Source organism: Parus major, chromosome 13 (genome assembly GCF_001522545.3).
Source record: "Parus major isolate Abel chromosome 13, Parus_major1.1, whole genome shotgun sequence".
Lineage (NCBI taxonomy): Eukaryota > Metazoa > Chordata > Aves > Passeriformes > Paridae > Parus > Parus major.
In genome coordinates, this window is record NC_031782.1 from 8,733,067 (window position 1) to 8,804,566 (window position 71,500).

The 71,500-nt window shown below is 42.6% G+C and overlaps 3 protein-coding genes across 5 annotated transcripts in view; 1 reads left to right on the forward strand and 2 right to left on the reverse strand.

Annotated features, from left to right (window-relative positions):
- The first annotated feature begins 16,189 nt into the window (after window positions 1-16,189).
- Window positions 16,190-20,583, forward strand: LECT2 (leukocyte cell derived chemotaxin 2). The gene is made up of 7 exons (XM_015642119.1): window positions 16,190-16,295; window positions 16,868-17,000; window positions 17,985-18,136; window positions 18,650-18,820; window positions 19,184-19,298; window positions 19,774-19,925; window positions 20,346-20,583. The coding sequence occupies exons 1-7, from the start codon at window positions 16,250-16,252 to the stop codon at window positions 20,534-20,536; spliced, it is 960 nt and encodes a 319-aa protein (XP_015497605.1). The 5' UTR covers window positions 16,190-16,249; the 3' UTR covers window positions 20,537-20,583.
- Window positions 20,584-21,352: 769 nt separating this feature from the next.
- On the reverse strand, window positions 21,353-34,726 carry FBXL21P. The gene is made up of 7 exons (XM_015642118.3): window positions 34,599-34,726; window positions 31,203-31,298; window positions 29,694-29,834; window positions 26,785-27,234; window positions 25,935-26,057; window positions 25,286-25,457; window positions 21,353-24,137 (listed from the first exon to the last, which is right to left on the reverse strand). The coding sequence occupies exons 4-7, from the start codon at window positions 27,154-27,156 to the stop codon at window positions 23,494-23,496; spliced, it is 1,311 nt and encodes a 436-aa protein (XP_015497604.1). The 5' UTR covers window positions 27,157-27,234; window positions 29,694-29,834; window positions 31,203-31,298; window positions 34,599-34,726; the 3' UTR covers window positions 21,353-23,493.
- A 25,701-nt stretch (window positions 34,727-60,427) lies between these two features.
- SLC25A48 (solute carrier family 25 member 48) overlaps window positions 60,428-71,500 on the reverse strand; it is a 15,077-nt gene continuing 4,004 nt past the window's right edge. For 2 of the 3 annotated variants that reach the window (XM_015642308.1, XM_015642310.1), the window contains 6 exons: window positions 69,662-69,733; window positions 68,760-69,012; window positions 67,330-67,578; window positions 65,995-66,128; window positions 62,748-62,877; window positions 60,428-62,191 (listed from right to left, as the gene is read on the reverse strand). In XM_015642308.1, coding sequence (XP_015497794.1) covers window positions 62,755-62,877; window positions 65,995-66,128; window positions 67,330-67,578; window positions 68,760-69,012; window positions 69,662-69,733 — 831 coding nt within the window. In that variant the 3' untranslated portion in view covers window positions 60,428-62,191; window positions 62,748-62,754. The remainder of the gene's footprint in view (window positions 62,192-62,747; window positions 62,878-65,994; window positions 66,129-67,329; window positions 67,579-68,759; window positions 69,013-69,661; window positions 69,734-71,500) is intronic. The other variant, XM_033517759.1, reaches the window with a different exon arrangement.

The window sequence follows — 71,500 nt, forward strand, 5'->3', positions numbered from 1 at the left end:
ATGTCAGGCACTAACCCAGGTGGGGAGAAGGTGCTCTGTCCTTGCTTCTCCTTGCTCTGGGGTAGAGACATGAGGGGCCACCTCCAGTGGCTTTAAACTTTTGGCAAGGCCACAGGGTTGAGCCCTGGGTCCCTGCTCTGGGATTACCCTTTGTACATGCACCAGCATCTCCAGCTAAGGCATCAGCACAGCTCAGGGTGGCCAACTGCCAGCATCCAAATATTTTTCCCCATCCTTTTTTTTTTTTTTTTCTGGCATATGTGTACATAAACAAACACAGACATATTGCATCAGTGGAGGGTTCATAGGAGGGAGTTGCTATGCTAAATTCAAACATTTTTTTTAAAAAAACAAACCAATGCAATAATTATTTTCCACCAAGAGATCATATATTTTCCTGCTTTTGATGTCTAATAAGCTAATTTCAATCAAGAGGTGGTATAATTTCCTGCGTTTGAAGTCTAATGAGTAAATTGCATGGAAACCTCCATAAAGCAGAGAACTCATTAATAAATGTATAGTCTCTTTGTCCAAGACTTCCAACTTTAAATCAAATGCACAACAACCAGATGTTTTTCACATTACTGCATTTCAAGATTTTACTGGAAGTGATCTCATCATACATACTTAATGTAGGTATCCAACTGTGCATGTTATTCCTATCACGAATCAGATCTTGCAGCTTTAGGACACTGTGTGGCAAACACAGCTATTGTTTAAAGTGGATAAAATTTATGCTAAGCTTGCCACAGGGAGATGAAGGAGCCCAAACTGGATGCAATATGCTGATTTTGATGAGTGTCAGAAGTGAGGAAATTATATCACTCAAATGTTTGAACTTATTTTTAGGAAACACTGAGCCACTGTTTCTGGAAAAGATATTGAATTTAGCCAATCTACTCAATCAAAGACTTTTCTGTTTTTCTTTGAAGTTGGAAATTAACTGCAAATGCAAAAAAAAATTGAGACCAGGACAAAGCTAAAACAAGATGTACTTTTTTTCAAGGAGAGTGAAAACTAAGGCTTGCTTGAAGGGGGAGGGGAGGTGGAATAACTTTTCAGTAGGAAAATATTGCTTCATCAGTTCTGAAGAACGTATATCCAGCTAGGTCAGGATTTAAACTTTTTGCTAGGAAGCATGTCAAGCTGGGGAAACAAGGTTTCCTTCCCTGAAGGGATGCAGAGCACAGGATGCAGCTCCGCTTGCACACCATGGCTTCAGCTTGCTTTGGTCATTAGGGAAATACCCTAATGGAGCAGTGGACTCAACACCCTGTTGGAACCATATTAATTGGTCACCTCTTAACTGCCAGCAAGAGCTGGCTGAACGTTTTCCAGGACTGTTTATCACCAGAGCAGGGCAGTGGGCAGCCGTCTGCCCAGGGCAAATCCTGTTCATTGCAGAAAAGCCTGAGCAACTCCCCTTCTCTTCCCCATCTCCAAGTAAGACATTGACTTTACTCAAGAGTTTAAGAAATGCAACAGGGAGGTATCTCAGGGCATTTCATACTCTATTTTGTTCCATTTTTCCCAACAGAAATTTGCTGAAACAGAGTTGCTGAGTCCCCCACCCACCATGTCTCCAACCTGAACCAAGGGGCCACTGGAGACAGGCAAGAAGGAAGACAAGGAGGAATAGCTTTACACTGCCAGAGGGGAGGGTTAGATCAGGTATTAGGATGAAATTCTTCACTGTTGGGGTGGCCAGGCCCTGGCACAGGTTGCCCAGAGAAGCTGTGGCTGCCCCATCCCTGGAAGTGTTCAAGTTTGGATGGGTTGGAGCAAGCTGGGATAGTGGAAGGTGTCCCTGCCCATGGCAGGGGGTTGGAACAAGATGAGCTTTAAGATCTCTTCTAACCCAAACCATTCCATAATTTAATTTGAGAAATATGTGAAAGGCTCTCATTTTGCCCTCTGTATCCATTCATCCCAACCTGCCCTGAGACCACCCTCCTGCAGAGATCTGTTCTGCTCTGTTGCTGCATTCCAGGCCATCCTCAACAGCAAACAGCGGGCTCTCAGCAATTGCACAGAGAAATTACCTCCAGAGATGAAAATGCTGCCCCTGCACACAGGTCAGCTTTGACCAACAAGTAATGGGGAACCTGGAATACAGACCAGCATCTGGCTGGTTTCCTCTTTGAAAGATGTGGGAAGTTTACCCAATTTCTCAGACCATTCACTGGGAAGGGGAATTACTCATTTTCTATTTCTACCAGGAGAACAGTGACAAGGAGCTGCTGAATTTGTGCCTCTTACTTGCAGCCAAGTTGTCTGACCCCACCACATCTGAGCAGGTTCAGTGGAAACTTTCCAAGCCTGGTGTAAAAACAAGGATCATTTTGGCACATATAAACGCAAAGAAATGTCACATTCAAATGAGGGAATTTAGAGAAATAATAGGCTTTTCAAACAAATTAGCAAGCCATTTAGTGATGTCTAGAGACAGCTCAGAATAAAGAGATCAATCAAACAGCCATGAGCAGGAGAGCACGTGGTCCCAGGCCGTACCCAGGCCTGAGCTGATGTCCTTGGCACAGCCCTAAGATGTCAGTGGGAGCAGCAGGTCTGAGTATGGAAGCTGAATTGCTCAGTGTGGCTCCTGCAGGAATTAGATCACTCTTTGGCCCTCATTAGATCAATGTACACGGCTGCTACAGCAGCCAGGCAGCGAGGGGGGCTCTGCCTGGGTGCACCAGCACACGCAGCATTGTTGAGGTCTTGGCTCTCTCTTCCTTTCCAGGAAGAATAAATTTGGTGCATTGCTCCCAACACACACACACTGATATCCCATCAATAATCTTTGTAATATCTGTAGCTCATTATGAAGAGAATACAGACTTAAATTAGGAGGCTGAATCCAATTAGGCAGCACTGAGTTGTCATGTTCCAGGTCTTAAAGAGACCACAAAAGCCCCACCCCATTGGAGATGTCCAGTTTACATGCTGGGTGTTCAAAGAGCAGATTTTGCAAACCCACTGATCATTTTTGCAGCAGTCCTCATTACCACCATGCCAATTCCTGTCAATCATAACTGGCACTGTGAAATAAATAAGGCCCCAGACCTGTGCAAAGAGGTTGGTAACCTTCTGGAGACTTGGCACTCGTGTCACACTGCTCACCAGTGGGGGAACTTGGCACAGAAGCTCCTTGCTATGAGAATATCAAGGCCTTGATCAACACAGCCTGCAGCATCAAGCCCTGGTCTGTAATCTAGGGAAATTACACACTGCTCCCTCTCACCAGGCGCTGGCACAGAGGCCACAGCCTGCCTGGGCAAGCGTGTGCTGAGGCTGCCCAGCTCTCACCACGGCTGCTCCTGCCTGACCAGGGCCAAAAGGCCTTCAGGCTCTTTGTAGGACCAGTGTTTGGGGTTTTGTATTCTTTTGTTCTTCTTTCTTTTTTTTTTTTTTCTTTTTTTTTTCTTTTTTATTTAAAATCATGAAGCCAGACTTTGCTGACCAAAACTTGACTCCCAGCAGTTCTCTAGCACAGTTTGTCTGACCCTTGTTGGCAGAGGAATTATTCACAAATGGGTGATACAAGGATCATAACCAAGCTGATGCCTTGGGGTGGCTACCTAGAACAGAGGCTAGGCAAGGTTAAGAGAATAAATGGGTATTTAATAAAGGCCTTCAATAGGTGCACCTTGGGCAGTCAAAAGCCTCCCAGAGGCTGCACCCAGGATGGACAATGGTCATGAGTATTTCAGGCAGATAAAAGTTTGGTCTATTTGCATGTCAGGGGTTAATCCTCCAATTACAGCTTCAGGTAATGAACTGATATACCCCCAGTTTGCTTCCTCCCAATTCACTTTTGTTTATACTTTTCAGGGCCTGAGGCAGTAGGATGTCCTTGAGTTTCAGGCCTAGAGGGATTGTTTCATCTGACCAAAATGTGAGGACAGTAGCTAATGCTCATGTAAGTTATGCACTAATGCAGTACAGGGTTTGAAAAATATAAAGACTGAAATCTTAAGGCATCAAAATGACTTCTGAACCCACAAGGGAATGTGGCCCCTTCTACCCAACTGTGCATATTGCACAGACACTTTTTAAAAGTTGTTACTCTGAGGGAAAAAGCTCACAGTGGAAGGAGCAGCCTTTGAGCACTGGGAGAGGTTTCATACTTGCTGTAAAGGAGAGGTAATTTTGCACAGTATTTGCATTTTGGAAGAGTCTAAAGGTTCAGATGATCCACTGCATAATGCTCCTGTGGCATGTGTGATACTGAGAACTGGTAATATGAGGAAAGAAATGTCCTGCCCTCACTGCAGACACTGGGATCAGCACACCCCATAAAGTACTACAGAATTGTAACAGCCCAAACACAATTTGATAAATAAAGGCTTCATAAAAAAGGTAAGATTAAATATAAAAGGACTCATAAACCTCCAATCTGCTGTCTATTGACAAAGGTTTTGGGCAGCTGGATATCAGAGTATTTATTGAATGGACTATAATACTGCTACATTTTTCTCTAAGATTAAGTAGAGATTGTTTTTGCTACAGGCATTAAACAACTTCAGTTTTCAGGGAGCAAACGGGCCTTGCAATCAAACAAAAAAAGCCAGAAGTGAGGGAAGACAACCTTTCCTAAAAGCTGGCTCTGGAGACAGAAAAAGTCACTGCACCCTCTGCTGGAGCCTGGTGAGGGAACTCCTGGAGACTGGCTTCAGGCAATCTGCACACATTATGTACAAGGGAAATTAATTTTTCCTGACTATGTCTTTCCAGTTGTACAGCAGAGATGAAAGCACAACAGCTCACATCCCAGTGAGGGATGAACAGTGATGTATATGGTGCTCTAGATAGCAGGAATTATAAATTCAGTGTCAGCCACACTTACAGTTAATAGGGCAGCAGACAAGTTTGCTTCCAGCAATAATTAAATAAAATAAAACATCTTTTTAGGCTAAGTATCCAAAGTGGCTCAGGGACAGACTTGCAGCAGCATCCAGGAGCAAATGGGGGAGATCCAACACCACTGGTTTGGGAACATCTGGGTCAGAAATGCTGGAGAAGGACCAGGCACCCCTTGCTGCTGAAGAACATCCAGAAATCAGCTGAGACAGCCCAGGGCATACTCCAAACCCGAGCAGGCTTTGGGGATCCTCAGCCCCATGTGAGCCCCTGATCACATCCCACTGCTCTTGGAGGGACATGGCTAGCTTCTGAGGGGAAACAGAACAAAACAGAGACATCATCCAGCTCCAGAGCTGGACAACCACGGCCCAAGACAGAGCACTGCTGGCTAACAAGCCATTAGTCCACGAGGTTTTCTAGAGACAGAGGTCTTCACCATTACACAATATGATCAACTAATCCAAAGCTGTGCATCCAAGAAGGACCTTAAAAACAAGTAGGAATTTCTTATGAGAGATGCAGGAACATGCAGCCTACCTGCAGACAATTGATTATTTCCTAAAAGGGAAACCCCCCCCTGCCCTATCCCTCACTGCATCAAAGCACCAAATCCTAGGGATCTTCTAATTAATCCTCACCCACCAGTGAAAGGAAACTCTTAGCAGGAAAGACTCTTTTCAGAGAGAACTCATACAGGAAAGTTATCAGCACAAAGGTAATAAAACCACAGGGAATGATCAGTGAATTTAATGGCACAAGAAGGAGTTATTTACAAACCCTCTCTTAATGGTGAAATGTAGTTATCAAACCTGGAATACCACTTCAGCAGCAGGCTGCTGATACCACTGAAAGTGGCATTTAAGATATCACAAAGCAGCCATGACCCCTCAAATGTAAGCAGGGAGACCCTGCTCATGTCCTGAACTCTGAAGGATTGTTGCCCACAAGAAGGACTTGCTGCTGGACACTCATTGGCACGTAAAAATTAAATGGGATGTATTTTCTAGAATTAATTTTTAATTAAACTAGAATTTGTGTGACTTCAATAATGCACTCTGGTCCCAGCATTTGTGGCTCTGCTGTAGAATATCTCCTCACCCAGAGGAGCTCAGGCTCAGTTTCTGGCTTGTCAGCACAACCACATCACTTCTCTCTCTCCATGGCTCCCCCCTGCTCTGTCAAACGTGTCAATTCATCTCAGGGCTCCTCAGCTCATCCCAGCACTGGTCTCCTCCCATGTGCTGTCAAACCATCAACACCCACCTCCAATGTGCCAGCCCTGCTCACCTCCACTGCCAAACTCCAGTCAGTCCCCTGCTTGGCTACCTGCAGAAAGCTCCTTCCCATCATCCAACATCATCCTCCTCATGCAGGAGGGCTCTCCACCACCCAGAAACCCTCCTCAGCTGTGCCCTGGAAGTTTGTTTCCCCATGGAAAAGCCAGCTGAGCCTTCCCCCTGGTGCTGGCCACTGTGCTATCCCTGCTGCTCCCTCCCTCCTGTCCCCTCACCCAGTGTGGCTGTGACATCCCTGCCCACGAGGGACAAGAGGGGCACGATGGGGACCAGCAGCCATGGCCATGGAGCAGTGAGTCACTCACTGGACACACAAACCAGACCACAAATGCCCTGCAAAACTCCAGCTTCTGCCTCTTGTTGTTGCTGGGTGAGTGACAGCTCGATAATGCCTTCCCTTCATTATCTTCCCAACAGACTTTTGTGTAAAACAAACAAATCCAAGCTCTTGAGCCAGCTGTGCTGCACAGCTGGGTTTATGAGCCCCAGACAGCCTTAGGTAAGGCACTTCTTATGGAGGCAGCTCCCTGTGCTTGCCTCCACTCTGGGAAAATCAGGCATGAGCAATGGAAATAGGTAAGAGAAATGACATTTAGACAGATATCGACATTTTAGCAGTATCAGACTTTTCTAGTTTGAATGCCAATGTAAGCTGGTCCTTTTCCTTCATGCCTGCAGCCCTGGCCCAGTCCTCTCCCATGGGAAGCCTTGGGCAGAGGCAGGGAGAGTGGCTTCTCTATGACAAACATTTAAACATTTAATCTTCCCTGAATCAGGACCATAGACCTTGAGAGGGATTACTTGACCTGGAGTCAGCAACTTTCTCCACCAGCACTAAAAATACCCCTGAATGAGCTGTGGAAATGTGATAGCTTAAACACTGAGCAGTACTTTAGGCTAGACAGTGGTTTATAATTATATGGTTTCCGTTCAGAGACCTGCCAAGAGGCCATTCCCACACAGTCTGTGTTTTAGTGAGGACAGGGCTCTGCCAGCCCAAAGGTGAGGGGAGAGGTGCTATCTGCCTTTACCTATCAGCAAAACCAGCCCCACTGCAGCACCACATTTCTGTCTGCAGCTTTTCTAAATCCATCAACAGCTCCTGTTAAAGGGTAAAAGAAATCTGCTGAACACAAAAGAGTGGCAGTCACCACAATAGCTGTATGACTTATTTTTATAGTCTCCTTTATGTGTTTTCATCATTAGATATCCAGTAATCTGCAGTTCTCCCCTGTTAACACCAAAGCACTGAGAAATTGTTTGTGGACTGAATCCAGAAGCTGAGGCACCCGGACAGGGGAGATCTGGGGTCCTGGGCAGCACAAGACCTGTTTGAGGATTTTGATTTAAATTACTCAAGGTGAGATAAATGTCTCTTCTTCCAGATGAAAGCAAAGATATTAGAGCACAACCTTGGATGCTAGCAGGTGCAGAGATAAACAGATGTTGAAGTGAAGGGGGAAAAAGGCAACTTTTCCATTAGGCCCACAAACATCTGCTATTAGCAGACTCCAGGTCATCATTTCATGTCAGATAAAAAGCAGAAGGCAAAGGGACTTACTCTGCACTGCACAGCCCTTCCTTAGCACACACAGAATGTCCCCATAAACCCCAACACTGGGGCTGAGCTCCCCTTAACCAGGGAAGGGGCAGGACAGGTGTCAAACACACACACACACACAGCAGAGACATTTATCTCTGCCTATACACAGACATGAGGCTCCAGGAAGTTGGGACAGGCTGCTCAGGGGACCTGCCTTCACCTGCCCTCCCTCAGAGGGCAGTGCCACTTTCACTGTCCCCTGCACAGCCTGGTTCACCTCACCAACACCTTCCTGCTCTGGAGCACGAGTGCTGCCCATCCCTGGTTCTCCAGTGCCCAAAGACAAGACCTGGCTGGCATCAGCTTGTCCTGGATGAGCCTTGATATGCCAAAGTCAGCTTTTGCTTAACAAGTACTTTGGGAGGAAAAAGCATCCAAAAATACTCCCCAGCCCAGCAAAAGGACAAAAGCAGAGACAAGACCGCTGATGGGGAGCACAGAGACTGACCATTAACCTGGTGGGACACGAGGGACACCCTGGGGCTGATGCAGGACTGTGCAGCTCATCCCTGCCATGCTGATGGGGACCCAGCACCCCAAAGAAATTCCTTTCTGCAAGAACCAACTGCCAGCCGTGCACAGAAAACTGCAGGAATTTAAACAGCTGATGGAGTAAATGATCAATGTGGTGCAGAGTCACTAAAGGCCCCGTGCCTGGGGGGATCCTGTGGGACAGCCAGAGGCAGAGTCCCTGAGGCAGGGCAGCCCTGGAGGGACAATTGCAATGCCAGGATTGCACACAGAGATTCCGTTGCTCACATTAACTAATAAAAAACCACTGTGTGTTTCTGCAGATTGAAGCAAGGCCTTTTGGAGAACCACAAACCCCTTCTTCTCCACAGGCAGAATGTTTCTAAACTATTTCCTGTGAAAGTCTGCAGTAAAGTCACTTTCTGAATTACTCTCATTAGTTAAATTTGGTTTCATTACCATCCTTTCCCTCAGAGCCCATTACACAAGCTGGATGCTGCATTTCAGGAATCCATTACATGCTAACAACAATATTTCCTTTGAAAAATAATTTAAAAAAGATATTTTGATGTTGAACTATGTCCTATTTTTCTGAAGGTTCAAGATGTTTTCAGAGAAGGGGAGGCAAAAGCTGCCTTTGGACATCACAGTGCCCTCTAGAAAGCCCCTCTAGTTAATCCAAATTATTATTTTTATGAGCATAATTAAAAGAAACAATAAGTTATTATCCCCATAGACAGCTTTTTTTTTATTTTATTTTTTTACACTAATTCAGGCCCTCTTTTATGCACTCTGCAGCCTCTAGGAAATAGAAGCAATACAATTCAGAGGAAAAGTGTGCTGGCACATGAGATTACAGCTTGTCATCTCATGGTTCATGTGGCATTTGTCACCAGCAAGAAAAAACATGGAGGAAAAATAAGACATTGCCAACAGGCATCTGCAGTGCTATTTGGGTTATAAGCACCAGGGTTTATTTCCTGTAAAAAAATTAAACTAGAATCTTGCAAAACTTGGGTATTTCTAAAACCTGATATTCAGGAAAGCAAATCACCCCCTCTCCCTCACTGCAATCTACCCATACCCCTGAGTTTCACTCTGTTTAAGCACATTGAGGTCAATAAGGTTGTACTGACTAGTTGATAGAAGGAAACAAGAAGGATCTGGTCTGTTGGGTCAAAGGCCAGAACAGGCTGAGAGTTTTCAGACACCTGTCTTACCAAAAGAGCATTTTTAGCATAAGTTGAGGATTCACAGCCCTGAGAGCATTGCCAACCACTTCAGTCATGCTTTGGTACTTGGTAAAACAGAAAGGAAACTATTATAGCTATTTGCATCTCTTCCATAACAGGGGAAAACAACTCCCCTATTGCTCAGTGACAGACTGAGTCAAGCACTTCCTCTTTAGTGAGAACTTAATTAGATCTCAGCATGGTTATGATTTTGGAAATTGCTTTTAGAGAGTTTTATGAGTTTTAGAGCTAGAATTTAATGCCATTGTCTTTTAAATTTAATCTTACTTGAATTACATTTAATTTGATTGCTCTGTGGTGCTTACCACAAGTTCACCATTTTGCTATTTACTCACCCCTTTGCAAGCAAGGCACCCACCCTCCCTGGTGCAACCCCCCAGTGCAGAGCAGTGGGCATTCCTGCCCCACAGGGTGACCTGAAAAGCCTTCAGAGATCCAGTGTTTGGGGGGGTTTTGTAATTTTCCCCCCCTATGTAGGCTCTGCAGCCACAGCTAAAGAGGATTGCCTGTGCCTCACACACATCTTCCCCTTTTCTCAGTGTCTCCCAGCGCTGTGTGAGATGAGGAAAATGAGGAAAATCCTGCCTCACTTACCTCCCCCACAATTCTCCCTTCTCCTTTCCAGTGAGAGACCCTTCACTTCCTCCATCTCACAGCCCCTGCCCTTGCTTTGCTCCCCTTGTCCTGCTCTATCTGTTCCACACTCCTCACATCAATGCCAAATTAACTGCCCATCACTGACACTGTCTGCCAACAGCTTTCCTTCAAATTTAAAAACCCACCTTTGGATCCAGTTAGGAATAAACAAAATGTGAGGAAATTGGTTGGTTATTTGCATTTCTCCAAGCCTTGGGGTGTTGTTCAGATGCACAATAAGGCTGTAACCCCCATGGAATGCAGTGTGTTGGGGGCAGAGAAGGTGAGCAAAGCATCCACTGCTCTTGCACAGCTCACACAGAACCTTCATGAATCACTCTTTACCTCCCTGATCTTTATCTCAGGGTATAATGCAAAATGTCAGCAAGTAATTTGGTCTTTTCCATGTTTAATTCACTCAGTGTAAAAACCTCTCATCTAAGTTAGCAAAATCAAAGTGAAGCCAACACTTGCCCCAGAGGGGTGCCAGGAGCCATGCCTTGCAGACCTTCACCATCTTTCCCTCTCCCCCACTAGTTTCAGCCAGGCAGAAATTTATTAAAAGACCCCAGAGAAACCCATCTGCAGCCTGGAAATCCAGATTTCCAAAGAGCTCTTAACCTGAATTTCCCAGAGTGGCACAAGAGCTGGAGCACATTTTTCTGCAGTCCCCTGTGTGCTGGTGACCCCTCTCTGGGGACAGGAGCAGAAGCCAGCTGTGCTGGCTGCTCTCCTGAGGCTCACAGGAGTATCAGAGCTGTCATGGGCTGCTGACCTTGCTGTTGTGTTTGAAGGATGCCCCTGAACCTGTGGCCTCTCACCACTGTGCATTTACCTCCACTGCTTCAAACTGAGTGTGCAACAAGGAACTGAGAGTATTTGGCTCTCAGGATATTTATTGACAGAATTAGGAAAAAAACCCACTCATATAATTTTCCCTTCCCATTCTGAGAACCCAAAAGGGATGGTGCCTGCTGAGCTCCTCACACACACCAATGTCAACTCTTTGCTTCTTCTTAAAGCATTGCTGCTAAATCTCTTATCATTTTATTATCATTTGTATTTTGCTACTGTTACAGATTCATCAGGCTTTGAAACCATTTCATAGGAGCAAGTTTCTCCCTCTCTCTGTCCCGTGTTAACAGGATTCTGCGTTATTTTACATCAAGCTTATTGAGCACAGTGGCTCCATAAGAAGGGAGTGAAAATCAGTGTCCTGGTGCCCATGCAGAGGTGACTGAGGAGTTATATTTCATGTCCATATCCAGAACTGTGCCTTAAGAGATCCTGTCCCAACCTGTGAGCAGGAGGCTGCACCTCAGGGTCAAACCTCCAGCCCCCACTTGTGGGGCATTGCTTGGGCATAGGTTGTCACTCCAGTGGGGTGGAAACCACTGAGCCTCAAGCAGTTGTTTCACCTCAAAAGTATCCATGAACAAAATACTGGTGGCTATCTGAGCAAGACCAGACTCAGAGTAAGCTACAATACCTGCTTTAAAGCTGTTACCATATCTTGTCCATCACTGTTCTTTCAGGTGGGGGCTGATGCAGTGGGGACAGAGGATGGTGGGAGGAGATGGGTTCTCAATGCTCAGCAGCCTGAGCCCTGCTGCAGCTCACTTCTCTTGGATTTCACTGCTTTCTTTCAGACAAAAATTAAGATTTCTTTAATAAACCAGAAATTTCACTTGTGCTTAAACATGGAAAATCACATTATTAAAGGGCTGCTTCACTACAAATTGCTTTGAATTTCTTTGGTGCTGTCATAGAGTTTGGGCTAGGTTCTGCTTTTTTAAGGCAGCTGGGGAGGAAAAACTGCATAAAGCTGAAACCCAAATCTGCCCTGGGGCCCATCACAAAAGCTATAAAACAACATTGATGAAGTAACTCATTCCTTTTCCCCAGGCTCCTGCCTCAGGAGTGCCTTGGCACACTCAGGTTCCTTTCTGTCCAAGTGAGGCATTTCTTTCCATTAGTAAATCAGCTGAAGACTTTCCTGGGACAACAAGCTCTTGTTCACAGGACAGGGCTTCTCAGGCCAGGGCTGCCAACACGCTACTGGGAGTGTCAAGGGCTAAAGTGCTCTGCAGGCTCACGTATTTCCCAGCACAACCCCTGCCCTGGAGTGGCAGGGAAGCTGCTTCTGTGAGGGCTGTGCATGTCCTGGAAGCATGTTTATTTCTTCTAACTACAGAAAGTATTTGCTGCACCTGTGAGAGGTGCTTAACCTGCTCTGTCTCACTCACCCTCCCCAGGAACCACTTTAATATTGCTATGAGTGAGAAATCAGAATGTCCACATAAATATTCAGCCCCGCCTGCAGAGGCAGATGGTGACCAGACATTGAAGGCAAGTCAGTACAATTGAGTTGTGAAAATTTGTTGTGAAAAAAAAACTCAACACTTTTCCTTCTTCTCCTTTTGCTTATATTTCAGCAAAAGTCTCCAGTGTTATCCAGGCTGACAAATGTTTTTAAATTTTTATCATGAAGTTGGTTGCCCTTATGAAAGAAAGGCTCCCACCTACGATTCATTTGTTTAAAATTCCATGTTCTAACACAGTTATCAACTTATATTTGAAAAGAACGCACTCAAACTGCCACCTCTCCATGCAAACCCTAATGAGAACTGAAATTTGTGACTGAGCAGCCTCTGAGCCTCCATCAACATCCCAGCTTTGCTCCTCCAAGAGTAACATTTTCATTTGTACATTAATTACCACAGCTCAGCACTTTTCCAGTGTGTCCCACAGATCGGTTTTCCAAGAATTTTCAGGGATCCATTATTTAATCAGAGTTTTTCCAGCAGCACAGGGATGTTCCTACATAAAACCTTCCAGTTTTAGCAGGGGCTGTCACCCAGTAGCAGAAGAGAACAAGTAAATATCACTTTCTATTTCAGGCTGCAGAACAGTTGAGGCAAACAGTATAAATAAATCCAGTTTTATCTTCTGAGTCTATTAAAAATTAACTGGGTCTAGAGGAAGTGAAAATACGTGTAGCTGACTCTGGGAGGGAAATAGAGAGCTGGTAAAATACACAGTTCTAGAAATATTTAAGGTGAGGGGAAAAGGTGATTGGGAAGAAACAGGGACAATTTAAAACCACAACACACTGCCAGAGGGCAGGGTTAGATGGGATATTGGGAAGCAATTCTTCCCTGTGAAGGTGGTGAAGCCCTGGCACAGGTTACCCAAAGAAGCTGGGAATGCCCCATACCTGGAAGTGTTCAAGGCCAGGTTGGATGGGGCTTGGACCTGGTTTAGTGAAAGGGTCCCTGTACGTGACAGGGGTGTTGGAACATGATGGTTTTTGAGTTCCCTTCCAACCCAAACCAGCCTGTTATTCTGTGATTCACTGATACTGGCCCAAACATTCCCATTTGCCAGCTGAGCAATTGTGTAGTCCATTAGAAGACCTTGAAGGGTTTTCTTACACAGCCACTTAAGTTATGCTGACATTAAAGGGGGAAAATGGGGACCTCACACCCCATGCAAAAGAAAGGAATCAGCATTTCCCAGTTTAACCCACCTGACTCCCCTCCATCTTCGTGCCCACTTGCCACCACAGAGAAGGAAATGGGGCAACTGCAGCTCCTGGGACTGTGCAATGCCAGGGCTTGTTCCACATCCTTCTGTTACTGGATGCTAAGTGGCCAGTTCATGTCTTTCACAACTGCACCTACCAACCATTATATTAACATCTTGGTGCCCAACACAAGAATCCCTCCAACTTTGGCTGAGTTTCCTCGTGCCCAAGGTGAGAGATCTGCACCTGCCAGCTCACCCAGGAAAGATGGGGAAGGCACTGAGACATCCCAAAAGCCTCATCCTGCACTTGAAAGCTGTTTTATTAAGAGTACTTTACCACAAATGCATTAGATATATTGCAGTAGCAATGGCATTTTGATGTGTTTTTGAATGACCAGAGCAAGATACAATGCTGTTTGGATCTCTTAGAGAGAAAAAATAAAAATAAATGTACAGAGTGATGAGCAATTTGGAGTCAGCCCTGCACACAGGAGAGATGGGAAAAAAATTACAAAGAGCAGGCAGCTTAGAGCCATTTTACAAAGCACCAGACTGCAAAACAGGACCCAAGGAAAAGCTTCTTCAGTGTTTGTGCACCCCTAACACCTCCCCTTCTCGTGCCTACCAGCTTGGCTGGCTTTCACTAAGCCTTTCCTACACAAGACTGTGTAGAGTAGATTGAAGTGCTGCAATTCTTTCCTTGGTAAAATTTGGAACATGTTGAGTTCACAGGAGTCTATAAAAATCAGTAGCTCTTCAAGGCAGGTCTGCCCCAGGCTGAAGTTATCTAATGAGGTATTTAAAACTCTCCCACTGCAAACTGAAATAAATCAGAAATGAAATCTGGTTGAGAGAGATCATTATTGCAGAAATCCCACTGGACACCCCTCTGCTGGGAATGGCCAGGCATCCTCTGAAAAAAGTCTTTATTTTTAAATGGTTTTGATTGCAGCAGGAAAAAAAAGCTTCCAGCGGCCAGTACAGAACTAGCCAAACTCAGAAACACTTTACAACCTGTCTGCTATGAAATCTTCACTGGAAATGCCACCCCTACCACCTCCCCTGCTGACTCCTGCTGTTAAGGAGAGCTGAGGGAGTTTGCAGAGAGCTTGTGTCAAATGGAGAATAAGCAATGAAGGTTGTTTCTGGCAGGGATCACACAAAGCCACACATCCCATCTTTCAGTTCAGGGATAAGCAGCATTCTCAAGCCCTGAATACCCACTGAGGACCCTTACCAGCACATTGTGTCATTTATCAGCCAAGACTCCACTATATCAAGCAAATTACAACCAAAAGCCCCATCCAGACTGGGCTGAAGGGATGTAACTTTTACATAAATATATATATGTTTGGTGGTTATGAGTGTGGAAACCAGCAGTTCTTCCTGGCAGGATGGAGAAGAAAGCAGCAGGGATAAAACCAGCCAAACCACTTGTTGTAACCCCAGGGAGGGCTAAAAGATTGTTTGGGGATTAAATATTGGCTGCAAAGAAAAGCTTGGAAATGCAAGTGAAAAATTTGTCTCCAACTGCTTGTTCCATGGAGGTTTTCATAAAACACAATGTGCAGATGCTTTTGCAAACTAGAAGTGGGGCATAGACACATCTGTTTCTTCTCTGAATAAAATCTGTGGGGCTTCCAGAGGTTTCTGTAACTTGAAACATAAAATAATATATGTGAAAACACCATGTCTCATTTAAATTTCATATTATCCAAGACATGTCTGTAAAAATAATCTAATGCTTTTCTGTAAGTAGTGCAGAAAAATCAAAATAAAGGATTACCAGGACACAAAGAAGTCTGCTCTATAGTACAATAGTTGAAAACAAAAAGGTACTGAAGGTATCACTTTAAAACCTAGAATTATTGAACTCCAGGTCAGTTTTGCCCATGCAATGTGGGTGTGCAACTGTTGTTTCAGAACTTGGAAATGTTTTAATGAGTATTATACTGTTAAAAACCAGGGTTTCAGTGAACAGACTTCATGGATTTAAATGAAATAATTGACAATTTCAGCTGTACCAGAAAAAAAGAAATGTTTCGATGCAAAAGCATCTGTTTTTCTTTGCATAAGTGAATACTCATGAACACCAAACACTTCCTGTGTTCTCAGTCACAAAGCCCTGGTGGGCACAAACACCCAGGGAAGAAGGAGCAGCAAAGGACAAACTGGTGACATCCACTCTGGAGCTTTGACCACCCTTTCCCTCCAGCTCAATCCTCTAAACCATATTTGTGTCTCCCACCATTTTTGGCCTAAATGTGCCCTTACTTCAGGATGGGGAAGAAAAGGTGTTAAGAAACAGCTCAACCAGAGTTTCCTGAAATATGGGGTTGTTCACTTCCATCTGTTACTGTGTGCTAACAGCCCAATTATTTTATCCATCTTTCCCAACCAGCTTTAACAACTGTTAGAGCCTGCAGACCTCCACAGTGCATAATATGGCAACACCACCTGCCTGGAGCTGTAATACTTTGCTCAAGACTGATTGGCCAAGACAACAGACTTGGGCTTTCCAAAGCACATAAATACCTCAGGTGGCAGCTGTTCAACATCCTGGACTGGATCAAAGAACAGGCTGACACGGCCCCAAAATGCCAGCTCTCAGTCTGGTCACTCTGGTCAGCTTGGTGTCCACTGGTGAGTTGAGATTGCTGTAATGTAGCTGGGGCTTGACTGGGTTTAGGCAGGCCATAATGAATTATTGAAATTCACTTGAACATAAAGAATGCTAAGGTTTTTCCCCTCTAGTTTTATGAAGAATGATGGCAATATGGACAGTTATGACTATTATAAAATATGGAATTAGGTGTGCATTAAGAAATATATATTGAAGTAGTTGGAGGTTTCAGAAAGAATTATAAAGTCATTAAGGTTTGAAAAGACCTCTAAGATCATCAAGTCCAACTATCAACCCAGCATCTTTAGAAAATAAAAAGTTTATTTCACAAACAATTTTTAAACATCTGTATCTATAACTTTGCTTTATTTTTGATGTATATACATTAAAGTTAGACATCAGGAAAAAATGGATCAAGTCTTTACAGCAGGTTGTATAATGTCCTTTTACCTACAGTTTCTAAAATTACAAACTCCTTCAAGCTCATGTCTTTCACTTTGAACACCCTATTTTGTACACCTGAACACTTTTTATTGCATTGGACTAAGAACATGATTGAATTTTTCCTGTTTTTCCTCTTTTCCATGTGAAGTTTTCACCAAGCAGCTGGATGCACACCCACCCCAACAACAGCACCAGCACTGGGCACAGATCTGCAGCGGGAACCCCACCAACCGGATCCGCGGCTGTGACAAATACGGCTGCGGGAATTTCGGTGCTCACAGGTAACACAGCTACCCGGGCACCAGGACTCACTCTGCTTCCCTAAATCGAGTGTTCAGGCAGGAGAAAGGGTACAGTTACACAGAGCTGACACTCAGAATCAGAGAATACTGTTGTCTGCAAGATCTCTCACTGATTTTTGGGCTGTTCCTTGGCAATCTTGCAGAAGCACAGTGATGCCACTTCTGACAACAGATGCAGGAGTGAAGGAGCAGGACTGTTACATGAATTACAGAGTAAAGGAAATTGATGTATTTCAAGGATTTGTGTCATTTACCCTTGTTGCTTATACTCCAGAAATTTAACTAACACTCAGCAGCAGCTTACAGGAAGCTGAGTAGATTCAATTACACAAACTAAAAATCTGTATCACCATCTTTAAGTAGATGTTAATGTGGTAGTTTTACATATTTTTAAGTTTTAAACCTAAAATATAAAAACTTATTTAGTTTATAACTTTGTTTTTTTAAAAACTTAAAACTTAGGTTTAGTTTTAAGTAGGGACCTCATGAGACAGGTTATATTTCTCTGAAAAAATGCTTTAATATTTAGAGTGAATCTTGCATTTTCTTGTCATCTCCTCTCTCCAGGCTCTGTAAGTATCCATCCTCATCATGCAACCTCCAAATTTCTAAGTGAGAAAATGCCAGCCAAGATTCTATTTTACATGACACATGTAAAAAAAATGGGGTAAAAAAAAGTTACTTTTCTATAACAGTTTGAAATACCCCATTAACTTAGGAAAATAAAAAATAAACTTACATTTGAAATTTCATCCCACTTGAAAGGTGGTCAGAGCAATGTGAACAATTTATAAAAAAACCAAAAAAAGGATGCTTCAAACCTGCTACTCCTGTCCAATTTCATTGCAGGTTAAAATTTTTTGTTAAAATTTTTGTTAGCAGCTATCATCCTGCATTAAGTGACCAATTGATACATAACATTAACCTTGAGAGATGTCCCTAACTATGTGTTTCTGCCTCCAGGCACGGTGGCAAAGGCAAGCACGTGGGTGTGGATGTCATCTGCTCCGACGGAGCCACGGTGTACGCTCCTTTCAGCGGGCAGCTCTCGGGACCCATCCGCTTCTTCCATAATGGAAATGCCATTGATGATGGAGTCCAAATCAAGGGAGCAGGCAAGTAATTAACAGCAGATGTGCTGTGAGGCGTGCACAAGTAATCACTTCATTTACTTGAGCAAAGTTTCTGTGGTTCTTCAATTCAAGCACAGTGTTGATTAATCTTGCATCCTCTCAAGTATGCTGAAATACTGGAAGACAGCACCAGCAGGATGTAGTCCTTTCCTATGCTTTTCTTGGAGAGGAGGGAAGAAGAGAGTTGAAAAACAGGTAGCAGGAAAATAACAAGCCCAAATAAAAAAATAGGAAATGGTAAAAATAAAGCACCAGAAATATATCCTCAATTTTGCTGAGAGGATGTTTTCCTGTCTTTATTTTCCAACTCACTTCTTTCCTTTTTTCCCTGGCAAATATAATAATTTTGATTTCATCATTGTTGGTACCTTGACTACGTTTCTGCTTCATCCTAACAGTCTCCAGTAAGAGGCTGGCAGGGAATGCTTCTTGCTCACCCCAGGAGCAGAAGCAGCTGATGTTTCCTGACCCCGCTTCCTCTCGCATCTCTCCCAGATTACTGTGTGAAGCTTGTCTGCATTCACCCCATCCGGTACCATGGCCAAATCCAGAGAGGGCAACAGCTTGGGAAAATGCTGCCAATGCAAAAAGTGTATCCTGGCATTATTTCTCATATCCACGTTGAGAACTGTGACCGCTCTGATCCTACTCATCTGCTTACACCTGGTAAAAAACCCTTAACAACAGAATACACAACTCAGAACAAGAGTAGATCTGCACTCTAGGACCTGTGATACTCCTCTTGAATTTTTGTATTTAAAGCATGTTGCTTCTATTAAATAACTCTAATCTAGAAACATTACCATCCAGCTTAGGTCTACATTCCATTTACATTTCCTAAAGGATTACAAATGTTATGGATAAGAATCCAACTACAAGCATGGGATGTAATGTCAGTATATTGTTACCTAACTGTAAATAAAACACAGTAGTTGCAATCATACAAGTGTTAAAACAATCTAGAACTTTAATGTGCTGTGTTCCTGTGTAAACTTTAGCTCCAATGTGCTGTGTTCCTGTATTTCAAAGCTGTTCCACCATCACCACAACGGGATGGGCGCTGGGCTGCAGTGTGTGCAGGGAACCCAACCAACGAGATCAGAGGCTGTGATAAGTATGGCTGTGGATACTATGGAGCTCCAAGGTAATGTAATTGAAACACACAGGGTTTTGTACTTCCACTAAACTAGGGGTTAAACTCTATTTAGGCCACATAAAAATTACAGCTTTGAAGGCTTAGATTGGACTTGAGGAAACTTTTAGGCTGTCCATATTGTTCATAACACCTCTCTGCTTGGAGCTTTTTATCAGACTAAACCTTGCCTGATTTGACCTAGTGTTGGGAACAACCCTGACTCAAGTGGAAGGTTGGACTTGATGTCCTTCACACAACCACACTTTCTGGGACTCTATAGTTTTATTTAAAGACCTGGAAGAAAGGCATTCTTCTCCAATTCTAACAGGTCATCCACCTTACGTGACATTACCTCACCCACACCTCTGCAGATCCTTCAGCCAGTTTGCTGACACTATTTCTATCTCAGATCTCACCATGTGCTGCCTTAGCTCTGTCTGTAGCACTGGGCCTGACCAGAGATTCTGTAATGATGTATTTTCAGACGCAATGGCAAAGGGAAGCACCGGGCAGTGGATGTCATCTGTGCTGACGGGGCCACTGTGTATGCTCCCTTCTCTGGCCGGCTCTCTGGGCCTGTTAAATTCTTCCACAATGGAAATGCCATTGATGATGGAGTCCAAATCGAGGGATCAGGTAAATAGCTATCTTTCAGTTAACATTTCTTTGTCTTGAGCTCACATAGGATGTATTACCTTGCAGTTAGCCAAGTAGTTTAGCCATGTTTTCTTTTCTTCTATCCAGAAGCATTTTGTACAGAGCATTTTGCCCCTGCTTCAATGCAAATAACTGAGTTCTGCAGGATGTCTTCAAGCTTTTCCCTTTCCTACAGCACAAATTCCCACCTTCTCCCTGCCTTCCATCTTCCCTCTCCTACCTGATGAATGACTCCAATCACTACCTACCTAATTTTTATGACCACAGTATTTCTGCTATTTTGGAACTATCTCAGTGGAAAGAACAAGACAGACACTGTTAATATTTCTGAAATATAATGCAGAAGAACAAATGCTTCATCAGTCATCTGATGTTTTCTCTCCTCATTTTTTTCACCAGGATTCTGTGTAAAACTACTCTGTATCCATCCCATAAAATACAATGGTGTGATTTCCAAGGGACAAGTCCTTGGGAGAATGCTGCCGATGCAAAGAGTATTTCCTGGGATCACATCACATATTCACATTGAGAACTGCGACCACTCAGATCCTACAAGCAATCTTGAAAGGGGGAAAGGGCAAAGAGATTGAAATGGAAATGCAGTAAATTCCAAATAAATCCATCTCAGCATCCAAAAGTTGTTTTTCTTCCCATACACAACAGTTTATATTATCACCAATTCAATACTTTGAGCTTTATACAAGCAACATCTGTTGGATGGGACTCACAAAACAATAAAAGATTTGAGTTTTTGTTGGAATTTGCATTTACCAGAGAACCAGGAACTTAGCAATGACTAGCTGTAAGCTTTCTCAAAGTTTGAAAAATCAGCTAAAATGCAAAGTGCTTACTCCCTCCTGTGGCAGAGAAGGCACATTCCTGTCAGCTTCTCCCCCAAGCACCAGCTAGCCTCACTTGTTCAGATCAGAGAGAACAAATGCTCTAAAACATCAGTGCATCAAAAATCCCAACATTCATCAATGCAGGCCTATTTAAATGGAAGCTTGGAGCTGGGACAAGCTGAATTGAACAGCTTCATTTGATTACCTTAGCAGTTCTATGATTCCTGGCTTCACAGAAACACTGCCTTAGTGACAGGGACTGAGAGAGGGACAATATTCAATGCAGCCTTTTAAGAGTTTCCCCATGAACTGTAAATCTGTCACCAGAGTTTATAAATACACTAACACTGTTCTGTTGGCTGTAGAGACACAAAGGACTCCAGGACTTTCCAATAACACACAAGCTTTGTCCACACTCCATTTTATGGTTTGCATGTCAGAAATCAGTTTTCAGGCACAAACATGAAATGGCAATGACTGATTTGCCACTCTCCAGTCTCTCCCAAGGTTTGTCACACACGTGGCTTCCAGCAAACCCCAAGAGAACACAGTGCAACAGATGGATGTGTCTAGTATCAGTGGATTAAACCACTTTATTTCATTTCCATATGAAGCAAACCACACATCTTGAACCAAAGACTGTTGGGTAGTATTTCAGTTTTGTGTTCAAATTATAATCCCTGGATTCACAGCCTCTACTAAACAGAGTCAGACAGATGCTTCTTAACTGTGCAACAGGCAATAAAGCATTACTGACTCAGGTCTACGTGTTACCTTGAACCCTTGGGCTTCCAGCTAGGAACAAGTCCAAGAAATGGTTGTTTTAACCCTTTAGCTGTTTTGTGGAAGTGGGGAAGAAATTTATTCTCTGCTGTGAATGCACTGGTTCTGGCTGGGGTAGTTAATTCACTTCACAGGAGCTAGAAGGGGGCTGTGGATTTGTACTGGGAACAGCATTGGTAATGTGGGGATGTTTTTGCCTACACAGAGCCCAGCCCAGCTCTGTTTCTTGTACTGTCCCTCAGGCAGGAGGCTGAGGGTGCACAGTCTGGGAGGTGACACGGACAGGACAGCTGAGCCCAGCTGAGCCAAGGGACATTCCATACTGTGTGACATCAGGCTCAGCATATAAAGCTGGGAGAAGGAGGAAGGGGGGTGTTTACAGGTGATGGAGCCCTGCTTTCCTGGAGATGGCTGATGGAAGTGGTGAATGGATTCCCTGGTTTGGGGCTTCGTGCCTGTGTGGCTCTTGCTTTACTCTTAAACTCTTTATATTCAGCCATGAGTTTTCTCACTTTTACCTTCCAGTTCTCTCTCCCATCCCTCTGGCTGTAAGGGGCTCAACTGACAGCCAGGGTTAAGCCACAACAGTGACAACCACCACCAGCAAATTCTTGTAGACTTCTCATTATCAATAGGAAGATGGAACAAGTGTGGCACCAAAATTATTACAGCAAAGATTTATATACAATGCATTTAAGTTTACAGTGTGCAAAATGTTAACACAAAAATACATACTCTAATTTACATCATTTACTCATCATGCCTTTCCCCTTTTAAGAAAATAAATATAATACAATCTTTCTCAAAAAACAATTAATAGCAATAAGTATTAAACAGTCCTGAATAAAATATTTCAGGATTACCTCCAGCAAGCCTTTCTCTAGAAATCAGGGCTTACACAAACCTCTGTAAGATACAGGTGAGACTACTAATGTCCATTTTGCCCTCTAAGTGACAACCTTAAGTGCTCTAAATCCTTGATTCCAAATAGAAATGGATCAAAGACAACTGTATTGCATTTGATCTTTCCTTCTTACCAGCCACGTTTATGAAACCCTTCTTCATAGGAACGAAAGCATGGAACAGCATTCAGACATCAGTCTTTGATTACAAAGACTTGAGTCCAAATCTAAAGCTATTCCTTATTGTCCTAATAGTTTCCAAAGTGCTTTAATGCTCACTCAAGCAATCAATCTAGAACCAAACTTAAAATCAGTAATTTTAACAAAAACTCCTTCCCATCCTTTTAATGAAAAAGACAAAAACAATATACTTACAATGCATTCCCTAGTTTCTGTAATGTGACAAAATCACTTAAAGTGCAATTCAGAACTGGAAAGTTTTTTGTAAGCATAAGCTTATTATCATTTTATTATACTGCCATGAATTTAAGCTAGATTATAGCTGATTAACCCAGGATAGTGTATTTTAATATACAAGCTTTTACAATTAAAACATGAATAATTAAAAAAATTAGCTGTATGAAACATCATGACAAATAATACTGTACTCAAAGTTCTATCCAGCTTTCCACAGATAGATTTTCTAAAGTAATATAGTTTCTCTATTCCTTTTCTGACTACATCAGAAAGAGTAAATAAAGACATAAAAAAAATACAAACCAAACCCACTTTAAAGTAAATGGAATGTTTAAACTGAAGCTCAGAGAAGCCCAAATTCACTGAAGTTTGAAGCACCTGTAAACCACAGACATACTTGCAGAACTGTTAAGTACACTTAAATCTATTTTCTATTTCCATACACAATTAATATTGTAGAGTGTTTTGCTGTTAGTCTAATAGAGGTTTTCTCAAGGAAGAAAAACTCAAATCTGGAAGAAAGTTTTCACATTTAATTTTTAAATTTTTTTATTTGCATAGAAAGCAACACCCCGATTCTACCATTTTATCCAGACATAAAATTTACCAGGTTGGCATCATATCAGGAAACCACATTCTCCCAAGGTGTTTGGAGACTTCCAGATGAAGCCGATCTAAGCTGTAATCACTATCTGGAATCAGCACCTCCTCCATTATAGAGAGCTGAGTAAGCCTGCCCCCACACATCTTTACAAATTCAATGAAACCTCTGCAGGTGACTTCACACTCCCCCAGCCCCATGGCCGTTAGGTTCTTACAGCGCTCAGCAATCTGGATGAGTTCATCATCCAAAGGCTGGAGTCCATTGGCACACACCACCAGCTCGATCAGCCTGGGGCAGTTCATGCCAATGCGACCCAGCATTGCCTTGCTCACTGCCCGACCGAAGTACAGGTGTGTAACGGGTGTTTCCTCTCTGAAGAAAGCGTCAAATTCATCTTCATACAAGAAGAAATACATCACGATGTTGACTTTGGGGGAGTGTTTAACAAGAGCATCCCAGCTTTGCTTTTTAATGGTGTGAAATTGAACTTGTCCAGGATTTTCACTCACAACATCGATGCGAAGGTGTTCGAGATCAACGTGTTTTTCACTTGAAAGAGCCAGCAGCAGTTCATCACTTAATATGTAGTAGTTCAAAGCCAGCTCTTTAAGTCCATGGCACTGATCAGCCACACAAAGGATGCCTGAGGAACAAAAAAATTTACTCTAAAATGAAAAGTGAATATAAGCACAGTTGTTCTCTGTAAAGTTGGCTTGAGTTTTCTTGCTTATATCCAACCCCATGAAATATCCAAGTTCTAGGTATCCACAACTTTTTACAGGGTTTTGGCCATTAACACTTCACAGTAAAAGACACAAGTCACACTCATCTTGGATCTGCATACCCTTCTCTTTTCCCCTCCCTATGCAGAATTTCCTCAACTTTGAAGAAGCAACTGAAATCAGGTCACACTCAGCTCAACTTGCCTCCATTCCCTTCCCTAATACTCCTCCAACTTTCAACTAAACTATTTAAATCACCACCACCCAGTTTAACAGCTACAACCTTCTGTGAATTCAGACCTAAATAACAGTAACTCCTCCTAATCTGCTGGAATATGAAGTACATGGATTAAGTCACTTTTTGTGGACTCCAGAAAAGAATACAGGAACAGATCAGACCCAGACTCCCTTTCCCCAGCACTAAGGTTTCAGGAGAAAGGCAAGTAAGAAGGGACCCTGAAGCCCTCTGAACTTTCAGCAAGGCTGTACTTTGAAGGGAGTGAGTCCTTCACCAACCAATGAGGAAGTTACCAGTCCCAGATCTGAACACAAGGACACTCTGGAAACTGGAAACACTCAGTCTTACACCATAGGTTTCTGAAATTTGTACACACTTACAGCACCTTGCAAAACAATTACTGACAACTGTTATAATCTCCTTTATCCCACCAAGTAGTGTCTGATTCATGGATCAGGGATTCTGTGGTGTTCACACAAAACACCAGTTATTTAAGTTTACAAGTCTGCATACATTAAGGAGCACCCACTGGGTTACCATCACATACTAAAGCAATGAACATCATGTCCTTTGAGCATTTGTGAAAGGCTTGCACTAATTTTGGAGGCTTTTCCTCCTCAAGGCCTATCATCAGAGGTAGCAAAGCAGCTGGATGAAAAAAGAATCTCCAGGAATCCAGAAGATGCAGTCAAGCGAGTGGCACCTCCACCTTCACAAACCCAACTCATTTACTAACAACCACTTTCTTCTCCACCTTCCAACTGTCCAACTCAAGACTAAGTCAATTATGATGCTTTACAACTCCATTTTTCACATACATTCAGTACTCACCAGCAGGTGAAACATGAGGACAGCTGCTCATTTTTAGCAGTTTTAGAGTATCGCTGTTGTTAGCAACAAGAACCTTCAAGGAAGGATCATCAAGGGGTGTATCATCTATTTTGATTGATGACAATGACTTAGAGTTTACAAAAACTACAGTCAGTGCTGATGCAAAATGAGCCTATTTGGAGAAAAACAAGGGAAAAAAAATCATATGAAAAGATGGGCAAAACTCCAGTGCTTTAACCTCACGTTTTACACACACAGAAAGTACAAAAATAAACACTTCCCATGGATCCCCTTTTTTGTAAGGATTATTTCAATGTGAACAGAGGGGATCTTTGTTTAAAAACAAGCTACTGCATGTGATGAAATTAATCTTACACTCATTATTTATCTACTCTGATTTATCAATTCACTGTAATACATTGACAACCATAGGGATAACTGGACACAGTGATGAGCCTGAAATATCTGGAGTTTTTGTGCAGAAAAAAAAAATGGCCTTTATTTTCCAGAAAGTAACTCTTCTGTTACTTGAAAGTAACTATAAACTGTTTCATAAAAATTACCATCAACTGAAGAACAGAACATTAAGAAAGGAAAAGTGGTTTAAGAGTGAGTTAAAGTATGTTAGTTACTGTTTGTAGAACCTTACCTTAGAGACATTCATGAAGCTTGGTTTTGCTGTAGAGATCAAACCCAGTGTCTTGATAGAACAGTTCACCAACTGAGAAAGGATGTCACAGGCTGCTTCTGCTGACTCAGTACTACTATCAACCTATAAAAGCAATTTATAAAGAGTGAAGTCATTCTGCAGTATTATTTAGGAAACAGCACCATGGATACCCAAGACTGCAGGTTCCACATCTACTCAGCTGTACTGCTCCAGACTGCAATCATCACAGGCACAGAGTGCACTGACTGGAAATTTCAAGACCAGAAAGAGCTCAGGGAAGTTACTATTAGAAAATTTTCCTGAGTGTGACTGCTGGGCAATTCTAGTATGAACACACACCTTGAATCTAAGTCTTGTCTTCAAATAACCTCATATTACATCAATACTGTAACAGTACTTGTGGTATGATATACACTGATATACTGATACGTATGCATTTTTTTAAAATGCCAGTATTTAGAGCCCAAAAAAGATTTGACAAAGTCTTTGCTCCAGCAAACTAATCCATTTTATCTACATGGACAACACCTTTGCATCTTAAATAATGAACTGATTCAAAATTCGTATGTCTGAAGAATAACTCTGAACAAATCCCTTATTCCGCCTCACCTTCCACCTCTGTTTTGCAAGACATTTGCTATTTCTTTACACTCAGAGGTTAGAGTGTAGAAAATCAGATGAAACTGTCTGGACGTGGAAATATAATGTTGCAGCTGCATTTTGAAACATTAGACCTGGCAGGTACAAGCCTTAAGGCAGCCCACACAGAGCAGCTGCATCCCTCGTGCTCAGTGACGTGACACTGACCCAGCGCTCATCCACAGCTTACCTTGAAGCTGACGTACTGCAGATGGTCAGCGTGCCTCTTGATAATCTGCTGAATGAGATCCGGATGTGTAGACTTTAAGTAAGAAGTGGCTGGCTGGCTGAGTTCAAATTCAAATCTCCTCCAGAGATCTGGGATGTGAAAAACTTCATTCCACCTTCGACAAACAGAAGATGCCCTGGCTCGATCCACTAAAGTCAGGAACTGAAAAACTCGCAGAATCACGTGGTGTGGAAGGCTGCCCCAGTCCATCGAGGTGCACGGGTCAGATTCCCCAAACCCTGAGCCACATATACTAGTTTTCTGTTTTTTGCTTGTCTGTGATGTTCCAGGAGCTTCAGTTCCAGCCACCACCTTCTGCCCGGTTCTCTTCATCGTGGAAATTTCAGAATGCAATGATCCGACGTGTTCAAACCGCACAGGTTCCTGAAACGTCTCACGTACAATAGGTCTCTAGAAAAACACAGATTAGGAGAGCAAGGGAGAAAGGGCAGTGGAAACACAGAAAGATATAACAAGTTAATAAAATTTAAATATAGCATATTATTTTGAAAATAATTAGATATGGACATATCCGTATGTCAATATCCAGTGCACAGATGTTGGCAAGGACCTTCTCTCTCAGTACCTTCTATTTTGTACAACTTGGATTGAATATGGAGAACTCTGACTTGTTAATTTACCAAGTGTACTTTCATGTAGTAGTATTTCATAGTACATAAAGCATTTTGTAGGGAACAAAAAGTTCCCTACAAATTTAACAGCAATTTAATTCAGAAGTAGAAAATTGATTGTTTAAATTTAAACTCAGTTGGCAAACTATGGAATCTCCTCATGATTTCTAGAAAAAGGTTTATCAACTAAAAATCTTAATTCATAAACTCCTTTTTTAAACACAGATAAACCTAGAACAGTTATGTTCAGATTGAAAGTTGAAAAGTTATTCCTATATTCCCCAGATTTTCCTTTCCCACATAATGCAAAGCAGAGGAAAGTGTTGGTACAACTAACAATAAAAAATTTCAGAGGTCACTTATCAAAGCAGGGCAAAGTTAAGTGAGGTTCACATGATGAACATTGCTTTCAGCAGGAAAAGGACAGTGACCTTGGAAATGAGCAAACTGCACAGATTTACTTCAGCAAGGGACGATGCCTCACAAGGCAGAGTTCAGAAGAGCAGTGTAAGAAAAAAGCTCTGCTTTCACAGGCTGAAGCAGTGCAATCTAACCAAGTCCATTCTAGACTGAATTCTGTTGTTCAGTCAATTTTCAGCAGCTGCCTTTGTCACTTCATTTTAGTACAGTTTAAGGGCCCTTCTCAAATGTCCCACCACCCACATGTGCATCCAGACCTTCTCTCTTCCCAACCCGTGTGAACGAGTATTTTCAAAGCAACCGTGCATTTTTCAAGAAAGAACAGAGCAAATTGTCTATTTTTACTGAACAAACTTCCATGGCAACCCCCACAGCTTGCTTTTTCTGGACTGAAAATTTTCCATAGTATCTTCATTATGGGGGAGAGGGGGAAAGGAAGAAAAAAAACCCCACAAATCTCTGTACTGCAAAAAAAGCTGCCAAAATACATACTATCCTATCAAAAAGTTACCTGGCATTTTCCCCAACCTATAAAATCTGACCTGTTTGGCTCATGAATGTCTGACAAACCCCATTTTAATGAAAAGAAAGCATGTGCATTCTTTGAGAAGCTGGAAAAAACAATGTAGCAAATTTATTAAGGGCTGTTCATACGACCAGCTTCACTACTGCTTGACTTCCTGACAAATTATCTCAATCACCAAGGAATTTATTTCAGCAGTTGTTATACATATTCACCCAGTCTATTTAAATTTCCATTAGTGACTGGAATCAGCAATATATGCAGAAGGATAAGCCAGCAACACTCTTTAAATTATATTGAATAATAGTTTTTCTTCCCTGAGTAGACACATGGCTTACATTAACAGTGTTACTAATGTAATGAAGATGCAGGCTCAGCATGAATAAACATCTTGCTATTAGACTGTCAAGTTATCATCCACACAACCATGTTTTATGACTTTAGACTACTTTAAGTCACACAACAAATGTGCATTCCAAACCATTAAGTGTGGATGTAGTAATTAACCATTACAAAACTCTCTTTTGCAGTTGCTCATAGCCTTGCTAAATTTAGCAGAGGCTAAATACCTTTTGAGTCAAATATAGCTGTTGCTTGTTTTTCCTCCTCCCTTCAGAGGAGGAAAACACCTCAGAGGACTTACAGACTTGGCTGTTTCCTTAAACAAAAGTCCAGAAAAAAAAAACGGAATTGAACAAATGTTGTTTGAGAAGCTTCTCCTTGCTACTGCTATTCTCATGCAGATCTGCAACATCTTAGTTAAAAGATAGGTTTCTGATAAAAAAGGAAATTTCTCCTTACTTCAACTTGAACTTCATGGGTGCTGATTTGGTTCTCACAAAGAAGTTCTGACATCTGAGAACAGCCAGAAAGGGCATTTCCCTAAACCACACGTCAAGCTACAGAACAGAAGCACTCCAGATGTAGGGAGAGATGCAGCAAGGTATTGCTGGTGTACACAGCAGCTATGCTCTGCCTGCTGGAATTTGGCCAGAACTTTTTCTTGTCACTACAGCCTTTAGAAACTGCTGTCTCCAGAATTTCTATGTTTAATATTCTACACTACAGTCCTTTATATCTAGCAAAATTAATTCCTTTTATTCAGTGTGGAATGCAAAGCCAGAAAAAAGTTCCATTGGTTATGCATTGTTACATTTTTAACAAACACAAAGCACCAATATTTACTCCAAAAGTAAAAATCCTTATTTCATTCTGAATACTTTATGAACAGTATGTGTATTAAAACAGAACTGAAGTTGGCAGGTTTACACACTCACACACACACACAACCCTACCTCCAAGGAATGTGGAGGTTCCCATCAAGTTACCAGCACCTTTCTGGTATCTGAACATCCATCCCACTGTTGAGTCATCCTGTATGTGTGCATGGATTCCTTAACCAGAAGGCAGGGATGGGTCCCAGAAGATGAACCAACCTGTGAAGCCACCAACCAAAGAAAAACTGTTCTGCAGTGTCTGGACAACCCATAGGAAGGACTAACATCAATTCTGGAACAAAGACTGAGACAAATAGAACCCACTGCTCTGCAGGGCCAATGTGGAAGCAGAGCAACAGAATGTAACAGGAAAATTCGTTTCACCAAACATTATCTGAAAAATACCATTTAACTACGGGGAAAGTATAATTGTTAGCCAAAAAATAGCTTTTGTCTTATCTACAGTTTTAGTCACATGAACATTCTTTTGCAACACAGATACACCTCTGAATTCTTGAGTATTACCCAAAGAAAACTACAAACCTTGATAACAAATGTCTATTTCTTTTTGGCCTACACTATACCAAAACCATGAGAATCAAAAGTTATGCTTAAAGACAGGACCTCGAACACTTTGACATTTAAGGACGCTTGGCTTTAAACTTGACTCACTTTTACTCCAAAAATATGCTTACTGCACCATGATAATTTTGACAGTAAACAAACAATTTTGGCTAATTAAACCATATCTGGAAAAAAGTTACCAATAATTGACAAGTATCCTCCCACATACTAATGAAAGAACTATCCTGTGTCTTAGTATGACAGAGTATCTTGGTGCACTATGAGAAAACAGACCCAAAACCCCCATGTCCAGCTACCAATTTTATATTATCTGAAGATACTTTAATGGAAAGCTACAAGAACAGCAATGCCCACTTCACTAAATCATGACAGATTTTAGAAACAGAAGATGTTTACCAATTATTGTGTTCAACCAGTAATAACATCTTCAGAAACCTTTCAATGCTGAACTTCTCTACTTTTCTTTAAAAATGGGACAAGACTTCAGATTCTCCCGGGTCATATCATCATCTTTTGAAAAACTATCCAGTTAATATCAGCTTTATAGATGCCAAGCTTAAAAAAGCTGTAGTATACATTATTTATGAATATATGAGAAGTAGCCCCCATCTTCCACACAAAATCAAACCCAAGTACTGCAAGTACTGTAATCTAATGCTGCTGCTCAGCTCACACACCAGAAAATTTAGAACTGAGTAGTCATGCTTGTCTATAAAGAGAAAGCTTTTCATTATGATATTCATTAGTAACTTTGTTTGTGGGTGGCACCTGAAGAAATCTGTCATTTATGATGGCCCTGTACTGCACAGTGTTCAGCACACAGAATTCATATTCATAAGTACTGTCAGTGCCAAACAAATAAAAGGTTTATGATGCCACATATAAACAGCATGCTTAAATAACATTATAACTGAGAGAACAAATCACTGAGATGCAATTTAAAGATTCAACAGAGAAGTGTATTAAGGTTACAAACTACATATTTTAAAGCAACTTTCTTACCTAAAGAACGCTTCCAAGTTACAATAGGCAATAAATGAATGAACTGAGGCAGCTGCAGCCATGGGGCACTCACATGCATCTGTCTGCTTTCCCCACCTGTCCAGATAAAATGCCACAAAAACCTGTGTTAGTTTTGGAAAAAAAATAAAAAAAAAATCTTCATATTACATCCAATAGAAACGTGATGGGGAAATACACTGACATAAATTTATACATTTTATTGCTTTTGTAAAGGAGCTTGAGGGGATTATCTCAAACTTAATCCCACAATGCAAATATTGTCACCAAGAGAAAGATGAGGCCAGATGAAGTATAATAGTGACGGGGAAACAATTGTTGCAACTGTATTTACATTTATTAGTCAACAGTACAATGTAAACATCAAGTTATTCAGTATTTGCTTTATCATTACCACTACTAGTGAATCTTGGTAAACAACACTGTAGCTACTAAAGTAATCTAACAGTCATGAAAATCAGAGGGGAAAAAAACAACGCCCCAATGTCTTTTCCTGCCTTCTTCCCTTCCATGGCAAGGCTGTCTAAAGGCCTGGGGAACCGTGTGATGAACACACAGAGGCCACATGGCTCAGCTTCCCACCACAGACTTGCACAGCCCTCGCCAGCACCTGCCCAGGCCTGGCTGCAGTCACACGGCAGGAGCTGCTCCCGACAACAACAAAGCACCCAGCCCGCAGCCACCTCCCTGTTTACGAGCTCCCAGAATCCAGGTGACAGCCTGGGCCACCTGGGAAGGTGCATCACAAGGCATTGCATCAAAGGGTTCAGATTAAAAATCCCTTGCTTCCCTCCACACTATTTTCTTTTAATATGACATTGCAGGTAAGTTTGTGTTTCAGAGTCTTCCGTCATATGTAATCATTCAAAGCTTTACCCCCAGGAATAACACAAGAAAGTTTATTTTATAAAAACACAACAAAACCTGAAATCTTTGTTGTGATAAGCTTTACATTGCTTTTACATATCCCATCATGGGGATGGGGGATGAGTACCCTTCCCCCTGTTCTGAACTCAGGATTTCAGTATTCTTCCCAGCACTCCAAATGTGGCGACAAATAAAAGTAATTATTGACAGTAAACTGACATCCAAAATTAAGGAAAGGACAGTAGTATCTTCTTACAATAATAACTGAATCAAATATAGGTCAATAAAGTCCGAAGTCAATAAAGACTACCTACAATGCTCAGCAGCTTCTGAGTTTCACAGAGATTGGACTGGTTACCTGTAATAGCCAAATAACCAAGAGTAACCCTGAAGAAGAGAGCTCTTGAACAGACCTGTCCCAAGACCTCTCAGTAGAGAAGGAAGTTCATACTTTTACACTGCAGATAAGAACTAGCAGAATTTTAGATAATACATTAAAAAAAGAAAAGTTACTGAAAATGACTGTTAGCAATAAAACCATAATCAGGTGTACATCTAATGTACATCTGAGTGTCTAAGAGCACAAGAACTATCCAAATCAATGTAAACCACGTTAGCTTAAGTAAGCAGAAATGTATATAATAGTACAGTTATCAGAGATGCAATCAAATACAGGCTTGTTATGCAAACAACAATAAATTGTTATCTAAGGCAGTTACCCAAATGATTATCAAAGATAAACAGCAGCAACACAATAATTGAAATGAAACACTGATAACTGCTGAGGTTCATCAAATCTATTAATATCCTCATTTGTATAAAGCAAAGTATCCAAAATTGGTGCACGCCCCCCATACAGCTCTACCTGTGATTATTTTGACAGCTGTACCTTATCTTACTCAAACTACCTCAAATCCACTGAAGCCAACAGGATTCAGAAATAAATCAAATTAACTGTGTGTGCAACTTATCCTGCCAACACAGTGTCAAGTTCTGCTAAAATTAAGACGTTAAAACCTCTCCCATGGCATGGGGGCTTGGTGGGGGATTTGAAAAGTGCTGAACAGCGGCTCTGTTAAACAAGCCTTCAGTTGCTGTTCACTCCTTCCCAGGATACAATGTCAGTTCAAAAAAAAGCTTTTATTATTGTAACCAAACATATCACAGATTCAAGCTACAAAGAAGTAACTGCTTCCTCTGATTTCCAGATTTCCCTTCCAGTTCTCCACAATGGGACTCAACAGGAATTAATAAAACACTGTAAAATCACATTTCTAGTAGAAACAGTAGCAACCAAACACAAATGCAGCAAAAAAAAAGAGAGTTCCTGAGAAATAAAAACTCTTCCAAATAACAAAGCTTGGAAATATTCTGAGATAAAGCAGGCATTCTGATAATTAAGCTTTAACTTTCTAACACCTGGAAATTAATGTTTACGGACCTGCCTTACACGGCTGAAATACCGGTCCCATTAATCACAGTGTCTTTAAAGAAATCGCAATTCAGTGACAGCACCCCAGGCCACCCCCTCACCATGCCAAGGAACTCGGAATTCAGAGTCTGGCTGGGGAGCAAGAGCAGCGAAAGGCAGGCAGCCCTGCAAAACTACTGCCACCACAATTTCAACCAAGTATAGTGCAAAAACATAGGTAAAAAAACAAAACATTTTAAGCCTAAGTCTCAGAAGATCTAGTCCTTCAGGATGATGAGCTCAGAGATTAAGCTTTTTCTTCATTTAGGGCATTTCAGACTTCTAATGCGTGGCATTTTTGCTTCTGAAGAGGATTATTTGGTTTTTTTCATCAGCCCTCATTTTTTCTCAAAACTGAGCATCTGACTCGAAGGATTTACTGCATTTTTAGTATGTTTATGACAAACCCTCAGATTTCTAAAAATAACCACATTCAGCTGAACATCTTAATGCTTGCATTAATTTTAACTGTAGAAATACAAATGCATAGCCACTTTTAGTACTATTTCGGTGGTGAAATTTAGATACTGGATTTCTACTGATGCATTATTTTCAGAAGGAAGCCAACCCCTCTGCCCAACGCCCAAGACCCCTCGTTTTACTCAGTGACACATCTGAAGCTGCACAGCTCTTTAGAAAAGCTCTCTTGAGGGTTCACCTACACGCCTACGGCAGGAATGAAAAAAAATTTTTACTTCCGTAGGTTTTCTTGATACCTTGCTACCCGACTTTAACAAGCCATTTGAACTCTTTACATGGGAAAATCAGCTCCCAGGCACCGCGCTCCCGCAGCTCGGCGATAGCTGCCGGGATGGCACAAGCCCAGGGTACCGCACACCGAGCCCCTCACGAGGTTTGGCGCTCAGGGAGAATTTAACTCTCCGGGCGCACAGTGCTTCTGTCTGTCCGCCTGTCTGTCCGCCAGTCCGCCAGTCCGTCAGTCCGCCCGTCTGCCTCCACAACCCGGGCCGCCCCCGCGGCCTGTCCCCCCCGCCGGCCGCCGCGCAAGGGCCGGTCCCCGCGGCCGCCCCGCCGCTCACCGCCGCCGGTGCGCGGCTCCCTCGCAGCGTGAGGCCGGACCGAGGCTCCGAGCAGGGGCAGAGCAGGGCCAGCACCGCGCTCAGCCCGCAGCGCCCGGGACACGCCGAGGGCGGAGCCGCGGCCCCGCCGCCCCAGCGCAAGCGCCGGGCGAGGCCGCGGGCGGCGGGCACGTGACGGCGGCGCCATTTCGCGCAGGCCGCCCTCGGCCCGCGGGTAAAATGGGGGGGCCGAGGTGTGGGCTCTGGAGCCAGCAGAGACCCCCGACAGCTGTGGCTTCTGCTCATGGCCCTCGCCGGTTCCCTAAGAGCGGGAGGCCGCTGCTTCCCCCCTCACTAGGCCTCCATCTCAGAATCACACAATCGCTTAGGTTGGAAAAGACGTGTGTGATCATCGAGTCCAACCTGTGACCAAACACCAACTTGTCAGACAGTGGCACTGATAGGAAGGATGTGTGCTCATGTCTTTCCAAGAAATTCCATGGGTGAGGGTATGAGTGTTAATGTCTTTGAAACAGGCCTTAATGTTTCTACCCACTTCAAGCCCCATGTTTGTTACAGAACCCAGACAGTTTGATTCCTGAAAAAGACAAATGGGTCCGCACAAGACGGAGTTTCTGAACTCTGGGGTAAAAGGCCTCGTTCAAGGGGGGATATGTGGTAGGCCGTTTGGGAAGGCTGTGCCTTCCTAGTGCCTCAGCTGATGGGGAAAGGAAGAGGGCAACAAGGGGCCGGGAGTTTAGGATAAAAGGAGGCTGCTCCCTCTGAAACCTCGAGAACAAAAAGACCCTGCGGGAAAGGTCCTCAGTGGACTGTCCTTTTTTTTTTTTGGAATAAAATTGCAGGATTCTTCTGTCTCCTTTATGACCACTGGCTTTTCCTAGCGTGATTTTCCACACAGCACTGAGTATCCCATCCACCTTTTCCTTTAACACCTCCAGGGATGGTGATTCCACTTCCTCCCTGAGCAGCCTATTCCAATGTCTGATGACATTTTCTGGGAAGAAATTCTTCCTAATGCCCAACCTAAACTTCCCCTCGTCCAGCTTCAGACCATGACCTCTTGTCCTATTGCTGGTTGCCTGGTCCGTGACTCCCACCTGCCTGCACCGTCCTGTCAGGGACTCGTAGAGAGGAAGAAGGTCCCTCTTGAGCTCCTTTATCCGCAGTCTGAGCTCCCCCAGCTGCTCCTCTCCAAACTTGTGCTCCAGACCCTGCTCCAGCTCCGTTGCCATTCTCTGAACCCGCTCCAGTCCTCCCGTGTCTGTGAAGTGGGGACACCAGAACTGGACACAGCACTGGAGATGTGGCCTCACCAGTGCCAGGTACAGGGGTCAGTCCCTTCTCTGGTCCCAATGGCTACGCTGTTGCTGATACAGGCCACATCCCATTGTCCTTCTTGGCCACCTGGGTACACACTGGCTCACATTCTTTTCCTGCCACATGTATTTTCCGTCATTTCCTGACATGAAGTGCCTGTAAGCCCTCATCACCCTTGAGCTGGGGCAGCCCTGGCCTTGGAAACTGCCCCAAGCCTCTTGCAGAGGCTGTTCCCTCCAGGCAGAGCCATCCCCTACCCTTCCCATGGGAGCTAGGCATAGAATCATAGACTCAAAGAAGGATGGTGTACAAGCAGCTATTACTGATTTCTAGCAATCTTTTGGCCATAAAGGGCCCCGTTCTGAACAGTAAGGCTTTCCCTGCTTGCTGTGTGCATCCTCTCTGGGGCTGCTCCAAAGCACCCCAGTGAGAGAGGGCTGAGCACTGCATCACATCCAAACTGCAGATGCCCAAAGTATGCCTTTTAATTTGTTATCTAAAGCATAATTTTTAAAAACCTTGCAGATTGCATAACAGTTCATCATTAATCAGTGCTGCTTTATTATTGTAGTTACATCTAGCTGTATCTGAACAATGGAGCTTTTATTACCAACTGCAAAACCCTTACAGACATGGATTTCCTGGGTCTTGCATATAGCAATTATTTACCAGTAATAAGCCTTTATAGCATTTTTTACAAAGAGGTAATGCTAAACATGTGCAGCATTTCCATGGTAGATTATATCTGCCCTACGTAAAACCAAAACTGGCAAAAGTTTACTGACTTTTTGTGTGACACCAAAATACACCAAAAAAGTTAATTCCCACACATCTAAAAACCTAGAAGATTAGCATGTTGAAAGGCTAGTGAAATGAGCTAGAAGGAATATTTGTCATGCAGTCACTGTGACATCTTCAAAATCTTCAATTCTTCATGTCATCTTCAATTTCCTCAAACAGAGAGACAAAATGCACCGCACTCTTAAAATCAATACAGTTTAGAAAATCTACCAAAATTACTCTTACATATATAATTCTTGACTGCTTTATTCAGAGTTTACAGGAAGTAGGGAATTAGGTTCCAAGTACAATTTTTCAAGCATTTTGTCCCTAGTAGATGGTTTAAAATGGATTTTTTCAGTAGATACTGATATAAAAACCATCTTCAGGTTCGTAGTTACTCTCTAGACAGTAGTAGAGGGTAGATTGTAAACAGAGATTAGTGCAGATTTGCAGCTCCTATCTAAATCCACCAGTCATGGGTTTTTCTGGTGCGCTGCCAATAACCTTTGGGCTGCTGTGCAGGAACAGGTTCAAATGTACTTTAGAAAGATTCATACAGGCTAATCTCTGAGGCTTCCTGCATAGGAGAGTTTTCTGTTTTGATCTGGTCTAGCAGAAACATATTTTATACCTAACTTAAAATGGACATGTATAAAATAGTATAGAAGAATTCTATGCATTTTATAGCTGTCGTCATTATTGCTCAAATGCTTACAGGTATATATGAATTTAAAAAAAATAAATAAGCTATGGATTTGACAGTACTGGAAGGAAATAGGCACCAACATGGGCTCACCCAGGAGATTCTGTGTTCTACTCATACCCCAGGGGCCTGGCATAGAGCTTCTGCTGCTGTCTTCCAAATCCTCCATCTCATACACAGGATGCAAAGATGAAGGGAAACTGCATCACTGGATCATAGAATCACGGAATGCTTTGGGTTGGAAAGGACTTTAAAGGTCAGGTTAAAGGTTTAAAGGGTTGCTTCAACCCCTTGCCATGGGCGGTGACACCTTTCCCTAGGGCAGGTTGCTCAGAGCCCCGTCCAGCCTGGCCGTGATACAGGCAGGTATACTGGATACAGGCCCTGCTTACCTGAGCCATCACTGCCCAGTGTCGAGCTTAGCCTTCCTCCTGTGGTTGTCTCTCTCTCCTCAAATCAGACTTTCAGAAAGATTCAGTCTACTCACTCCTCATGTTTATGGTGATTACAGGAATGTTTTGTGTAGTAATTCACACAGCTTTCATAATACATACTCTTTCTGCACTTTGATCAAGAATGATATTCAAATTTTTTATCACTGGGCTTTGAAGTAGTAATCAAGAAAAACACTTTGAATAAAGCCAGGAGTTAATTAGTATAAGAAAGCATTCAAGAAATCAAAATTTCTCTGAATGAAAATATGCCAATTCAGGATCAGTATACCATGAACTTGAAAGCTTTACAAGGACTGTGTGAAACATCTAGAAATTATTGGCCATTTCTTAACTAGTTTTTAGCAGACAGACTGCAAAAGTGAGAGGAGAGAATGCAAGAAAAAAAAAAAAAAAAGGAAATAAGGATGTTTATTGTAATATCAGGTATAGAGTCATACAGTACATTGTGCTGTAAAAGGCCAGTTCATCCAGAGAGTTCTCAGAAAGAATCCACCACCAGCTTTTCTGACACCCTTACTTTGGCTGAACTTCATTGCAGGACTTAGACATTTTAATGCAAGCTTTGCTTCATTTTCATCGTGATCATGTTTCTGACTAATCCACATAACCAAAGGACACAACTCTTGGTTGAGTTCTGTCTTCAAGTCTTGGAAGATCACAGAGGAGGCCATGGTTCTGGGCTTTGGCTGGAATTTCACACAGGCCCCATCATTTCCATGCTGAAGGGTATTCAGGGTCAGTTTTTGCTTCTCTCTGAAAGCAGCTGCATGTGTATCAGTGTGCTAAGCCAAATAAGTCCTATATTGTAGCTGCTCCTTTTAAAAGTTTAATTATAATTCTTAATTTAAAACCCAAATACTTTAACTTTGTGATCAAACTCTGCAGCTTTAACAATTTAAACTTAACACTGCAGACAGGAGCAGTGAATGAGATTCATGCCCAGAAAGTGGGTTAGTGTGTCGTGTTTGCTGGAGGCTCATGAGCTGCTCTGCTAGACACCAGCTGCTGCACAGGCAGGCACCAAGAAACAGCCTGTCTTGGGAATTGAAATCACCCAAGTTATTTTGTAGAAGTTTCTAGTGCACACACTGAATCTGAAATACAATTAGGAAAACAGTGGCTTATCTATATGCCTCTTTGCAAAAGCCTTCCTTCATAATTATGAGGTAAAGCATGGGATTATATGAGCAAATCTTTATGAGATGCACTTTCAGAAATGCAATAGCAGTCTAATATTGTTTCTCCAGAAATAAGCATGAATCACTGAAGGGAGTAACTCTAAGTGTGTTGCAATCCAATCCCATTGTTTAATTCTGTGATTCTATAATGTGTTATATTACAGTTCCTATAAATATATATATGCTAGACATGTTTTAGACAAAATTGTTAATAGGTACAGTTAACAGTGCCCATCAAAGTGAAAAACAAGATAAGAAAATTATTGATAGAGGTGCTGTTTGTCCTTTCTGTGGAAAGAGACACCACAAAGGTGTATTCATAGTTTATAATTGGTCTGAAAATAAACTGTGTGGAGAAACTGTTGAATACCTGTGGTGTACTGTAGGCATGCTGTTCAAACCCCATTGGGCCAATGCATTTTAGTCTTTAATTTTAATATATAAATAAATAGATAAATAATCTCTAGCAAAAATCTCAGTTTTTCAATCGTTATGTTTTTGAAGAAGGTTCCAGTAGGACGAGGGCTGGCTGGGAGCCAGGGGCAGGGATCACACCCAGCTCAGCAAGGCAGGTCCATAGGCTGGTGACAGCCAGGTTCAGCCACATCATGGAACAGGTCCCTGGAGTGAGGCAGGTCCACAGTCAAGCCAGGTCACAATTCCTGGCCAGGCTCAGAGGTGGCAGTGGCTCCAGCACAAGCTCCTGCTTTGCTCAGGGAGGGATTGACACACCAGGGCTGAGCTTAAATGGGCACTTGGGGTCCTGGGGCAAGGCTGGGGGTGAGGCCTGGGCTGCTCAGGGCTGTTAGTGCCTATTAGGTTATTAATGTATTAGTGCTGTGACACTTTCGATGGTAACTGCCCACTAATCTGTAAAGCACAGGTTATTTGATCCTCTGACTCAATATTATCTAAGCAGAGTTAAAAATAACCTGCCAGCTAATTCAGCTTCTGTTTGTTGGTGTTGGTATAGAGAACACAGTGTGTCTGACCTGAGTAATGAAAACATCTGAAATGGCCATATCCACTGAGGTTCTGATAAATGTGTTTGAGCTGAGCACACAACAAATTGTCTTTAAGATTCCATCTTTAATACTTTTGGTTCTCATTACCCTCTTTAACAATTAGATGGCCTTCAAGCTGAGAAAACACAGGCCTTAGAGAACTAAGGCTGTCCATAGCAGGCAGCTGAAGATACGATTTGATCTGGAAAATAGCTGATAAAAGAAATGCCTGATAAGTCAGCACCTGATGTAGCGGCAGATGTTTTGAGCTTTAATACCAAAAAAAGCTTCATTGTTTTATAGCTGAGTTATAGCTTGGCACAGCTGCTTATGAAGCCTCCAGAACCCTTTTAGGAAGATCTGAGAGCAGGTAAGAAAATTTTGGGTAAGGATTGTGTAGACAGACAAGACTGTGCTTCAAGATCAGAGGAAGGGATTCAACAACTGTGCAAGTTACCCTTCAATCCTATATTGTGATAATTCATGCTGTCTTTATGTCCTTATCTTCTTTTTTTGCCATTTCCAAGTGCTGGGTTTTTTTGACAGATTTGAGAAAATTTGTTTACCCAGGTGGAAGGAAGTGGTCTGTTGCAGTTCCTTTGCAGGAAGGGAAATTCTCACAACAATAAATCTTAGTGAAGGGCCTATCAACCATTTTCCTCCACCTTATTTGGATTGTATCTGTGGGGCCTAGGATTCATGCATAGATAAAATAATATTTTAGCTTTAGCAACCTCATCTTTCTTTTTAATTAATTTTTCTGACAGTCTTCTTCACAGATATACTCCTGCTCATTCTTTTTTGTACTATACACTGAGGGTGGTTTTTTTATTTATTTTTAATGTTAGACCAATGGCAGGCAAATAAAAAATGCAAAACTGACTGATTCTATGCAGTTTGCATTGCTTTGTTTCTCTTTAAATGTCTGTTTTGTTAAAAACATATTTTGTGTGTATTTTCAGGTATTGCTATAACATCACTTGGTCACAAGAGGGAACTCGCATATCAGTCTCTGGGATTTATTTTTATATTAGAACTTGGAGGACTCTGCAGACTAATAAAGAGATACTAGGATATGGATGTGTGCAAGGGGTGTAAATACACATCTGTATTTATTTATATATTCATGCCTTTTAGTTCCCAAAGAAGGGATACCACTCATAGAAATAAAGAACAATAACCCTGGCAGGTATGGCAGTAGAAAAGAGCCTTAGAATTGCCCACAAGTAGCTTTTTGCTATTGGGTATATATGTTCATGGGTATATATTTACACTCACAGATATATACTTACACTCATAGATATATGCTCATGGTCATGGCTTATCTCTGCTCCCACTCTGCAGTTCTGTAAATATTCAAAACCAGTACTAATGGTATCAAGATGGGGCAGAACCTGCTCCCTCCATCAGAGCCTGACCAGCAGGGATTATTCTCACCAAAATGTTCAAGCAGCCCTTTATTTGAACTATCTGCTCTTCACCTCTTCTGAAAGTCATTTGCTAGCCACAACTTGACAGTACTTGGGATCTGTTCCAGAATGTATGGTATTTAATGTACGTGAATATAATTTGATTGTTAAATGCATTTGCAAAAGGAGAAGACTCAAATACTAATTAATTTCCAATTTCTGCTAGATGCCAGTGGCAACATCATGGATTGTTATCCAATCTGTGCAAGGTTCATATTTCTAAAATAAATAAAGTTTTAAATCCAGAGCTTTCTAACCTGACAACTAATGTTGTTCTCAGAAATTGGTATCCACATATTCCTAGACCAATGTTCCCAATCAAGCAATTGCTCAGTAATCCTGCTATTGTATTTTCAGGTTCCTCAAAAAAAGCACACGTTGTACGGGAACTGAGCACAGTATGGGAACTTTCCTTTGAACCTTGCTGCTGTTTCTGTCCAGTTCCTGGAGAGGATAGCCCATGCACAGCTTGAGGATCTGGGTTTGCTGGCATTTGAGCTGTAGATGCTCAGGGTGGTTGGTTTCCCAGGAATAGAAGTCAGCTTCCTCTGTGAACATGGACTCCCTTGTCTCACCCTTGGAGTGTGTCTGGTCCATCACACGTACTTGTTAAGCACTGCTGTCGAATTGCAGTGGCTCTTTGGTTTATCATATGGCAGTGAAGCACTGCAGTCCCACTGGAGCAGGGGGTACATCATCAGGTGAACTTGCAGCACTCAGTCCTGCTTGGTTTGTCTTTCAGGTTTATCATGTCCTTTCCTCACATTTTCCATTTTGTCCTCTGACTGCGTGAGTTCCTTAGCTCCCTTCAAGCGTTATTTAACTGCACCACACCTGCATATCATTATCCTGTTAGTTTGACTTTGTGGGATAACAAAGTTTGCACAATCTGATTTTCAAAATCTTAAAAGACTGGGATTAGTCCAGGAAAACTACAAGTAATTATGTTAGACCTCGAGCCAGGTGTAACATCCAAGAATATGTCTCATGCTGTTAGAATTTACCACATCCTTTAGCCTGGAGAGGATGAGGCTCAGGGGTGGCCTTATCACTCTCTACAATGACTGAAAGGAGGGTGTAGCCAGGTGGGTGTCAGCCTCTTTTCCCAGGAAACCAGCTGATGAGAGGACATTGTCCTAAGTTGCTTCAGAGGAGGCTTAGGTTGGACATTAGAAAGAATTTCTCCACAGAAAGTGTGTTTAGACATTGGAATGGGCTGCCCAGGGAGGCAGTGGAGTCACCATCCCTGGAGGTGTTAAAGGAAAGACTGAACATGGCACTCAGTGCCAGGTCTGGTGACATGGTGGTGTTCAGTCATGGGTTGGACTCAGTGATTTCAGAGGTCTTTTCTAACCTAAATGATCCAGAGATTCTGTGATTCTGTGTGGGGTACCACAACTTGGCTGTGGGCATGAACACACTGCTAGAAAAGGGAAGAAAGACCCTCTCAAGGCTGTATCATTTAACTGCTATATTTTTGTGTCTTGCTGATTCTGGAGTTGGTTTGTGTCTTGATATACTTTTAGGTGCCCTTTATTGGTGTGTCTCTGATATATACAGTCAAATTACAAGCCTGGATGGTTCTCCTTGGAAAAGAGTGTGTGTTATTCTTGAGTCTGGGCTCTAGCTAATCTAATCCTTGTGGATTAATCTGCAAGAACTGGTTTTCCAGCTTGATCAGGAATTTTGGTAGGAATGACTGCAAATTTGTAGTGACCAAACTGTGAAATATAACCAAAGTACAACAATAACTGTGTTTCATTTCAAAATGGAGCCAGAGGAATGCCAGCTGTAGGACCATGTGACAGGTTCGCTTGATTCTAAGACTCTTTGAGGAAAAATTGAACGGGAACAAAAAGCATGTACTCTTCATTATTAATTTTCCTAAGGTTTTCTCAGAACACCTCATTGAAAAATAGGAGTTTTTTCTTAATTTTCAGTTGCTGAAAAAGAACAACATTTCTCAAAGTTTTCCAGTGGCACTATCGTTTTCCAGTTAGAACAGATACATGTTGCTTGAAAATAGTTTTGTTTTGAGACACATTAAGGATTAAAGGATTCATCATAGATCAATCCATTATGTTTACTGTGTCAGACAAGACTTTTAAGGAGTGATAATTCTGCCAGGTTTCCTTTCATTACTGATAAATCTGAATGGATAAAACTTGCTGCCACAAGTACTAACCCGGGTGTTGATTGAAAAGATACCTTTAGTGAATGTACTTGGAGTTGGCCTTTGTAAACAGAAAAACTGACAACTTGTCCAAGTATAATTTAATGATTTGCCTAATCTAATTTCAAAATACACTTAATTAGCTGAGGGAACCCAGAGAGGGTGCAGTCTTGTTTTTCTTTGCCCTCTCCCTCCTGTGTGAGGAGTTGGATGGAAAATGAATGATTGTTTTTATGTGGGACAGTTTTCCATCCCACACAGCCACATTTCCTGTATACAAAACTGTTTAGGTACAGCCACCTTGTTCCAAAGTCCCAGGCATTTTGTACTCTGCCCATCACCTCCTGGGATCACTAGAAGCAAAGGTGTCACTTGGTGGTCAGTATCCTCTAATCACTGCTTCCCTGGAGAATTTTTGGAGTTTCTGGTTTGATATTATAGTCAACCTAGTTGCCAATAACTTCAGATACTTTGTTTATAGCAGGAATTCTGTCTGTATTTTGACTGAGTACATTCTAAATTACTTCATAAGGTATTTGTATTCAAGAACATGACCATTCCTAGGCCATATAATTTGATCTGTATCTCTTGTATCAAACCAGTACCAAACTAGGCTTCTGCATGCCTCCACTGGCTACTGCCTGATTCATCTCATCCATACACCCAGACAGAAGTTTTCCTCGTGAACTTTAGTCCTTCTTCCTTATGTTAACTAAGTACAAAATGAGAGTAGTATAATATTCTCTGTTCATTTCTGTAGCTGGTATTGCCTTGCTGTCAACAGTCATGGGGTTGGCAATAGAACATTCCTGCACCTCTTGCTTCTGCTTCATCCACACTGCTCCACTTCCCTCGTGGTTTCCTTTCATGCAAGGGAAATTCTCAGAGCCTGGGGATCTCTGGATCCCCATAATCAGTTTGTTCCAGAGCCCAAGCCTTCTCTACCTACTGGACTTCTGTAGGAGGTAATTAGCAAGTAACAAAGTTTTCAGCAGTCATTGGGATGTTCTGGCCTTCCAGTCTGTCCCAGAGCAGAGCTAAGCTGGGTCAGAGTGGCAAAAGCAGCAATATTCCAACAGCAGCATGGAATGGCAGCTCCCAGTTATCCCAGGAAGTCTGTTTGATTCACCCCTGGAGGTGTTCAGGGCCAGGTTGGACAGGGACCAGCCCATCTTGGACACATGGAAGGTGTCCTGGCCCATGGCAGGGGGTTGGAACAAGATGAGCTCTAGGTCCCTACCAACCCAAACAGTTCTATGATTCTCTGACTCTTGCCACTCCTTTTTTTTCCTCATCTCTGTACTCTGTGTTAATGAGGGCATTATATTGAAATATACAGAATATGTGCTGTGCTCAGACCTCTTCTTAATTCCACAAAGATCAGTAAGAGGGTTATTGGAATGGTGAAAGCTGAATTAAATTATTCTTCACTTGCACATCTTGCCCTCAGTATCACAGAGTATGTGAGAAACTAGGGGAGACTGTACTTTAGAAGTCATAAATTTCTCTTTCCTTTTACTCAAAACTGTTATACAACTTTTGCTGCCTCAGTCAGCCATCAGTGAAGGGTTCATTGGGCCCTAAATGCCTGTTCTCTTAAACCCTTGTGAGATATTCTAAAGCAGATGGCTACAGGGTACTTGCTTCTGAGTAGGTGGCAACAATTAATGCATGTCTGCACTTTTCCTTCTCTTTGAATGCCACAGCCTCTTTTCTGAGTTCACTATATTGCTGAAAATCCCTCATGGTCAATAGGGATCTTCAGTTCATGCTGTCCTTTCCATTCCATTTTGTTTAATTGCATGCTGTCAAGCATATGAAAGTATGGCAAAATGAGAGTGAGAAACTTTGTGCCACTGTGGAATAATCTTATATCTCAATGACTGATTTATATCCTGCCTGCAGTCGATATCAGACAAAATATGTCTCTTCTCTCCCACAGGCTGCTTGCAAAGTCAGAACTAGGCTGATCACTATCTTCATCTCTTAAGTCATGATTTCCCTCTCCTTTTGCTCTTTTACAATTCCAGTTTGTGGGGAGTCAGGGGGAACTCCCCTTACTCCTGGGCTTTTTGTTGACTTATTGGGAAATACTTATTTAGTCTGAAATTTATCAAATTAAAAATTAGCAATATGAACACAATGAAAAAATCAGGGGCATCTGTTTTCTTGTTAAGTCTCTTGATGATGCTGTTTCTAACATGAGTAAAAAGAAATATCACTGGTATTAGACACAGAAAATTATCTGTTGGGTAGTTTTGTACTTAGTGATATTTTTTCTAGATTATTTATTTCTAGATTATAACCTGATACAAGTTTAGGATTGTATCATGTGTTACTTCACTACTAGATTTAAGATAGCAAAAGCAATTAAGACACATTGCTCATTCATTATATATATGTGATTCACAAAAAAAAATTGCAGTCATGACATTGTGTCACTGAAACTTTTTGCCTTCTTTCCAGCTCTTTCACTCCTTTGTTGTCTGAGCTATAACCCACTCTGTATCCCAATAAGAAGAAGACAGCATTTCTCTTGTATGCCTTAACAGTGGTGCAAAAATTCAGGATTATTTACAGAAGTTCATGGAAGATGACAAAAGATTTATTCTTTGAACGTGTGCAACTTGTGCTATGAAGTGTGTCCATGAAGATGCTGCAATTTATAGGTCACTGTGGTTGCTTCCATGACAGATGCACCTAGAGCTCCTGAAGAATCTTTAGATCTCACTTTTGGAGTTTTTTCAGTTCATTGAATCAAAAGTGGGAGACCAATAGAGAAGATGTGAAAGGACCTGCAACCACCTATGGGCAGGTAGAGGCTTATCTGGGACTGGGAACTGAAGTTCCTTTGGCTTTAGTTTTCCCAGTAGCACCACCTGATATCGTTAATATGGTATAACTTACGTGATATTATTGTGTCTTGGCAATATTAAACCCTGGTGTGTGCTGAGCTTTACAAGCAAACGCTACCAGTCTTCAGAAAATTGTAAAATGCAGATAAATGAGTTCTCCATCTTAAGAAACTCATTTCTTTACTTTTCTGTAAAACTAGAAGAATGAGGCTTGTCCACATGCCTCAGGAGGGTGTTGTGAGGATAGTCCAGATAAGATCAGCTTTCTTTTACAGGTATGCAAAGCTGCTTTTATATACCAAGTGTGATTTATGGCTGGGAAGCATTTGAACAGCAGCCTGTGCCTCTCCTTCCCATAGCGTGGCATATACTAGACTTGTTCTCACAGGGGTGCAAGAGATTAAGGGAAGAACAACAACATGCCAGATGCACTGGGGCAGTTCTAGTGCCTCCAGGAATATCTTTAAAATCAGTTTTCATTTATTTGTCACTGGAGACAGATTCTTATTAGACCATTGGCACTGCTTGGGGCTTGGGCTTGTCCTGCAGCAGGTCATAGAGTTAGGTAAAATCAGGGATAACAGGCTGGAACACAAGAGCCTTAGCTCTCCTGTTGTCCTTATGCCCTCCTAAGTGTCCTAGCAGAAACTTCAACACATAAAGCTGTCCAAGCCAGGTTTCTGAACACAACACTACAAGTTTTGTAATTTCCATGCTATGTGGATGCCTGAACTAAGAAAATTCTGCTGTGGAGCTGCAGATTTTGTGAATGTGTTTCTGGCTGACTGTTGACAGCAGCAAAACCCTTCAAAGAAAGAGTTGTGTGCTGGCTGCTGTAGCAGGATTGGGAGATTTCTTCTTTGCTGAAGAGCAAAGTAGCTCTTTGGGTCATTCATAGCATACAATTTTGCATTACTTCATGCTGATGAGGAAAATACTCTGTTGTGGTGGTACCTGATATGGAACTGCTCTGTATATGTCCAACCCTGAACTCTCCTCAACAGACATTCCTGAAGAAAGAGGTGCATCGTACACAGATAATGGAGTTACTTTTCAGTTTGCAAAAAGTAGCCTCTCCTACCCTGCAGCCTCAGTTACCAAGTGCTCCTGTCTCTGAAATCATAAAGCAAATTGTCCACCTTGTCTCCGAGTTTCTTGTATCCGATGTGAGGTGTAGGAACAAGGCAAGTGTGGAGCTGTGCATACCTGAAAACAAGCACACACCCCGCCATGGGCTCCTGGGCAGGTTTGAATTGCTGGAAGAAGGGCTCTTTCCCAAAGTCACTGTTGATTATCAATTAATAATTGTCAATCTATTCCACAATATAAATGACTTGTGCAGACAAGTTATCTTGCATACAGAATGTCTGACCTTCTTCACCTCCCCTGTCTCCCCTGCCCTAGGCCACATCCTCCCTATCAGGGCATGATATGACACATCCCACTAGAGAGCTGCAACAGAAAGATCATGGAGATAACAGAATAAGGTACTTGTTACGGTAATTAAGTAACTCAATGGATTAGTTGCCTTTTGTTTTCATCTGACAGTTTCCAATCCTATTGAGAGCCAAACACAAGAGAGGGAGAGAAGAGGGCCATGGGCATCTAATGGGTCTCAAATCCTTCAGGAGCTGGCCCAGGGTCAGCTGAAGGGATGTTCTGGCCTGCCAAGAGACATCCAGCCGTGCCCACAGCCTGCCCTGGGGCTTGTGAAATCTTGCAGGGTCTAAGAGTCCCAGGGAGAACATCTGAATTTGCCTGTGGGGAGGCAGAGGGTGAAAATATTGAGGATGAAGGACTGCCCCATTCCTGGACTCACAGGAGCTTGGGGAGGTCACCAGTGCAAGCAGACGCTTTGCACCAGCTCGCAGGGGTTCAGTGGTGGTCTGCAGTGGAGCTCTTATTTCAGGTTGCATAATCTTGCACTCAATGGTTTAAGCACACAGTGATAATTTTTCTCACGCAGGTGCAAATTGAGGCATCAGATAATAGATATTTTGCAGGTGTATCTTCTGCAGTTTATAAGTTGGGGTTTTTTTTCAAATTCTGTGCAAGTATTTCCTATTATTGTGTCTTGACTGGAAGCTGACAGACTATATTCCACTCTTACCAGCTTATGCTGGACAAAGCTGAATTTATTATGTATCTTTTGCTTGTGTCATGATTTCACCATTTCTGTATTTCATAAATTTAATAAAGTAATTTTGGGAATCAAAAATATCAGACAAAGAATTTTATTTTTCCTTGCTGTCTACACTCCTATGACTTGAGAAGTCTTTTGCTCGTCTATGAAAATGAATCAGCTCTTTTCAGATTTTCCTGTTGCTACATAATATGTCTAGACACAGTGCTGGTGAGCTGCACACACAATGGAAAACATCACAGGAAGACTGGAATAGTTTGGATTTGCACTTGAAAAATATTAACAAGACTGAATATCAGTTTGGTGGGGATGAAACTTAGAATTTTGAGATCTAGCATCATAGATTCAATATGATTGTTAATGAACTTTTTTCTTCTGCTTAGGGGCAGGAGCATTCATAAGCATTGTGCTAACTTGTCAGAGATGTGGAGGATTTTTATTTGCACTAGAATGCAAAAAACCAAATGGTTATTTAGAGGAGAGCTGTCTAAGCTGAATGGTATAGAAAATGTTGGAAGATATGAAAATGTGAGAAAGATGTAATAGTTGTTTTATGTCTTGGTTTCATCTTTATAGGTGTTAACAGAGAATAGTATTTTCTATTTTAATATTTGTTATTTCTTTATCATGTTTTAAACAGGTGGCAGAAACACATGAGAAATTGCTTCTGATATGTTACCTAAGTTTAACTCCTTTTATATAGTTGTATCAGATACATTTTCTGCAACCTAGTTCTGCTTTTTTCCCCGAGCCCACACAAATGGGAAGCTTAAGAACAACAGTGTAGATGAGCATTTCCATCATGCTCTTGATCCCAGAAACATGTCTATGTCATCAATAAAATAAAGGAATTTTTGTGCTTTGTGTCTCTGGAAGTTCTGAAAAATCCACCCCACTGCATTGGAGGTGGTGAAGATATGAGTCCTTGGAGATATTTAAGATATTCCATCTCAAAGACCCTGTTATAATGCTTTTGTTCCTCTCTGAGCCACAATGGAGATGATATCTGGGATTTGGGATTTTCCCTACTGTGGAGAGATCTAAGTAAGATGTTGGTAAGGCTGGAATAGGTGGCTGAGATAAGCATCTTCTCTTACACATTGGTTGCTTTCTTCTTCCAACAAAGCTCTGGTTTTGGTTCTTCTGTTGAGCTGAGAAGTGAGAGAGAAGCATTTCTGAGCTCACAGCACTATAGAAATAAAGCCAGCATTAAATACTGAGAAAGAAACAGTTTTCCACAACACATTCCAAATGCACAACCCCATTAAAAGCGTGTAGTTAACACTGGGTTCAGTCTTGTTTTCGTAAGTTAAGATGTTAATGAATTGTCTACTACTGAATATTTAGAAGAAAAAATGTGGCTATACACAGGAAAAGCTGCAGCCTTGCAAGGGAGAAGCTAAGTGATTTGTTCATGGTGTGTAGGTATTGTCAAAAAATAAGTGATGCAAAAAGAAAAACACAGATTTTTTGTTTCCATCTCAAGTCCAAAAATATTTCTTCTTCTACACATTGGGTAGAGTATGAATTTTTCTGGAGCATCTCATATTGGTGAAATTGTAGGACTTGGGTTTTGCAGAAGCATTTTGACACCTAGGATAATAGGATGTTCAAACCTTTCACCAAGTACAGAACATGAAATGAAGACTCAAATACATTTTGTGTTCAGGTAAAATATAATTTTATTGGTTTATTAATGGTTATTTCTACTTTTTATATTTCAGGTGGACAATAAATACAATAAATAACTCTTCTGTTCCCTGTTCTTTTCAAAGACTTTGGATTCTTAAAAATCTTTTAAAAAACCCCATTAAACATTGAATTTATCAATTTCTTGATAGGTTGTCAGGATTTTTTTCAGAAATTCCTCCACATTTCCCTTGGTCTCATACTGGCATTGATTGCCATGTGCCAGTCTCTGTGAAAGAAAGAACAAAGATTGGGTTAGCAAAGATTTAAAAATAAAATAAAGAATTTAGATGAGCCAGTGAAAATACACATTATTTGGAGCTACACAATGATTTCAAAATCATTACCTATGGAATTGTTCCTTGAGCATTGAGTGTAAGAGTAACTTTTCATGGTGACTAAGAAGGTCGCAGGTGGATTGTCACAGAATTCTATATATTTAGTTCATATATTCATTTGTAGCTGAAGACATTTAAACTAGGCTGTTTCAACCCAGAAAACTGTGCAGATACCATGAGGAGCTGGATAAGATTGGGACAAGGGGTCAGTGTCCCAAGGCCACCCTAACTATTCTTCCTTGCAAGTTTGAAGGCAGCTTAAAGGAGCTGAAGACACCTCATTGTCATCATCTTCTGAGTTTCATTGTATCCCACAAGAACTTTGCTCAGTATGTGAATAAAGGATGTTTCACTGCCTCAGAAAAGGCACCTGAGGGACGACCCAAGAGCCTTCCTGAGCATCATCACAAGTTGCAAGATGCTGCAGGTCATGATTGTATTTCACAGCCAAGAATCAGTGAAGACACTGCTGCTTAGGTAGAGCTGAAGCTGCAGAGGAGAAGGATGCTCTGTCTATCTGGTTCCAGCCATGCAGCTCCTGCACATCCATTCCCCAGTGTTGGGTCATTATTACTTAATGCCAAAACACATTTTGAGAAAGGAGAATAAGAAAGCAATTTAAATAAAACTCCTCTCCCAGAGATCTGTGTTCAAAGGGTTTGGAGAAGAGAAAGGGCAAAGTGGGGCACAGCCCATCCCCCTTCCATTAATTTCATCTGAAATTAATGAAACACTTATCTACAAATATTTAAATTATAAAAAAAATTCCTTTCTTTTGTAAAAGATAAAAAAAGATCTGTAGAAAAGTAAGAAAGTCTTACTTTACAGAGGTTTCTATCCAGTAGAGCCTGGAAGGTCCAGTAAAGCCTTGTAATTACTTGATTGGAAGATTTGTTGTTTTCCATCAGGTGTTTGGTTCCATCCACAAAGCATGCGAGTTCATGGCCACGCTGTTCGACACAGAAGGCATTAGAAAAACCTAGAATGCATTTTGTGTTTATCCACAGAAAGAAGAAATCTTTATTCCTAAATGTGGCAGCATGACATGGCCAAATGCAATGTATTTTGCAATGTACTGAAAACTGGTAAAAGACCTTTTGGGGGACTGTAAAACACTGAATTCTCATGTATGCCATAAGAAACAATTGTCCCATTTCTCAGAAAACCTCAAACTATAAAAGTTCCCTCTGTGATGCATAGTTTCAGCTAATGCTGGGGCTTTGACACATCTGAGGAGGCTTAAAACAATGAAATATTGCTGGATACATCTGGAGCTAAGTCTGAGGCCTGACGTCTCTAGCCCAGGTTCACTTAGTCTTTAGGCACCCAGCCATAAAACAAAGCCTTGCAGAGATTTTCAAAGCAAGAGCCTGTATCTCTTGGTATGCAAGTCAAGCCTACAGAGGACTTTTGCCTGCATCTGGGTTGGGTTCTGATTGCTCTGTGGTGGGAAGGCTTCTGCTTCCTTCCCCACCACTATTCGTCAAACTCAGTTTTGCTGCTATTAGTGCATTAAAATCCTCCTTATAATTGAAAGCAAAAGTTACATAAGGAGAAAAGTGAACAAACTTTGACTCAGCTATTACCAAACTTCTTTAACATCTACAGAAGCTAAAAAGAAATATACTTACCTCTGGAATGGGGAGACACGAACATGACTGAAAACAAAAAGAGTGAGTGTTAACATCCAGCATCCAATGTACAAGTACAGAGTTTTTTAGTCTCATACTCTCAAAAGCCATGTACTCACACTGACAGCTGTCTGCCTACATGGGCAACTCACAGAACTATCACCCTGGAAGAAGAGCAAGTGAGAAGTCAGGATTTACTCTCATCTCTTGCACAAGCATGCATTTTTTCAGAATTAAGGTGCTAAACAGCCACTTACAAGCAGGTGTTGTGTATAGCGGATAATTTCCCGGACACCACAATACTCTGCTTGCACAGAGAGCAGCAGACAAGAGAAGAGTATGTGTGACAGCATGCTGGCATTCATGTCAACTCAGTCTGATGGTGACAGAAGAACAGGAGGACACTCCTTTTAACTGAGTCTTAACAAAATTCCCATTCTTATATGGAAAAACCCAATTATAAAACTGATACCAGGTGCCCACTGTTTTTTCCCATAGCTTGGACAGCATTTTAAAGAAATCAAATGTGGAATTGAGTCACCTAGTCCAGTAACTTTAGTACTGTGGAAATTCACAAATGCTCCTCAGAAGTGATTAATTTGAACATTATGATATCACACTCCAGCAGGAAACAATGGTTAAAAAATCTACAAAAGCTTTTTTTTTTTCAGATGTGGGGTTTGCCTCCTGTACTTATGTAAATTAAAGTTACATGAAATCAAAGAGATGGTAATGTTTCGGCATTGCCAAGGTTCCTGAGAAAGCAAACTGATGTGCTGCAGGGTGGCATCTCCCCAGATTCAGAGCAGGACCTTGCTCAAAGGAAGCTGGTGACACTGCAGGGGTCTGTGGAGCAGACAGACAGATGGATGAAGTCGTGGAGCAGTGCCTGGACAAGCTGTCACGCTGAATTACAGCTGCTGCATCCAGAGAGCAATCCCACAGTCCTTGACCATGGTCTCACCTCTGCTGAGTGCACGTACAACAGTGTGTGGCTGAGCAGGGGCCCTCAGAGTGCCAACACTTCATCCCACCCTTCGCCTTTGGAGCTGAAAGGACTGGATACAAAAGTAGTCCTAGCAAACCCAAATGGTATTAGTTTGGAAATTCTCTCAGGTGGCCTCTCCAAATGGTGAGAGCCCTCCCTGGCCACAGAAGATTTCTTTTTGCAAGTTGCACACCTTGGCAGAGCAAGTGGTAGCTCTTCAGATTTCTTTTCAATCCCCAGTCTTGGTTCTAAGCATCCCTTCTGTTTGCCATAAGTCCCATTATGCCTTAAAGGTCTCCTCCAAAACTTGAGACTTCTTCAGGTCAGTCTGGCTGAAGCGTAAGTGTGATCCCTCTGAAAACTGTCCTGGAAAGAGAAAACACTGAGCTGCAATTAGCCTTTTATTCCTCTGGCATTTGCCACCCAGCAATGGGTTCACCTGGCTGAGTGTGGCTCTGCTGCCAGCAAGATGAGCAGAGCTGCCTGCTGCTCCTTCCCCTGCCTCCCAGCCTGCACACCAGCATCCCCTCTGGGCTGGGCTGGATGCTTCCTGCCTTTCCACTGAAATTTGTTCTTAGGTGATTCAGTGTGGAAGGAGTACAGAGCCCATGAGGCGGGTCCAGCTTGCACACAGGCCCCAGGAAACACCTAGCAAAAGCCAGAGACCCTCCCGTGGCAAGCTAAAGCTGACAGCAGGCTGTGTAAACATACCCTGGGCACGGCTGGCATCTGAGACCCAAGCACTGGCATCTTCCAGAGTACTGGACAGTCAGAGAAGGAATAAAATCATTGATTTGTGATTGAGAACCTGTGAGTCCCTAAAAAGCAATAAAGAGACTTCTGTTACAGGTACATCACCGTGGAGGAAACTGCTCTTTGCCCAAGAAAAGCAGTGGGCATGCTGCTCTCTGTTCAGCCAGTAAAGCCCCAGTTAGTTTAAAGCACTAATCCCTGAGGGAAATAAATTGTGTGTAACATTTGTGAGATACTTGCTTTCTCAGATGGTTGAAAATATGATTTTATATTCTTTAAATGAAAGAGTTCTAAAGTATATTTGATTTAGCCAAGGTAGTGCAAAGAAAATTGTAACAAGTCATGGAAGAGAGGGACAAGGGGCTCTTTGTGACTACCAGAAAGTTCTACTGTGTCTGATTTTCAGGCCAATATGTTCATTAGAAATCCCATTTTCCCAGCAACTGCTGTGCTGTCTTTGCAAGGGTTTTCCTAAATGTGATGTACTTAGCAGGGTCTCTAGGGCCTCATCACCTAAGGAATGACATCTCAGTGCAGCTGCCATGCTCTGTGAACTAAGGCAATGTTGGTATAAATCATATGCAAAATAAATAATTAGGACCTTTCAATATATGAGATATAATTATGGACATTGAGCTGTGAGCAGATCAGGTAACTTCTTCCCAGGCCTATAGCCCAAAAGGCAAGGTCCTTATTTTTGCTCCTAAGTGCAAATCAGAATGGAAGAGCTTCCAGAGCTGCTTCTGAGCTGCTGCCACGCCCGTGGTTCCTCCTTGCCCACGGTCACTCTGTGCCAGCAGTGCCAGCACTATCTCTACATCTTCGCATTTCTATTTGATTGCTTAGTGAGATATGTCTCACACTGTTGTTGCTCCAGGGTGAGTTGTCAGAGAAGCTGCATTGAATTTACGGCAAAAGAGAAATCACCAGAAATCAAACTGGCACTGAAAGATCTTTCCATGTATTGCTTAGAGCTGAGGTGGATGAGGCACAGGAGCAAGTGGCACCAGTTGAAGCTTCGCTTTAGAGAGCTGAGGTTCTTCTTGGCATTTAGAGGCTGATCCAAGGCTGTAGAAATTAATATCTGATGCCATCCCAGCAAAAATACTAACTTTTTAATAGAATCTTCAAACATTTAGCTTTGATGTTTTAGAAACATTCATTATGATGACGAGCTACAGCAACATATTTTCACAAATAGGTTGTAATTTGCCAGTTAATTTTCTGTCTTCATATCTAGGTAGCTGATCATCCACTCTTCTCCTTTAATCCCTCTTTCAGCAACACAGACCAAAATATGGAGAGGAAATAAAAGTTTTTCATCCATTGCTCAAAAAAAAAAAATGAAATAAAGATCACCAGCGTTAAAGATACTGGGAAGAGTGGCCCATAGGAACATCCCCTGTGTTGACATGAGGACACCTGAGCAGGGAAACTCTCTGTGGTCAGCCTGGGGCAGAGCCACACAGCAGCAGGTGGAGTGTCCCCATGTCCTGCCACTCCCTGCACACTGAGGGATGCAGTGGGCAGGGTGAAGTGGAGGAGCAGAGCCAGGAGGGGGTAGAGAGCTCCATCACTATGGGCACTGCCAGCACCAGGGCAGCCCATCAGCTTTTAAGTGGTGGGATATGAAAATTCCAACCCTGAACAGATTATTTGGAAAAGGAATTTCCAATCCCTTTGGAAAAGGAATATATAAAACTGTAAAATGTAAAATATATTTCTATGGACCCTCACAGGCAGTTTGTTCTGGCTCCTTTGGAGACTCTAATGTCCTGCACATTTTTGGTTTATGGGTAAATACTTTGGGACATATATTTTCTTATAGTGCCTTTACTTTGATGCTAGGTTGAATGATCAAAAATGCTGCACAAAACATCAAATTTCCAGATCAATGTTTTAACCTGGTTTGCATAAAACTCCAGAGTTTGAGTTCTCGTGAGAGAATTTTCATCCCAGTGTAGAGTTTCTAAGACTCTCTACACATTTTGGGTTTTCTAATGTAGAAAAAACTAATTCCCTGCAGAGGAAAAACACCCAGATAACAAACCAGTTTGTTTTACGTTTGCTGTCTGCACTGATCAAGATAGAAGAGATGCAAAGACCACAAATGAAGAGATGCTATTCATAGTTTCATTTTCCAGAGATAAGGTGGCTTGGAGTATTTTTCCCTTTCTCTTAGATAAAGATGACATATGCTAATGTAGAAATCAAGGAAAATAGGGGCGTTCTAATCTGTTTGTGAAAGGGTAAACCATAGCATAGTAAGAGCAAGATTACTTATAACAGAAGGGCATCAAATCCTGGTGAACATTTCAGGTCAGGGAACATTTCAGATTCAATTCAATCCAAGCACCCCCTGAGAGCCACATGCTGTGCTCTGCTCTAGCAGATGGACCACAGGATGTCCTCAGGACTCACATTACCTTCTGTAGGTAATGGAGATTCATTACTTTCAGAAGAGTTTTAATTAATTTGAAACCATTTAAGCTTACTAACAAACACTAGTGGCACTTGGGAACTCTGAGAGGGGAAAGCACATGAGAGAGACCTTCAGAGCTGCAAGTCCTCCTTGTTTCACACAATGGTACAGTCACCAGGGCTGGCCTGGGTTGAACCAAGCTTTCCATGTTGCAATGTTATTTAGCAAGAGACAAGACATCTAAAAGAAAAAAGCCCTGACAGCAACAGGCCAGCCATGCTGTGTGTCGTGCATATTGAAAATGCTTCCCACAACCAACCATCTCTAAAAGCAGGCAGAAGGCAGTATGGATTGACTATAGAGGTCACCACTTCTCTTGTATTTTAAGATTTTTCCTACTGTCTTCTTCCAGTGTCTTCTTTTCTGGCCCAACCACTTTCATACCAGGAAAGAGAAACATTGAGCGCTCTCACATCAGAAGTCCACTCACCCTTCCTTGTTTGTCCCACTGTGCGATGACCCTGTGTGCTGGATTTCCCACTCAGCACAGCATGCAGAGGGAGGCTGAACATGCAGGACAGACAGACAGCACAAGACATTCACTCCATGGCTATGTTAGAGCTCTCCACCAGCCAGCCCCACATCACAGCTCACTTTTCATGCTGGAAGTGTTGAAAATCCACCTGCAGGCTCCTTGATGGAAACACAGCAATAGTAATTTAACAGCGAAGCAGGGACAGATATTGGTTCCCACCTGGTTGCATAAGTAAGAGCAAGCTGGCCCTTATCCATGAGAATTGGCAGGATTTCTATACCATGTGTTTCTAGACTGTGTGTGAAGCAGGCTACATTAGTGCTAAAATGTTTTGAAACATGGGAGAGTAGAGCAGTCCATGAAGATGAGCTAAGTGTTGGTGCTTTCAGAGGTGAGGCCATGCAGGAGCCAGTTTGATGTAGCAGGTGTTGGTGGCAGGGCAGTCTCAACGTAGTTTTTCCCACTTGCAAGGTTCTGGTGTCTCCAAATCTTTCTCTTTGTGGCTCAAGATTATTCATTACTTTCTCCATCACTCAAAGAGGACCTTTGTATTTTCTTCAAAGACTGGGTGTAGTAAAGCCCAGTAGCCTTAGATTTCACCCTGACTAAGCAGAGATTTCTTGATGCATCCAGCACTTTATATCTTACAGCAAAACTGCACATGGGACCTCTAAAATCCCTTTAAAAATACTCTTCTGCTGCATGAGTGGATCTTAATGGGTTGGTTGTTCCACTTGTGTCTGTCTGTCTGATTCTGGAGCTGTCACAGGATCTACAGTTTAGGAAAAGTGCCTGATTGAAAATCGGTGTGACTGCTTCAATTTCCCTTCACTTCATGGCTTCATTTGTTTTTGAGCCTGTCTCTGGAAGGCCACTCTACATACTGCTTATCACTGCTGGCTGTGATCAGTCTGTGCATTACTCAAGGAGCATATGTAGGAAGAAGGTGGTTGTAGAGAGAGGAAGCTGTTCTTGTGCCGTTTAAATTCAATTTAGCACTTGAACTTCTTCCCACTTGTCTCCTTGGATCTCATCATTTTTCTGGCTCTGCACTTTAATTTTTTCTTTCCAAGTACAAGACAGGCATTGGCCTTCCTGGCTGATAGGAATGCCACACCTAGGAGAAGAATCTCTGCTATAACAACCTCTATGACAAAACAAAGACCTTCAGATAAACCAGAGATACATCTTAATGCTTGCAAAGATACTCCTCTGTCTCAGAAAAAGAGAAACTGAGATGTGGACTGTCATCCTGCCTTCCCCTGTGGTGGGGAAACACCAGGCAGGGACTCCAAGGTGTGAGGAAATCTCAGCCTGGCCTAGAGCCATCATAAAATCATTTAGGTTGGAAAAGACCTTCACAGGCAGGGTTTCAGTAGGTGCTAAACTGCTGGGCAGTGCCAGCCTCTTCCCACTCCATGCACTATAGACATCACAAAGATTCTTCCAACCCCAAAGACCTTCATCCAGGTCAGGGCTGTTTTATAGAAAAATAGATCTTCACTGGGAAATTGGTTCGTATTTGATTGATTTTTTTCAGTTATGGAAATAAGCTGCTGTTACCACTTTTTCCTTTCATAGCACTAAATAGTTTATAAAGTGTGAAAAACAGCCAGCCTCTCATTAAGTAATACAAGCTGTTGTAAGAGCTGGAATGACACCAGAGACATGAAAGCTGGGTAATTACAGACTTACTTGAGGGATGACAGGTCTGAATATGCTTTCATAATCCAGGCAACAAACTCATAAAAGTATGTATCCCTGGTTCTTCTAGTCTCTCTTCTCATTTTTTGACAATTTCAGGATTTACTGCATTTATTTTAGAAATGAGTGGCTCTTAAACACCTTGAACAACCTACCAAGCAGATGGTTTCTACCACACCAGCATGTGTGATGGCACAGCAGTACAGACAGAGCACTTACAAATGAGCTGGGTCCGTATTCTGAATTATGTTGGCACCATTTTTTTTTGTAATTCAGAGACAAAATCACCAACATATGTAACCAATGCCCCACTGAATCAGCTGTGTGTCTGTCTGTCTGCCTCCCAGGAAAGGCAGTTTTAAACTCTCATCACTGGGTCCCTGAAAATTTCTTTGGAGATTGTAATATCTATCCATGGATAATGATACTGATATTATTTCCAAAAATTCATGTTTGATATGTCATACAGGAGATTATTCACAAGACACAGACTTGTCAAGTCTTTGTGTGTATAAATTTTAATGGCCATCCCTCATCTTTGGGACATGGGGCTGTCCCCCTGTGGTGTCCACAGGACCCCTTTCACTGGTGACACAGCCACACACTCTACTGCAAAAGGAAGACCAAACTATCAGTCTCCATGTGCAGGGATCATAGAGCCATAGGAGGCTTTGGGTTGGAAAGGACCTTAAATCTCATCTCCTTCCAACCCATTTAACATGGGCAGGGACACCTTCCACTAAACCAGGGCCCTGTCCAACCTGGCCTTGAGCACTTCCCAGGGGTGTGATCGGTCACAGCAAGGGGTTTCACACAGTGCTGTGCCTCAAAAGCTGCTAGTCCCAACCCTGAGGTGTCCTTGGTGACCAGCTGTGGCCCAGAGGCAGCCAAATCTCCTTCACAGTGGCCTGTGCTGCTGTTACCCTTGAAACCCCTGCAGTTGCTTTGTCTCCTTTTTGGTTTATCTGTGAATGCTAAAGGGGTGATGCACTGATTAACCAGTGTGTCCAGGGCTTGCCTCCAGTGCTGCCAGACCAGGGCAGCCTTTGGCAGGGCAGGGCCACCCCAAAATCACCTGGAGGCTGTCCAGTGTGGGGCTGCCCATGGGGAAGGGAATGTGTGCTGGTCAGGCAGCAGACTTGGGCTTGGGGTAGAATGGACAAGACACAGAGGGGTTGCTTGGCAGCTCCAGTGAGCAGCACATGCTCTGCCAGGGATGAGGATGCCATCAAGTGGCCAAAGCTTTATATTCACTTCCCACTTGATTTTTGTGCTTTTATATTTATGTTATATATATTTATATCGTATATATTTCTATAATTTTGAGTAGCGTTCTGCCCTCTGCTCCCTTTCCACACCAAGTTGCCCATGGCTCTCCCTGACAGCTCCTTCTGGTAGGTGTGTGCTACAGGAGAGTTTTGTCCAGGCAAATCCTGGGCTCCAATTTCAAAATTGGTTTAATTGGATGAACAATATGATGAAATATCACCATGCAACTCCACTGTGGGTCTCAGGGCTCTATAGCCAGAGAGCACTGAATGGATCAAACTTGGGCACCATGAGGGCAGGATCATGCAGATACACAGCTTGTTGTGAACTCATCAGTTTAATTAATTCATTAACCATTTTACATTATGCAGGCAGATAACACACCATTTATTTATATTAAAAAAACAGTCTGCCCAAGTGTTATCTCTGGAGATGCATGATAGTATCCATCTAAAAAACATGTTTTACATACATGCATAAAAAATAGGCAACGTGGCAATGATGAAACCTTAAATGTAGCCAGCAACAAATACTTGTGTGAAGGTTCATCAATTTTTTCCATACTGTTTATCAAAAACAGTTCCATGTGTCCTAAAGAAGGTCAAAGGCACTGTGAGCCTTCTCACAGTGAAGTCCTGAGATGAAACAATACAAGCTGATTCTTCTCCATTTTAAGTTTTGGCAGCACCCTCACTTCTGTTTTTAATCTGGGCCCCAGTGATGAGGAGGCCGAAGAACATGACCCCATTTCCAAGTCTGCCTCAGACCCAAAGTTTTAGGCACTTTCTGCTGAGATCTTCAAGCGTTGTGACCAATTTCCCCATTCATCCAGGGAGGAGGATGTAGGAGTTTCTGTTTCCTTCACATTTTTTGGAGGAAAGCTGGACAACAGCTGCTCCACATTGTCTTCAGAAAGCTTTTCTTTGAGGGCATCTGCTGAAACTGCAATCACTGGGCTTTTCCCCCAGAGCTCTTCTCCAGAGGAAGAGCTGTTCTTCTAGAATATTTCCCAGATGAAGCGTTGTCCTAGGTTATTCCCCATGTCATGTGTCCCTCTGCATGGGAGCCCCCTTGGCCTCCCCTGCCAGTGCCACCACAGTCCTCTTGTCACAGCAAAGATGGTTCTTCTTGGGCTTTGGCATCAAAAACTCCATGCTTAGAAAATAAATCATAAGGATGTTAAACAGCATAAAGAAAAATAATCATGATGTAAAAGGTCTTGGAATAATTGAGAGGCTGAGGTAGACCAAAGAGAGACTGGGCCTGCCCCAGTGATCTCAGGGGGATTCCAGCAAAGAGCTGGAGGTCTGAAGTGTACTGTGTCCTAGAGACTTCCTTTGCTGATGGTCTGCTCACTGCTACAAAGTGATGTCTGCAGGTTTTGGCAGCTGGCAAATCATGTCAGGAAGCTCAGAAGGTCTGATGAGATACTTCAAGCTGGTCCCTGGAGGGCTGCACCAGGCAAGCTGTGTAAATTAATAGGCAGCCTTCTGTATGAAATGCAGACTTATTTTATTGTTTTCTATATAAAAAAAGCAGCTTAGTCTCTGAATTTAACATCCTCCTGTTTTCCAATTTAATTTATACCTTGGATAGCAGACTGAAGTTATTGAAGCCTTTACATTTTTCATGATAATGTGTAAATTGTGCCAAACTGTTGTAGAACACCAATATTTGTATGGGAAGAGTCACACACTTTTTTGAACCTGAAAGCAAGCTGGGATTTGGTGGGAATCCAGACCTTCCCACAGAAAAAGCACCTGTGTACCCACCACATTTCCTCCTTTCCTTGTTCACCAAAGAAGCTGAGTGTTATAGCACCGTGTTGTACAAAAGACATTCCCTTGGTGATTTGAGGCGAGCTGGGTTTGGGTACATCCTTAGGGAAAGGAAGCAAGTTCTCTCCCTGGTTCAACAGGAAAAATGTCATTGGTGAAGAAGCACAACACCACCATCAGAATTACCAAGGTGTTCTTAGTCAACAGTGAAAGATTTGATAATAAAATAGTCTTTGGATCTGATTGAGCTGGTGTGATTTTCAGAGTCCTCCATGGACCACGTGCCCACAGCAGTTGCTGTAGGTGCAGGATGGGAGTCCTTGGTCAGAGCAGCTGAGCCCTCACCAACACCACACTGCTGATCTGGCTCAGGAAAGTAGGCAACTTTCTGGTCTTCTTGGCAACACTTGAAATAAGAAAGAAGGAGATTTATGAAGTACTGCAGAAAACAGCAACGACAGCAAGAAAAATATTGAGTATCTAGCTGCTAAAAAAGTTTCTTTAATCATATATTTTTAATGCTTCTCCTTTATGCAACTCTAAGTTAATGAGGGAAAGAGTGAAACAGTGGCTTGATAGTCAAGACACCCTGAAAGAGCTGAATTTCATATCTTTGGGGGTGCAAAAATTGAGGAAACAATACTGTGCAGGGACTATATAAAAATGGTATTTCAAAAATTATAAAACATTAGAGAATAGTCTCCTTTCAAATTTTTATTTCTGATTGATATTAATTAAAATAATCATAACAATGAGAACAGATTACAGTGAAGCTCCAGGAGATGTGGACTGAAAGTAAAATCCATTGGCACATTTTCAGTCTGCTCTGAATCCCACAGACCACAAGTGTGTTTGCTATTCAGGTGTAGGTACCCATGTAAGTCATATGACTTTCAGAGGATCTATATAATTGCAACTCTATCTGTAATTTGAATAAAGCTAGATGGTCTTTATGTGCTGACCTGGAAATTAGGGATTGGTCTCAGTTTGGCATCTTTTCATTGCTTTGAGAGAAAGTTCATAGCCTAGAAACATGGCTGCACTTGATGGGAATCCTCGCAGTGTATTGACCATGAGGCCCCTACAAAAGACCTGTTGGGAATGGAGCAAGGTTAGAGCATAGGAATACACTGATTATTTTAGGAAGAAAATATTGAATGAAGTCATGATGGGATTCTGAAGAACCAAACCTTTTGGGTTTGCCTGGAAGACATGCTCCCACTGCTGGTCTTAGCTGAGGTCTGCACTGGGGAAGGGGAACACATCAGAAGTCACTGGTTTGGCATCACTGTGCTCTGCACTCCCTATAGACCCCCATCTGTAGATACCAGCCAGAGGTAAAGGGTAAAAACTGGGCTCATGGAACTGGTATAAAACAGAAAGCAAGAAATCTAAAATGTCTTCCTGTGTTGTCCTACGTATCTACAGTCATAGGGTGACAGGACCATGGAGTGCTCTGGGTCGGAAGGGCCTTTCAGTTGCCTTTTTTTTTGGGCCCTGCCATGGACAGGGACACCTCTCCTAGACCACACTGCTCCAGACCTTGTCCAGCCTGGCCTTCCTTCCTTTGGCATACATAAACATGTGGGAATCACACAAACCCCGGGGTACAAGAAGGAGTTTTCATGCAGGAAATGTTTTGACCCCCAGGGCTGGGTCTGTGGGCACAGAAGGTGCTGGCAAGTGGAGAGGGAGCGGTGTGGCTGTGAGCCAGCCCAGCTGTGTGGGGACAATTTTTCAGGTTTCACCTTTGAGTGTAGAAGGAATTTCTCAATCAACTGAAAACCAGGCCTCCTCTGTACCTTGCTGAGAACTCTCTCACTACTGCCTTTGGGAAAAAAATATTTGATAGATGCTCATATTTTCCCATGAGTCTTCCTAAGGTCAAACTTCAGTGCCCATATGTAACCCAGAACTTTCTTTAATAAAGATAATAAATACCAGCTTCAAGGTTCCCTTTTTCTGGTCAATATATTTCTTTTTAAAAGATGCTGGCACATACAAGAGTGAATGATTATGTGGCTTTTAAATGCTTGAACAGTAAAGTGCTTTTGAAAAAGCCTTGTCACTCCTGATTCCTGGCCTTGACTTGTCTCCCTTTGAACCCCCTTTGCCACCAGCACCACACCCTGGTGTGTGCAAGACCTGCACAAACTGATCACTTTGGGGTGAGTCTGCTCACAATATGATGGTTCCAGGGGGTATCTCTGCTGGCCTGTTTCTCACAAAATTTCTCCATTAACCACCAAGGCTCATCACCACAAGTCACTAATCTAAATACCACAAGTTCACAACAGATGTGAAAAGAAGCATCAGCAATCAAACCCCTTTCCAGGCTTTATAACAGCAAAGTTCCCACAGCTACTGTAAAAACGATGAAAAATCTTGGCCCTGAGATCAGAAGCACTTATATTTAAGCACATAACCAATTTTTCCCCTGAAATTACTGAACTGTACTAAACATCATATCTTGTATCCAATAAATCCTAAGTATAGTTCTGACTTGTTTGAGACAGAATCAAAATATGTTCACATAGTTTAGATAAAGCTTTCAATGTGAAATTGAAGTGTTGGGACATTTAGAATATTATTTGATTTTTGGGGATGTTTTATTTTGTTAGGAAAGAGAAGTTTCTGGGAGGAAATTCAATGTTTTTGCATTATCCATAATGTAACACCAGAGACACAAGTTAAATAATAAAGTATCAGGATGAAAAGTCCAGAGACATAAATTTTTCTTATCAGAATGAACACACCTGGCAATGGAGAAAGACAAGGGCATAGTTGTATTTCTTTGTGTATATCAGGCAGCTATTTCCAGCACTGAGAATGCTGTTCCTTTGTCCCAGAATGAAAACATCCAGCCCTGGATTTGCCATTTGTCAGTTGTGAGTTTCTCAACATTTAAAAGTATTTTCCCTACGAGAGCAGGATCCAGTCTTGCTATCAACTAATTACTCAATCCTACTGATGGCTTTGGGGCAGTTGCCAGATGTGACAGCAGAAAAACTGCAAGAAGTATAGAACTCTACCAGAAAACTCTTTTAACTGTTAATTCAGGGAGGACAAGGAGGGCAGAGGATGAGGATGAGGATGGAGAGAGAAGGGAAAACCCATGGAAATTCCTGTTTCAGCCACCCTGCTGTGAAAGTGAGTAGCAAGTGGAATGCACAAGGCAGGTACCATAAAGCCCTGGCACCCTGTCCCCCATCTGATTGTCCAAGCACATTCCTCAGCATCTCTCCATGTGCTTATGCTTCACATGAATGTGACTTTCTTCAGTCAGTTGAAAAGCTGAACCAGACCTCAGGCTCCCGTGACAGCTGGCATAACATAGTGGCATGTTGAACAAACACTGAAATCACATTGACTTGTGATTTTGCAGGTTATTTTCCTGTTTGTAACTTGTTACATTTCTCTCAGAATGTGAAAATTAACACTTTGGGGCTAAGACACAACGTGCTGTTCCGATGATAAATACAGATGTATTTCAGTTACTTCCACAACCATGCCTTGGCAACACAATAAAGCTGCAAACCCTTATTCTCTGCCATTCATATTTAACTGAGGCAAAGTTTGCAGGTAGAACAAATATCTTTTATTACTCTTAACAGACAAAGTCAGAAAAGGGAGATAAGTTCTTTGGCATGCAGCCCTTTGTGTTCAAAACTAAAGCAATTCTGATTTAAGAACGCTGACAATCAACTCTATCTTGGTGCAAAATGAGGACAAGGAGTGCAAAAGCAGCATTAGTTCCACCAAAGCATTGCTCAAGGTGACCAGGCACACCCAGAGTGCCAGGACAGTCCCCTTGGAATCAGTTCATTGACACCAAAGTCAATGGGAAATATTTGACCTCTGCATTTTGCAGAAGAATCACAGAGGTAAGACTTTCTACCTCTGATTTATGATAAGTCAAATTATATCCATGATTAAGTGCACTAACATGAAATGTTGTTTGAAGTTAATTACACTAGCAGAGTGTGACTCCCAGTCATTCATTTCTTCATTATGTAACATGCATTATTACTCTCATTATTTTGATTTAGAAGGAATCTACACTATAACTACCAACTGCCATTACTGTAATTTAGCAGTAACTGGCTTTAGCTGTCTCTCAACACTGCAGATAGGTTTCTAACAGACACTGTATTTTCTAATTGACAATTAAATACCTAATAACCAGATTTAACTTCCAATATCACTTACTTTTAAGCCCTCGTTCTGGTAGCTCTGCAACATGCAGTCAAGGGTCCCTTTGTACTGGTTTAAGTAAACTCCATCTGCCTGAAGTCGACTTTTCACAACATCCATTGGAGTACATACTGCCCAGGAAACAGCTCCTGGAAAAATGCAGAAGTATTTGAATAATTCCTTCTCTGTACTTCCTTGCCCGCAGGTCAGTGAACTCAGAAATTCACATCTATCACATATTCATGTGATTTTCATGTCAGGACATTCACACCTCTCGGGCACAGAAACAGCATTTCTGGGAGAAAGTTCCCTGTTTCTGGAAGAAGTGTTCAGATTTTGGAGGTTATGCTCCTGATCAGATGCAGGCAACCCAAGAAGGGCTTCTCCAGGTGAAAATCTTCTGTGCTTCTGGTGGGACATGGACATGCCATGGGAAGAGCCTGAGCTGCCACTTGGGATGATATCAGAAAAAATGGAGTCTTCTGATAATTCCATTGTAAAGCAAAGTTTGAGCTGAGGATACAAATAACAGGTAGGTACATCTCAGGCTGCCAGGATGAGGCTCCATGCAGTGAGATACCCTGTCATTCCTCTAAAGAAATGCCTGTTTCCACTGATCTGAGCTGAGTGGGATGGTTTGCCTCTGGAAAGATCAGTACATGCAATCCATGGGCCAGCTGGACAGACAAGAGTTTGTCTGAACCAAGTGAGTGTTGGGACACACTAGAAAAGCTATCCAGAGGCACCAGGGCCCTCTTTATGTGAGAAGAAATGGAGAAGGCATTTTGTTAGCATTACCTGAGCTAAGGATTGACTTGCCCTTATGGATCTGCAATTTAGAAATGGCCAAAAAAGTGGGGAGTGGGAGTAGGGGTGACCTTTCACATGGTAGGGGATGCACGTGCCAGTTTTACTGGTAAGTCTACACATGGACAAAAGATCAGTAACAGCCAACTGGGCTTCTGCTAGGTGTGGGTAGGTGCACACCCTCATGGTGGGCAGCCAACAGGTTGAAGTCCTCTTCTGGAGGCATCTTGGCTTCCACATATCCCTGGCAATGTGATTGGCAGGCTGCCCTGAGGCATCCAGGGAGATGAAAGCACTGTCTGTTCTCCTCTTCACTGACAATGAGCCCAATGAAGGTCTGAGAACCACTTCCATAACGTTTGTCAAGTCATAAAGTGCAGCTGTGGTGCCAGGGAACCCTGCCCTGGGGAAGGAAGGTCATTCAGTCCCATGTCCTCTGCTGGCGTTCAGGAGGATGCGGTGGCCCTTGAGTCACCCTCGTAATCTGCTGAGAACCTTCCTGCTCTTGTTTTGCCAATGCTGTGAGGAAGTAAAGGTGCTTACCTGCTACACCCCCTGCCACCCAGATAGAGAAGGGATTAGGAGCAATGCTTCCATCAGGAGTTATCCAGTCACAGAACATCGCGTACGGGATGAAATAGGCGCAGTACCCAGGAACATCCCGCAGGAGCATTGCTACATTGCCTCGGTATACTCCTGCTATCCCCTCTTTCTGTATGATTGTCCTTAGGCAGTGAATTGGGCCTCGGTACACGGGAGATCCGGGAGCTGTGGAATTTAGTTTAACATTTGCTGCAAAGGAAAACAAACCACAACTGTTAGAATAGATATATTGGCACAGAACTGCTCTCCAAAGCCCAATGCCGTTGATTAGAAGTCACTGCCATCCAGTTGCTAGGGTTAACAGATAGTATGGGGAAAAAATTTTAGGAGAGAGTATTTAGGTCCATTTTCAGAAAATATTTAGACACTTCAAGACAGATTTTTCCTTAGATGTATGGCCTACCTCCCAAGAGGTATGTGCCCAGTGAGACATCCAAATAAGCTGAAGGCAATGTGCCAGATTTTCATGGATTTTAAGTTAAACTTATGCCAAGTCATATATTTGAAAGCCTTAACATCTCCAGAGTCTGGACCTTCCCATGCAGACCAGGTTGTTTTTGTAAAAGGCATTAGGTTGCTAAGCTGCATGGAGGCTTTAAAAATGGATATAATATTTTATCAAAGCAACAGAAAAATGACAGCATTTCACAGTTAAAAACGCCATTACTGTAATTGTGAGAAAGGTGAAATGCTGAAATCCAAGTGGTTCAGCTCTGAAGCTGCTCCATGTCTTCTTTAGTCTGTACATGTGCTCTGGTGGCGTTCACTCCATGCTGGCAGCCTGCAGTGGAATTCAGCTGCTGTCTAGAGCCCCTTCTGCCTGCAGCTTGTGCACAGGGAGCAGCCACCCACTGCCATCCTCTCGTGTCCCTCCCTGACCCATCCTGCTCGCACCTGGGCTATCTGGAACCCTGGGTGAAATAACTCAGCGGTTTTTAAATGTAAATGGGAAACTTCTGGTTTTGAACAAAGGAGGAAGAAGTAACCCAGGTTTATGGGCAACTGTATATGAGACTGAGAGCGTGCAGAGGGAGATGGGGAGCTGGCATTGCTGCTGGCAGCCATGGTGCTGCTGCTGGGATCTCCAGGGGACCCCACAGCCCAGGGACTCACAGTTTCTGCAGCTTCTGGTCTTGAGCAGACCTGCCTCATGTTCCTTTACATTCTGACTGGCTGGAAATGCCATTGATAAAAACCCTACTCTTGAGCTGAACAGGATAGGGTCCAACCTCAGGCAAAAGGGGGAATTTTTAGCCCAACTGCAGCAGCACAAGGTAGCAGCAAGCCCAGCCTTGAACAAAGTTGTTGTAAAGCTCTGCGTATGTATCAAGGACCGGCAGAGACAGGAAGAAGAACCTCTTGCTTCCTACCTTTGTTGTATGGCTGTGTTTGCATCTGTAGCCTTATCTTGACCAGTTCCACGGGAGTGCCAATGCCCACAGAGATGACCCCTGCCACGATGCTGGCCAGAGTCATGTCGGTGAGCGACGGCGCCGCGGCCGGGTCCCCGTGGCGGAGCTGGCTGAGGAACCGCTGCGTGTTGCTGAAGACACCGAACACCACGGAGCTGTAGATGCCAATGCTGGCCAGTGGGAAGGACATGCCCTTGAAGAAGCCTGTCAGCTACCCAGGAAAGGGAGCAGGGCTTAGAAGACTGAGCAGGACTGAGCAGTGTAAACCCCAGCTTGTCTATCAGGTTAGAAATCGCACAATGACACAATGGTTTGGGTTGGAAAGGACTTTGAAAGTCATCTCATTCCAATCCCCTGCCATAGTCAGGGATGAAATGCAAATCCAAGTAGCAGATGTCTTCTGGATCCAACTGTTTGCACATGCTGAGCAAAGGAAATTGGTTCATGCTGCTAAAGGCTTATAAAGATTGTGCAGAATACAGGATATGGTTGAAAGCGCAGGAACCCAAGTAAAAGTGCCTCATACAGCATTTGTTCTGGCTTCACCAAAGTCAGCAAAATCCCTCTGGGAGACCTTTGCCAGTGGGGTCAGGCAAAAGAGTCACTGTGGATGCAACCCATGTGGAGACAATGATCATTCCATGCCAGAGATCTCTCTCTTCCCTACATGAGTCACCAAGTGGGTTACCTTAGAGTTAGGCAAGAGAAGGCTTTTGATTTGCAGGCTCAATTGCATAAACTTTATTGGTCTTTATATAACTGCTGGTGTCAACAGCATTTTGTACAATTGCATTATGTATTTATCTATTTATTGACTTGCACTTTCTACCAGCACATTTAAAGTACAATGAAGTACTTACAGACTCATTTCTGTACACAGTGAGAACACACTTGAATGTATTTCCATATCCTTGTCCAGCTTGCAAACGAGTCTGCAAAAGACATTTGTAAAATGTGATTAAAATCCAATGCTTGCAGCCCAGTGGAGGCTCATGCTATGTAAACAATGTGTACTTTGCTTTGAGAGCAAGTCCTTCCCTAGTCGTAAAGAGAACTGAGCAATAAAATAAGATATACATGCATCCACCCTCTTGAACTTTGCCAGAAGCAAGGCTAAGCAAGATCTCACAGCCTGAAGCTCTCTGCAACATCTGGAATCAATGGCTGTCAAATTGCTCTCCAGTCTGGACCAGCCACCCTGACCCGGCACAGCAGGCTGCTGGTGTGCTGTGCTGTCATTGGCAAGGGCCTGATTTATGTGGAAATTGGAGAGTTGTGTGGTCTTCTCCGTTTGGAGACTCTCAGGGAAGGCTGGGATGTGTTGCAGAGGGGAGAGCTGACCTCCCCTGGGAGACTTCTGGGGCCCTTCTGCTCCATAGTGGATTTTAAGAGATACTAATTGGAGCTAAAATAATTCAGCACTATCTCAGAAATTCTCCATGCTTCACTCAAAAGCACAGTTTCATATAATTCAAAAAAAGACATCTTATTTCTGGAAAGCAAATTGGTTATACACCTTCTAACAGATGTAAGAAATGGCATGTGAGTCACAACAAAGCCTACAGGATTAAGCATTTCTGCTTCTCATATGTATATATTTAGATCATCTTTCATTCAAGCTGCTCACAAGATTGCACTAGAAACATCCTAACAAGGGATGAATTTTTTGGGCTTAGAGGTGTGCAAGGAAATGAAAACACTGTTCACTTCACAGCACCTCAGGCTTCATCTTGGCTGAGGCCAGAGCTCATTTTTAATAGAAAGACAAACATGTTCCATCAGGAATATTTTTAGGAAATGGGGAAAAGAATTCTGACTATATTTATCAGCACTATCAGCATCATTTATTAATGAAGACTGAAGGGACACTGCCAACCTGCACTGGAGGGCTGGTGTCCAATCCCCTCTGCTGGCTCAGCTCTGATTCATGCCAGGGTGAAGCAGGAAATTATTTGGGAATTTCAATCCCAAAGAAATGCGTGTCTGCCAGAGTTCACAACTGGTGGGAGCTTTTGGATGGCAAACAGCAGGTTGGATGGCACAATCATTTGGTCCAGAGCTCTGCAACAGGCTGTCAGTGCTGCCATGGGACCCTGGCAGGAGCAGGAGGGACCAAAGTCTGTGTTCACCCCTCAGCTCTCCCCTCACCCCAGGATGGCTCCATGCAGCTGTTTGCACACATGGAGTGTCCCTGCTCCTCTCCAGGCCTGGCCAGAGACCACAGAGAGGCAGCAGCAAAAGCAGAGTATTTACTGAGCACTCAGAACAAGCTGGTACATGAAGATGCTGGGATGGCTCACACAGCACAAGCTGTGCAATGTGGGCAGGCCATGGGTGCAGACTGGGCACACCGTGACTCACACTGGGGATAACGGGACAGGGGAAGGTGGCTGGACCCTGAGTGACCCAGGACAAGGTGACCCCAGTGCTAGCCCTGAGTTCCCTCCTGGCTTCAGTTTAGCCCAGACATTTCCACTTTGACTTCATGGGCTTGTTTGTTTGTTTTTTTTTTCTTTTACCCAGTAACCAGGTATTTAGAGATTCAAGTTAATATATTTTTTGAGTAACTGGGGGCAGCTGAGTGTCCTCACAATCTGGTTGTCACACACATGTCCCTTAGCTAATCTGTTAACACCTGGCACTGAAATCCTTGCTGGCATCTGTGACAAAGTCAGCTGCTACCAGTATGGATATACCTC

Excerpts from the sequence above, each read along its gene's own strand:
- FBXL21P (XM_015642118.3), bottom strand. The coding sequence starts at position 27,156 with ATGAAGAGAACCGGGCAGAAGGTGGTGGCTGGAACTGAAGCTCCTGGA. Across the intron at positions 25,458-25,934 it reads GCTTCATGAATGTCTCTAAG|GCTCATTTTGCATCAGCACT; the intron begins GTAAGGTTCTAC and ends TTCTCCAAATAG. Across the intron at positions 24,138-25,285 it reads TCCTCATGTTTCACCTGCTG|GCATCCTTTGTGTGGCTGAT; the intron begins GTGAGTACTGAA and ends TTTGTTCCTCAG.
- LECT2 (XM_015642119.1), top strand. The coding sequence starts at position 16,250 with ATGCCAGCTCTCAGTCTGGTCACTCTGGTCAGCTTGGTGTCCACTG. Across the intron at positions 16,296-16,867 it reads GGTCAGCTTGGTGTCCACTG|TTTTCACCAAGCAGCTGGAT; the intron begins GTGAGTTGAGAT and ends TTCCATGTGAAG. Across the intron at positions 18,821-19,183 it reads TACTCATCTGCTTACACCTG|CTGTTCCACCATCACCACAA; the intron begins GTAAAAAACCCT and ends TGTATTTCAAAG.